We start from the raw sequence: 72,089 nt of genomic DNA, 5'->3' as shown, positions 1-72,089 counted from the left end.
GTATCTCTACCCTATCATGGCTGCGATGCCACTGTTTATAATATAGATGTTGTGGGAGGGAACACCGTGTCATCTGGTTCAAACAAATCAACACAGTTGTGCAGTACTTCAAGTCCTCTTAAACTCTTCAGAGTGAGTAGATCATATTTTAAAGAACATGGCTAGGAGTTATTTCTTATTTAGAGTGGGCTGAAAACCAGTCCACACTCTTATGCTGCATGTTGCTCACAGCATCTCTGCTGTGAATGAGCACATTGAAAAGAAGGAAATGTAATTTTAGAGAAACAGCTTATTTTTGAGGTGTTCCAGTGAAATTCTGCCTCTGAAAATAAGGTGAGGTAGCACAATAGGACCGGCTTTTCATTGTGTCCAAAGTTAGATGGCATCCTCACTAGAACTGAAAAGCAGAAGGGGAAAAAAAGGAAAAGATGGCACATGTGCTTGAAAAGAAAGGGGAAAAAAGGCTATATTCTAAGGTATTATTTTTTTACTTTTAAGTTACTTTTAGAGGTTAGGCTGTTGGAGTTTGTAGTTCTGTTGCAGAAGCACATCCTGTTTCTGAAATAAAATGAGGTAACCAGCAATTAATTAAATTATAGTTTTTGTGTCATATGTACCAATTCACTAGTCAGTTTTTTGATCTCTAAGTGGGTTACTTGACCCCTGATGAAATTGGGTGACAAGATTAAAAAAACCCAACAAACGAAAAAGGCAAACAAAAAGAACCCCAAACCAAACCAAACCAAACCAAAAACCCCAAAACGATAAATATATTTATTTTCAGCTGTGAGACTGAATCCAAACAGTCTGGATTAATGTTGTGAACCTGCCAGTGAAACATGATAAAAATAAATTCAATAAAGGACTAAATTAGCTGATCTGAGACAAAAGCTCCTTCCAAATTAATTTCGACAGATATGAGACATTCATTTGACCATCAATCTGTTAAAAGAAAAAAAAGTCTTAAAGATCTTCTGCTGATACTATCATCTCAATGAATTATTGGGCTCCTGTGAAAAGCAGGTCATTCAGTGTTGCCTGTTTGTGATAGTAGCTGCTAATTAGGAATTTTACTTCCTCCCAGGTTGCAATTTTCTAAGTCATACTCATTAGCTTTTGAGATGCAGACCCCTGCTAAAGTGTAGAGTGCAGTAATAAGTTAACATTTTCCAGACATTGGGTAGATTCTTGCTTTCTGTACATGAATAGACACAATTGGATCCTTAGTCCGCATCAGACCAGGACAAGGATGTCAATAACAGGAAGTCTTCTCAGTCAGCTACAGAAATGCAATGAACTGACATTTCCTGAGAAGTTCAAATTTCTCAAAATGAGTAAATAAGTCAGTTTCCAGGAAAGGCTCACACTATGCATGGACAAAGCTCAGAGTTGTGGGTACATTTGTATTTCTGTACAAAAAATGGGGTGCATGTACCCTCTATAAACATGTCAAACCTGAATAAATGACTTATTATGCCAAAATAAAGCCCTTACTAACCTTTTAAATTTTTAACTGTCAGAGAGGAAAGGTTATAGTACATGTTGAGGACTTTATCTGAGCTCATCTTATTATATTATTTTCTTCCAGATTTACTAATAAAAGAAGAAGATGATGATTATTATTATTATTGCACTTTCTACAGTATAGATACTACAGTAGAAATATGATGTGTTTAGTCCTTCCCAGACACACTACACATGATCTGTGAATGCACAAGTGTTTCCTACCTGTGAGCATCATTGAGATCTAAAAGAGATCTAAAAAAGAGAGAATAAGAAACAAAATACTTTTATTGCTGAAAGGTACTAAATTCTTAGTGAAAATATTATTAAAAGATTATTCAGCACTTTAAAACATCTGAAACTGCTTCTTCTAAAACCCTCTGCAAATATCTGTGTTTTTATTGGCTAGGTGTGTGATGCTGGAAGCAATTTTTGGTTTGTCAAAATTCTGTGAAATTACATTCTTTCTTGGATCTGTAGCGAGGTTTTCAAAGTACCAAGGTTTTTAAAAATGTTCCTTCTGCAAGTATTTTGGTAGTGGTACCAGTTGTGGATTGTGCTGAATTTGTGATGAGGTTATGGCTACACTGGCATCTGTGCTTAAGGGGCTGCATCACACCTGACAGTAACACCACAGCCATGGCCAGTCCTGCACCCGCTCCTGGCAGCCCACAAGTCGGCCAAAGAGCAAAATGCAGCTCTGGGGTGTTTATAGGTATACCGGACTGGCTGGCTTCTGACAGATAAGTCGCTTGGGGCAGACACCAGCGGTGATTACAGCCTCAGTGATTCCATCCCCCACCTCCCTTCTTTGTCCCACCCCAGGTCGGTGTCCCTTCCAGTAAGGAGTGCTCTAGTCCCTGGGGCTATACATCATTGAAAGGGTTCAGGGGTGGTTTTGAGGTCTGACAATCAACACTTGTTCCCAGGCTCCGTTCAGCACTGGCAGGGGGCTGGTGCTGGTGCCATCCATGCAGTGCTGCTGCAACCCCTGTGTTGAGAGTGTTCAGTGACACACACCCGGACTGCTCTGTGCTTGCTGGCTGAGGACAGGGGACAGCAGTAGCTGAACCCCAGAAGAAGCCCTTAGTCCAGTTCAGATGAAAACCTGAGAGTAGTCTGTTAGCAGCAGGAAGGCAGAAGGAGGAGGGTGCAGATAAGGTAATGCTGTGGCCCATGAGAGCATAGCAAGTGCCAGGAATGTGTGCCACCCCTGATTTTTTCCACTTCATCTTTCTTTGGTGGGAAGAGTGATGGGCTGACCATAGCTATCACGAACTTCTCAGCTGCTACTGCACTTACAGGATGCAATGCATCCTCTCTTGTTTAACACTTAATTTTTTATAATCCGTTCTAAATGCCACTAAATCAGAACAAAACTGTGATTGTAACATAGGCATGAGCAGAACAGATGTTTGGAAACAGGTTTTTCTCCTTAGGAGCTGTGGCTGTGCTTCAGACAGTCTCAACACATAATTATTTATTCTCCCTGGATTTTTGTATGATGGCAGCCAGGTGTAAATGTATGTTTCAAATCTCTAGAGCTTCTAACCCACTTTCATGGTCCACAAGAGACTTTTATAAGCTGAAAACTCATTTTTGTTCCAAGGGTGACTTGAAGCTCCTGAGGGAGATCAGAACAACCCTGTGCTCACAGCTGTGCCCTGGAGACAGAGTCAGCATCTTGTGGGAAGAGTAGTCAGCCTAACTTAAAACCAGTAGGTAACAACAGGGCAGCAAACCCAAGTAATTTCTGGTGAATTGCATAGACAAGGGAGCAAGCCAGAGGCTAAATTATTGCTAAGGTTTATGGAGACTTTTCAGAAAGTTAATCCAGCCTCCAATGCTCAAAGAACGGCAAAAGACAATTTAGAGTAAGGTTCTTTTCAAGGAACTAGTGTTTAAAGTATTACAAATAGTTAAAATTTAGTAGCAGAAGGTTCAGTGCTTTTGTAGCCTTGGAAAATAAATTCTCACCTGGAATGTTATGGGAAATAAATACTGTTCAGCCAGCAAGGAATTAAAACTGAGGTGACAAAGTGGAGTTATAACTGGAAGTGAGGGTTTCCAGCGCACACGCCTTGGACCAAGCACTTAACTGGCCTGTAGGTATGCAACACAATTAATAGCTTTATCACTCTTTTACACCTGATAGTTTGCCTTTTAATGTAGCTATGTACTTTACACATTCAAAGAGTACTGGAGAGTGAAGGAAGTTTGCCAGTTTGGAGGATTTTCAATTCCACCACTATCTTGCTTAGTTTACACTTCCTCCCTTTATTCCTGAGCTGATCCAAGTGTCTGCTTTCTATCTTGCAGATGTACTTTCTCCAAACACATCACTAACTTCAGGTTAGTGTAACCCAGGAGCCAATATTATCCCTGTTGCATACATGAAGGACAAGGGAGAAACATCAAAATAATCTGCCTGGGTCTTGGAAACTTGTCTCAGACCCAGCAGCAAACTTGGAGCCCCAGGCGCAGGGATGAGCCAGAGAGGGTTAGCATTTGTAAAGCATTTTAAGAGCCTCCAGCCATAGGCTCTGAGAAAAAGGATCTAGGCTAAACTTTTTCACTAAGGGGACATCAGACAGCTCTCTGCTCTGCCTCATTCCTGAAAGGATGCCTGGCCAACTGGTTATATCCTCTGCAGACATCTCTCTTATAGGATGGCTGTGCAGGTCTGTGGCTATTCCCCTCCCATAACTGCTGCAACACCAAATGGGTATGAAATGGCCTGAGGGTCACTGTAATCTTTGCAAGCTCTCCAGTTGGTCTGCCACAACCTACCCTCTGTCTCCAGGATCAGCTCTCACAGAACAAGGCTGCATTTTACCAGTAACTGACTTGCAAGACCACAGCTCATTTGAGTCCTCACAGCTCCCATTTCAAGACTGAAAAAAAACTTTTTAGAGCTATCAGTCTAGAATCTCTCATAAGAAAAAATCTCTATACATCCCACCCCAACCAAATCTTGAGGCTGAGCCTTTTTTTTACTGAATTGTTTAAAAATTAATCAAAACCGAGAAGGCTATGCAACTTAGAAACCCTCTGTACCATTAACTCACAGAAGATGGGTCAATATTTCAGTACTCAGCATCAAGAAGAACTGTGGAGTTAAGTCTAAAACAGGCAAACCCTCATTTTTCCAAAGGTAGAGCTGCTGACTAGCATGACAGAACCAGGCTCATTGTCTGATGTTTGGATTTGTATCAAAACCAGGTGATCAGTAAAATCACAATTTCAGATTATTAAACTTGCTTACACTGTCAGATTTTACAGAAGTTTTGTTCTTCTTTTCTGTTATTGAAGAAGCACATCTACCCAGTGACAACTAGGAATGAAGCTGTGGTCTGGAAAAGTAGAGTCATGCCATCTGGATGAGGTGACATGGGCAGGGATGAGTCATCTGCTTCCTGACTGCAGGCTTGTGTCTCTACCAGGTCAGGACTGGGCTGGGTACACCTGTCCCACAGGCTGGCTTTGACTTACTGTCAGTAGTACTGGGCAGGACTTGCATGGTTAGTGAGGGGGCCTGTAGGGAAGCATGTTGCTTGGTATGAACCTTTGCCTTTTGCTAAATATGTCTGTTTAATCCCGAGAGATGCAGCCTGTCACTGAAAAATCTAATATATGAGATTTGACTTTGAAAATACAGCACCATGCTCTGTAAATTTCAGCCAGGTGTATTTGGCTGCATTTCATTCATTGTTCCCTATGAGAATTCTCTTTCATATTTTCCACAGGCAAAAACATGAGGGATAGTTTACTGTATTGCTCTAACATACAACTCTGGGAAAGCTTGAATGACTTTGATCATAAACCAGGAAACATTTCTCAGACCTCAGACAGACTTCACTGCAAGAAAAATGTTATGGAAAGAAAAACACCCAACCCCCCCCCCCCCCAATACAGACTTTAAATCTGCAGCTAGCCTCATGGAAGAAGGTTATTGATACATGCCTGGAACGCTCTTTTCCATGTGCTCTGTGCCTCAGCTGATAATGCTTAATTGTTCCTTTTACTACCACAGTGTTTATTTTCTGGATGACTATCACACATTTTTTATGTTTTATATCTATTTACCTTCACAGTCTGCTGACAAGATGCTAGAAAATAGTATGCCTGTTCCTTTTGAGTCAAAGGTGTATTGATTTCTAAACAATATCAATTTCTTTGATAGCTGACAGCTTTTTCCCTGTGCTTGATTTGGATGGTGTATGAAGAATCAACTGCTGACTGCTAGACTGACATTTATTTTATTGACTACCACACAAATGTGTCTATGATTCACAATTAGTGTAAAAGCAAGACTTTTCATTATGAAAAACAAGGTGAGTCAGATGTTGATGGGAGAAAACTCATTAAAACATAGTCAAGATAAGAAAACAAAATGGGCAAACCACGTCAATTTGATAGTTGGTCTGTTGCAAGACTGAATTGCCATTATTCAGTTATTACCTGTGCAAACACATGGTTTTCTCCCCTTAGTAATGTAAGAGATTTTTATTCTTGCATGAAGGAACTTCAGGTTATGTGCCTCTGAATATAGATGGCAACAAGAATATGGTCAAGCTCTTGTACTGGACTAGGTGAATACCTGCAGTCCCATTCCACGCTGTCAACAAAGAACAGTTTACAATACAGACAGGGAGGGATAAAGCCTGCACCTCTTGATCCTGGTCCACACAGACCACCCAGACAGAGTTTTTCCTTGGTTTTGCTACAGATATGCACTAAAACCACACCAAGGACAACCACGAGTATATGTGAAAGGACTCAAGTTCCTGAGTGCACAGACATGGGTCTGTACATGGTGTTACACATTCTGTACGTGGTGTTACAGAAGAAAGTAACCTCTGTGGCCTTTTGTGACTGCAACTGAACAATTTAAGCAGCAACACTCAGAGAAGAAAGCGGCAAGCAGCTCTTTGTCACTGGACTTTCATTGTCAGAAGTAAAGGTACCATGGTAAAGGGCTGGCATGAAACACTGCTTCCGTTGCTCATTCTAGGGTAGCTTCTGAGGCAGAAACTATAATGAGGGGGAATTAAGCCTACACAACGCTCACAGTGACCCAGTTTCATCTTATGCCTCTAATGAGGACTCTTCACAAGCTCATTTTTGAACAAAGTGCTAAAATCGGTACTTATATATCACACTTTTTAATCCTGAGAGATTCAATGTACTTAGAAGACAAGTAAGTAATTTATCTTTACACTATCTAAGCACCTGGCCTGTTGAGAGTGCACATGAAGTGCTTTAGCATTTATCACTAACCCTTTGAAACATCAAAATGATGCCAGTCCTGCACAGTGTCACTGCTGACAGAGAAAGGTGTCTTCTTCATGTGCATTAGCAGTTCTTGCCTGGAGAAAAGAGAAAACAGAACACTTGTAGCACTGAATGAACAGCCAAATTGGCCAGGTGATTTTTGCCTATCTGCTGTGCACATTGAACACTGGGTAGCCTCCCTGATTTGTTCTAAGAAACACTGAAAATAGAGTCCTACTGCTCTTTTCATCTCACACAAAGCCCTGAGGAGTGCTCTAACAATGTAACACTGAACTGTTGAATTACATTGCTCAGGAATGTTCCTTGGCACTGTTTAATTTACTAGTAGAGGCATAGCCCAAGTCCCCCTAAGAAAACAGACCTTGAAAGATCATGTAGCTGTAAGTAGTAAAGTCTGAGCAGAATGGAGAGCTGCAGTACGTGTGGGTGGAGCGGGTGCCTTTACCACTCCTGGGTTGATTTCCTGGGCATTTTAAGTGTTCACTGGTTGCTTCAGCTGCAGAAAAGGAATGGGTAAAGTTTTCAACGCACACATAAGATGCCATCTCTTCTCCTTTCATTTTCACCCCTTGCAAATCAAAGCCTTTCTTGAAGCTTTTAGCTCTGCCTGAAAAGGCTCAAAGGGATGACGGGAGAGAAACGTGTCTGAGAATCCTTTTTTGTAGTTCTTGATAATGGCAAAATTCCCACTGATGTGAATGAACTTCTACTGCTGTAGATTTGCTGTATATTCTAAATCCCAACTGCCCTGAGGCAAGAACATCCCCAAATAGTTGCATGTTCTCCATTTCCTAACAAGCAATACTTTTTCTGATTTAAAAGCAAAAATCTGCAAGGTATGACTTTTTGAACCAACTCAGCTGAAGAGAATGGTTTTCCCAGCTTTCATGCAGATCCAAGTTCTGGAAGTACTGCACTAGTTTTTTATTAATATTCTGGTCTTGCTTTTATCAATCTCCTCTCCAGCACAAAAGCTCATCTGCAAACTGTTAGTGTCCCACCTTTGGAGCTCAGATCGGAACATCTGTTGCTTGTGAGTGGGGTTTGATACCAGCGAGAGACGACTGTATTCTCCATCAGATTTATCATTTTAAGGGGGAGAAAACCTTCCCAGCTGAATATGCTGCTAGAAAGCATACCTGTCTCTTAAGTAAATAGACCTCTGTTTGAATTTCCTATCAGTCTGGAGACAAACAAAATAAAAATCACGGGCTTTAATTGCTACCAATAAATCACCATGCACCGCTGTTGTCAAGGTGGGCAGACAATATAATTTCAATATTTCCAAAAAGGGTATATTGTGAAAAAAACACTTTTTCTTTCATCTTTTCAGTCATTATTTGGATCTGTTATTTGATTCATTATTAAAACATGTTACAGTTTGGTTTACATTTCATTTCACATTTAAGAATACAGAGGCAATATTTCTGGGTAAAGTAGTTAGGCATGTTCTTCTGCTGTATGTTGCATTATACCAATTGTTTGCTGTAGAATTGGTTTTGGTGAGAATACTTGGTGTTTAGAAGTAAGAATCTGCCCATTGGAGAATATTTTTAAAAGTAAGTGAATCAGTATTGATGGTGCTTGCAACAACTTTCGTTCCCTTTTCACTTACAGGAATCGGTTATATTTGCTACAACAGTCATCAAGAAAAATACAGTACCAAGGACTTCTTCATGTGTCTAGTGCCAAGACTTCATTCAAGAAAGCAAGCAGAAGCCCATTTCACAGTACTACAAGTCTTGATAACAGATAGACAAGGAATAATCTCCCACAAAATATGTGACCACATCCTCACAGACCTCCCAAGACTGTTAGAATTGTTGCAAGCACTTGTGTAGGCACACTTGAGAGAATTAGACTAGCTGGAATCTTTAGTTTGTTAAAGTGCTTGGTATTTTGTCCCCAAATGTCAACCTGCTCCATGCAGGCTTCACCTTGGCATGTTAGCTGGGTGTGCTGGTTTGGACAAATTTGGAGTCCTCTGATAGAAGGCAGGTTACAACCATCCCTCCCCAGCCAGGTTCAGGAGAGAAAAAAAAAATTCCTTGGAGGAAAGTGAAAGAGATAAAAACTATTTCTTTAACAAACACACAGGAAAAGGATAACAATGCTAAATAATAAAACCTCTTGCTGTGGAGAGAAACCTGGGAAGATTTCAGAGTCCTTCTGTAGGTGTGGTCTCTCTCCTCCTCCTCAGAGCTGGGTGGGTGTGTGGCCACCTCCAGTGCCTTGGTGGAAAATTCTCCCGATGTGTTCTGATGTTGAAACAGTCCAGAAGAGAAGAAGGGAAAAAACAAAGTCCTGGGAAAAACCGAAGTCCCAGGAAAACAAAGTTCAACTCTCCGTCTCCCTCCGGAGAAAAGGAGCCGAAATCTGGCTGAAAAGCAAGCAGGGTGCTTCCTCTGCTCTTGCTGCTGCAGCAGAAGAATGCAGAGGAATCTGTGTATGTGTGTCCTTGAACAACTGCTTTGAAAAGTTTGCTCAGTTTTTTTCTGTCCCCCCTCTCAGGCTCAGTTTAAAGGCATAGAAAGGCACAAAATTAATTTCTGGGCATAGAGCAGTGATAGGGGATACACATCATAAAGTCACTCCAAGACACTGGGTCTGGCTAGAGATGCTCAGTCCCACAGCAAGGCTTGGCAGTCCTGGCTCTCTGTGCTACCTGAGTTTGAAGGCTTTTGCTCAGTTGGGAGCACTGGCAGACCTCACTTGCTCCTGGCTGCAAATTTTTGTCAGCAAAATTTACTCATCTTCAATTACAGTGCAGCACTGGATGCTGGACACAGTGAAAATCACTTGTTTTTGCTTACAAAAATCACAAGCTTTCTTGCAAAATTATTGACTGAACTTACTCTGCATGGAAAGCTACTCAAGTAATGTTTTATGGATTCCCACACACACAAGCAATAGAGGTCGTTTTCAGACAATTTGTTAGAGGAAGAAGCTGCATTTATTAAAGCAGTTATTGCAAATGCAGCATTAGCAGTACAATAAAGCTTCCTTAGTTCTTTCAGAACTGGCCAATAGAATGTCAAGAGAAATGGAGGCAAAAGTAGGAAATTACCTCATTGCAGGGTATGGTGAAGATGTACGACTTTTTAATAGTCAAAATCTCCCTCCATTTTAGGGAAGGATTACTCTGAGGTACAGGAATATACAGGTTATAGTTTGTACATGCACCCATGAACCCCCAAACCTCAATTTCTTCTCTGATTCAGTGATTAGAAGGCAGATAAAGTAGACACTCCTTTCCAGACTTCAGTGATGTCTATTCCAGAGACCAACTGACTAGAGACCAAAGAAGGTCTGTGGCAACATATTTCTCTCATCTGCTTGCTCTGATGTGTACAAGTGTGCACTCAAGAGTTCTCTATTGTGTCTAGTATGTTAAAGAGCTTAAGAAAAATATAATTTGCCCTTGCCAACCTTGCTTTGCTTATGAACAAAGGTACAGAGAGGAAAAAAAAAAGGCAAGAATTACAACAACTACTGAGGATGTTGTAGCATAAGTACCCAGTAGAGACCTATCATGCCCTTGTGCAAGCTGAGTTAGCACAAAGTCTTCTTTCATTCATGAAAAGAAATAAACTTGGGTACCTCAGTTATTGCTGTTCAGTAACTGATTAGTTTGCAGTATAAAATAAGTGCATCTCCTGGGATGCTTTGTTCTGGCTGCTCCCATCATGCTTTCACTTTACTTCTGTTCTCACAAAGTAATATGTTCCTTTACTTGCCCTTACGGATGAATGAAAGCTCAGTTACCAGCACAGGAGTTACCTCTGGTGAGGAAACGTTTACTCAGAATAGAAGTATTGTGCCACCAGCTGTGTTAAATTGCTGCCTCTAAGCTATTGTGGGACAATTCAAGCCTGTTGTAAAATAGATAGCAGAAAGGCATGTGTGTTGCCAAGGAAACCCTTGGCTGCAAGTTTATTGTATAAATAACACCAGGGTGGGGAAGATGTGGCTAACGGAAGAGTGGGGAAAAAAAATGAAGTGATGGCATTTCTCAGTGTCTGGGGGAGGGTTGTAAGCAGAAGCAGTGAAACAGATTTACCAGTACAGCAGTTGATCTTTCTTCAGCTGGGAAAAGGAAGGAAAGCAGGTCCGTCACACAGAAGTGACCAGGGAAGAAAATAGAAGCTGTCAGTATGAATATGACCATGATGGGCAAGTGCATGCATTGAGGGGCGGAGAAGCAAGAGTGGCCCCTGCACCGTCTCATACTCACTAGAGCAAAAGAAGCTGGTGTAAACCCCTGCTGGATTTGCTCAGAGCTACACAAGAGAAGAGACAGATGAAGGTTGTAGTGGCAAGTAGAAAAGTGAGGGAAATATGAAAGAGAGGAACCATCATAATAATATATCTAAGCATCGGGACAGATTCAAAACCAATAGCAGAACATTTATGTACTCCAAAGATTATCTGTGTATAAATTCTTTAAGGTTTGTGGACAAGGATAATACCAGAATTCAAAGAAAAGCAGCAGTCAATGAATACAACTCACTGCAAGTCACACACATGCCAAGACAACAGGAGTGTGTGCCTAAAGCTTGTCTCTTCTAGACCTTACAGAGTGTGTCTGTAACTCATCAGCAATTTCAACAGTCATTAGTGAAGCAGTCATACTAGCTTTCATTCATTTTATTGTTTACTCTTCATGCAGGGAACCTGAGCACTGCGGTGCTGTGAGAAGTACAGCTTGGGTAGGGGGGTCTGTCAGAGAAAGCAAAGGGCTTACAGCTCTGGAGAAGGGCTGATTTCCTTCCTGCCAGTGATGGGAACAGGTCATTTCAGCACCTCATACCTTACACAACTCATTCAGTAAAATGGGATAACACGGCTGTACCTGTAAAGCAGTTTGAGCTATGGGTCAGAAGAGAGCCCTATGAGTTGACAGCATCATTAATTTCAGCGCAAATCAGGTGCACAAGTACTTCAGGGCAGATGAGCAGCAAAAGTACTCGCTGGGTTACGGTGCGTGGGATGCTCCAGCATGCGCTGTCACAGTGACCAGAATTATCTTGTTGATCTGGACTCCTTTCAGACTGAAGATGGTTAAAGCAAAGACAGACTGGGTGGGAGGCAGCAAGCACTTGGCACTTGGGATCATTGCTGGTCACCACAGGCAGCTGGCTTTGGTCACTGATGGAGCATGGTATTCCTAAACTGTACCAGCCGCCCTGTCTGCCAGCTACCACCTGTGCTCAGTGAAAACCCACTGCTCTTCCAGTGGGATGATCTGGCAGATTCCTTGACATCTGGCTATCATGGCTAGCAGACATGCAACAGCCTGGACTGGTGAACACGGTCTGTGCGATGCGGTGCTGCTCTGTGCGCGTGTTCCAGGCTGTGCCGTGTGTACCACTCAGCTGCCGTGGGACGCAGAGACAGCGCTCCTGGCCTTGCTGGTGGTGATGCTTGTGAAAGGGAGGCAAAGGGAGGCTGCAGGCATAAAAGCACACTTGGCTGATCTCCTCTGGTGTGTCCTCTTGCCATGAACAGAAAGGCTCAGGATAAGGGAAGAAACCGTTTAAGTTTGCAGCCTCTAACAGGAATCTAACAGGAATACAGCCATGAACTGGGATCACATTTTGAGTCCCAAGGAATTTGTACTCATTGCAATTCAGATTATTTTATATTAAATAATATACATGTATTTTTTTAACTTAGCCAATGCTTCCCATTTTCTTCTGTAATTTTTTTGCATCATAAGATCCCACAGTTCTAATTGTCTCTCTAGCACACTTGTGTGAAGGTTGTTGGTCCCTTTGGAAACATTGCAGAGCAGAACCTTAGCATGGGAAAACCTCTTCTGAGTGTGGAAGGACTACTGAGATCCACTTTGTAAAATTTGCAGGACTAAACCCACAATGCCCAGAAATATTAGGAAACTAAGCCCAGGCATTTGGAAACATCTTCCAAATGCTTCAAACCAAGTTAGGAAGCATCTGGTTTAACAAAAGTTGTCCAAAATACAGTGTCCCTTTCAGGAACTTCATCAGGTCTCCTCAGACACCAGGGCAAATGGATGAACCCTTAAGGTATTTTGCTTTTGGAAGCTGTCACGTACCATTCAGCACCATCATATTTAGTGCTTATACAACAGCATTTCCTTGAAGTGGAAGTCACAGTTGCTGGATTTCTGATACAATTTCATGAACTGGGCAAGGTTCAAAACATACTGTAAAGTGACTTGGGGAGAAAAATAATCTCTCATGCTTAATTTATTAAATGAGTGAATGAGAAACAAACCTATTATCTTTCTGCAATAAGTTGTTTTATTTTTCAATTAAGCTGGAAATCATTCACTCAATTTTACCTTAATGAATGAATGCCTCAAGTCAGTATCCATTGAAAAAAAAATATTTCAGAGCAAGTTATTTTTGCTAAAAGAGATGGTGGCTTTTTTCCTGTTTCAGACATGCCATTGCTCTCAAAGGTATAAGATGGAGAATCTAGGATAAAATAGACACTGCAATTAAAAGTGTACATCACTGCCAGAAGATCTTGGGGGATTCCTGCCTCTCCAGACTATCTGTCCCTATTTTAACAAAATACTTACGTCTAGGTGATGCTATACTATTCCATCCACATCTCTGGAATTGTAGTAAATACATACTTTGTTCCATTTCATTTCAGTCCTCAATACTGTCAGACTCTGTAAAATGTTAAGCTAGAAATCCTATGTTTAATGTTAGTCTGAGGTGTTCCTTCAATTCAGTTTCATTTTGCTGTCTCTATACATGTAATAAATATCAGTTTTACAGGAAGAGCTCTTTCATGTAGTAATTTATAGATATATGTTAAGTTTTGGTGAGTTCAGGATTCCTCAGATGAAAAAATGTTAGAATAATTCTCAATGGAGAAGCTAGTAAGTCTCATATATTTGCTGGGCACTGAAAAATCAAGGGCTTTTTTCATTTTTATTTTGATGAGAAGAAACAAGCAGTTTATGTGGATTCCTGCTTCATGGGAATTTTAGTATTTCAGACAAACCAACACCCTTTATTTGCTGATAAAACACATTCCAATTTTTAGTATGAATTTTGATAAGGTTTCAGATATTCAATTCCAAACAATAGGAAAGCCAGAGATTTTCATTTGTTTTCTCCTCTAAATGAGAGATTCATATTTATTTCCTCTAACATCAGCAAACCTGTTAAATACTGAGGTTTCAAATCTGTTATGAATTTTGTCCTTGCTCTGGTGATTGTTCCGAGTGGTAAAGTGCAATGTAATATATGATACAGGACTGGCAGTCAGGGAAGTGGGATGTTGAGTGAAATCCAGGTCATGCTCTACCCCATTTTGTTGTGGACTTGAGTGGGACCAAGACTTTACTTCTGTTCTCAACCTTGAGTTACATCTGAATTCAAGAAAAGGATTGTGATGAATTAATATGGCTGAGGATGAATTTGGATACCTGGACTGAAGAGACTTATAGCCAAGACTGCCGCTCTATCCCAGAATACTTTTGCTGAAGAAATGGTGATGGTGCAGCATGCTTAAGTGCTTGGTGCTGTGGAATTTTCTGCTCCTGCTGTACAAATCATCGGATGCATGCTATGTATCTCTGTTGTTGGATGGGTTAAGAGCAGTAGGAAGAGCAGCAATTGTCCCTGGTCCCTGCTCCCACGGCGTTAAATGCTGACTGTGGTAGACATGAACAGTGATCCAGGTGAAGAGAGTAACAGAAACATCTATATATGAAGAGAACAATTGTTTCAGGTTGGCTTTGTCTTGTCCTTAGTTGTTTTTAGAGGCTATATGTTCTGACAGGGGCCACATATCAAATATATTGCTGCTAGTGGACTTCATGGAGTGACGTGTTATTCATGACATGTTTTCATTTCCTCTTGACATTCTGCTTGCTGAAAAACACCTTCCTGAAGTTAAAAAAAGTCAAATAATCCTTGTGGAAAGGCAGAAATAGAGAAAAGAGAATGGTTATATATGCAAACATATACAAACAAAGCCCTAATGAATTCTTAAAGACTCTCATTATCAAAGTGCATTACACAACACAAACAGATCAGTGCTGTGGTGTGCGACAGCCAGAGCTCTCCACTAAAGAGGCACAGTCAAATTTGTCTTTCCTTTGCCCAGTCAATCTTTGTATCATTTCTGAAAAGCATTCTCAAGTGCATCTCTCAAAATCATTTCAGGCAGCTGCCCCAACTTTCCCTTGCCTATCAGAAGTTGCGCTGTCACATTAGCCTCCTTGCCTTCAGAAGAATTGAAAGGCTAAAAGTCCACAGAATAAACTGCAGATGAGGCAGACTAATTGGTCTCAAAATCGAAACATATGGCTTCTTTCAGGATCTTGACTTTTTAAATACTTGTTTAAAGTAAACATTTGCAATTCCTCATGAAAGGCACTTTCGTCCCTGAATCCTCTTGACCCTCAGTGACCTTTCTTACCAATTGCACACTGGTTACCCTTGGGGATGATTAAATCTTGAGAGGCTTTTTTTCTTTTCTTCTTTTATTCCCCACATTTGTCTCTGAGTACTAACTGAAGAACTGGCTTGAAGAAAGCTGACCTGGGTCAGAAGGACAGAAACACACCAGCTGCCCACCTGAGCACCCCACAGGGGTATCTGAGGCTGAGGCCAGAAGGGAAGGCTCACACATCATCACAGAACTTTGTATTTTTAAAAATGGACTACGAAAAATAATCACCGAACACTGATTCACAGAGCTAAGTTTTTGAGCTACTCTTTGAACTGATACCTGCTTTGGTGTCCAATGGGCAGAGGGGGAGCACGAGGGGAGGGAAAAGATGGCCAGAGGCGATGTCATCACTGAGACAAGACATTTTAAAAATATGGCCTATGGCTGTTGTCTCCTCTGACAAGAAAAAGGCTGACAAAAGTCATTGACTCCAGGCTATAATCACTGGTGAAGGCAGGCAAACCCTCCCAGTTTGTCTCCAGGGTGTCAGTACATGAAAGTTGATCGAAGGCTCTCTGAAGTCACTTTATTTATAATTTCTGTTCCAGGCTTAAAGTCATTCCCAAGCCTTTGTACAATTGCTAGGCAGTGTCAGAGCTTGTGTGAGGCCAGACATTGCACAGCTGCTCACGCCCTGGTACAGAGGGTTTGATGCTTGCTAGCAGGACCAGGAGGAGTTGTCCGAGTCTAGGCAACAATTGTTCCAGCCTTTCTTTACATTCTTGTTGTCAAGAAGTTAGGAAGATTAAGTCTGGTAAAGAACTTAATTTTCAAAAGCTCTTCTGCCTAACACTTCTGTCAAGTTAAATGCCAGCCTGCTCCTCTCATAAATAGAAATGTTCTGGTGGGGCTGCAGCTTGTGACAGGCAGCATAAATAGAAACGTTCTGGTGGGGCTGCAGCTTGTGACAGGCAGCACCCACTGTTCAGAGCCATACAGAGGCAGCAGCAGCATCCCCTGTCAGCAGATGAGTGAGAGCCATGAAGGCAACAAAACATAGTGCTGCCATGCACAGATAGCCACACGCAGAAGTAGGCTGGTAAATCAGCTGGACCTGGAGATATCTGCACATGCAGCCAGATCACACAGCCTTGTGTGACACTGTGATGCTTCATGCCTGACACTCTGGGAAATTCCTAGCCCTGTACCTCCCCATATGCTGTGCAGGCAGAGCTGGACTGTCTATAGTGCACCTGATATTGCTACACATACACTTGCCCAAACTTGCTTCAACCTATCTGCTGAGCAGGTCTGCTTTATGCAGATTGGACAGGTATCTTGTCTAAACAGAGAGCATTTTGCTGGGCTTCATTCTCTGGTGAATGCTGCAGCTTGACTGCTTTGGTCTGTCAGAGATTTCCATACCAGAGCAGGAAGTCCTACTCTGAGACCTCAGCAAGTAACCTGCAAACCTAGGCAGGAATATTTGTCAAGAAGATAGTGGGTGCCTAGGTATGGGCACACACTGTATGTGCAAAGCACCTGTTTTCACCAGCGATTCCTCAACCCATAGGTCCCATAAAGGATTCAAAGGGAAAAGAGACATCTCTCCTACAGAGGGAGGGCTCTACTTCACAAAGATCTAGCTGTGCAGGAATTCCCAATTCCACTGACTTTGAATCAAAACCTTGATTCCAGATTTCACATGTTGACAGGAAGTACCCTCACTTCTGCATGCTGGATATTCTATCCTCTTGGTTGAATCTGTTTCCAGTTTGTGCAGCTCAGGATAAGATACTTGGTTTGTCATGTTGCATCTCTGTCAAGTGCTGTAACCATTGTGCTATTAAGTTTTCTGATCTGATTAATGTTTATTGCTCTTGAAGGGTGGACTTACTTCAAAGGAAAAGCTCATGTCTGATTCTGGTAGCCCAAATGCTACATCTCCCACCAGATCTGCATTCTGGTCCCTTTCTGACCAAGGTAAAATGGGGTCTCCTGGGTTGCAGAAGAGCGCCTTAAGTTAGGAGGGAAAACAGTGACAGCAGCTGCTTGTTATGAGGGAGATATCTGAGAAGATGAAGTAGAGAGTGCCCTTCGAGCAACTGACTAGGAAAAGCAGAGTCTGATCATCCCTCCAGACCTTAGGCATTTGTCTGGTCTCTGCACAGCTTGTCAGTGTCAGAATGCAACTTGTCCGTGTTGATGGAGAAAGTAATGGGAGTTTAGGGATGTTCAAGAATCAATTGATCTCACAGGATCTGAGCAAATGTCTAAAGCTGGATCCAAGAAAATATTGATTTAAGGCATCAGAGTGATCTCTTTTGTGGACCTGCTCTTTCATACCTGTGACCAGGTGTGCTTTTCTGTTAGAAACACATGCTCATTTCTGTTTTCTCTCACTCTCAAGTTTGTTTGTCAGTCCTTGATTAAAAAGAGACTCTTAACATCAAAAATCACATTTGTACATGAAGGATAGTCTTATACAAGGCATTGGAAGGGTTTGCTGACACTGTGAGATCATTACTTGAAATGGTTTTGGTCTTCAGGAAACACAGTATTTGGATGCCCATTTATTTAATAAAGGAATAATTAGAAGATAGTTCAGTGAGTAATGTATTATCATAGGATTTAGAGCTAAAAATTGAACCCTTCTTTAGCAGACTCCCTCTGGACATGCTCTGGCGCCTCATTTCTTCTCCATCTGCAAAATAAGGGATTGTCTCTCCGCTGTGCCCTAGGTACGACTGTAGCAGAAGCCTAGAAGTGATCTGGCTAACCTGATAGGAAGCAGGGGTTTAGCTGATCATAAAAGCAAAAACCAGTGTACAAGCATGACCTAATGCATGGGTTTGCTTGGACTTGACTGAATATATTTATAAGCTTATTTGTCAGTTTCTTTCATAGGCAAGGTCTCTTATCTGGTGCATCCAGCCGTACAAGCTAGGAAATGTATTCAAAAAGTATTAAACATCACATGCCAGAGAGCTAGCTGCACAGCCATTTTTTAGGGAACATTTCTTTACAGAGCTGAATGCACACATGCCTATGTTTACTATCTTTGCTGATGAAGTTATGCATTCAATTTTCTTTTTCCCTTAAAGGGTCCAACATTTTATCTCACATTAACTTAAGTCCTGGAACTAGGTGGGGACAATTGTCTCCTGCTTGCTGATAATGAGGCTCCACTATCTCATTTTCAGTGCAGGTGATATGGAGATATGCATAAATTTGACTACATCTAGTCTGTGGGTCTGTCTTAGTCTTTTATCTATATCTTGGTATGAATGCAGTGTGTTCTAACTGCTTGCAGACTGCATGCCTGGGTTTTTTTGCTCAGACATTTGGGAAAATTGTGTACACCCAAGACCTCTAAGTCAGGCTCCAAGTCAGGAGCTTGGGTGAGGCCAGAGCATCCTCTCCTGCATGGTCCTGCAGAGGATTCAGACAGGAAGTTCATGAAGGGCTACATAGCAGGAAGAGCATCCTGAAGCTCTACAGGGCAGCACAAGAGTAAGTTGTTATTCAAAGTTTTTTATAGAAAATACTACAGTTTCAATCTGAATGGAGGTTCCACTATACTTTCAAATATTGAGACTGTCACTGTATCTGTTGGATGAAGTTGTAAAAATAAATTATAAACTAACCTGGAAACAACTCACTGAAAATATGCAAAGCAGTTTCTTCATCTAAGTTATCTCTTTAGGTGCAGATAAGAAATTCCTTCTTCTCCACTCCTACCCAAAACCTCATCATGAACCCTCAGTGAAAACAACTCTCCCAGTCTCCGGAGAGGTGAGGCAACTCCTTGCACTCCACTGTCTAGCACTCCACTGTCTAGCAATGACATTAACATATTTATACATGGATTCTCAAATCAGTATGGTTCAGTTAGTGTTGAGTGAGGAGAGCATCCATCTCTGGGGCTGTCCCTGAGCCTCCAGGCTTCCCTGTTGTCATACTCCTGACCTTTAAGAGAATTCTTTTAATCGCAGAGGACCAGGCTGGGAGGAGGCTGTCCCGATCAGTGTCAGACACATACACACAATTTCTCTGGCTAATTTGGCAATACAATATAAACAAAAGCACACTTCATTGAAAAGGCATGAGGCACACCCTGACCCAGTTGCTCTGCACACTCGACACCCTGCATACGAAAAGGCTGCATAGCTAGACTATTTCCATTAGCTGAAGTAAACACCACTTGAGTGAAAATAGGAGGGAGACATGCCTCCTATTGAAATATTTGAGTCCTTTCTGAAATGGAGATCTTTCAAATGTTTACTGTCTTTTTCCTAAGACTCTGCTTATAGCTACTCTTAGTACCACACAGTAGTGGTGCCACCCAGCACCTGTCTATTTGTTCATGAATGAGATTTTGAATGAACTGGTTCAGATTCTCTTGCTGGGGAAATATACCTCATGGAAAAGACAAATGGCAGTTTTGTTTAAAACCTGAGACTTTAATTTCAGCGGTAATAAAACTTCTTCACTTTTAAAATTGATCCTGCTGTAGTTTTCCTTTGTCTCAGCTTTTTCATCTCCCTTAAAACTGAAATGTATTTTGGCTATTCTGATAATCAGAATCAATATGAAGAAGACTGCTACTACTCCAAATTGTGTATCAGCCATAGCTCAAGGGCTGATTCCTGGGCTTAGAAAGAGATGTCTAGGAGGTGCCTTCTCACCTTTCATTGCCCTTTGAAATTCCAGTCCCTGCTGTTATCTGCACCATTGACTGCAGCCCACAAACCTCTTTGCGGAATGGGATTAGCAGGAATACTCATCACTTCTCACATTTTTTTTTTTAATCAAAGTGGGTAGAGCATGCATAGGGTCCCAAGCCCATGCCATGCTTAGCAATGCAGAGTCGATCTTGCTGCCTTCCCCAGCAGCAGCATCAACTGGGGCTCTCCTTTTAAACTGCTGTAAAGCACATTCTCCTCACCAGAAATTATGAGCTTTTGCTCTGGTTTTCTCAGTGGTAGTCTGTGAATAGATTGCATATATGGAAGCTTTCCCAGCAGTCAGTGATGACCATTACTACAGCTGTGCTTTTGACTCTGAATCATGCAGTGTGGCTGAGCTGGTAGAAATTGAGTAATGCTGCAGGCAATTCACAGGGAGAATTTCTTGGTATGGAAATTCAACCATGAACAGTCTTGAGTATAAAATCTATATTAATATATGTCTGCCTGAAAGTTGCAGTTAAACAAACCATACTCATTTTACTGACTGACTTTTATATGGTCATTAAGCGCTTGGGGTCCTTGGCATTTTACTGGCAAAGAAAGAAGCACAGGGAGCCTGGATTTCTGCGCCAGCCCTCTGTGAAGCTGTGCTTTGCTCTGTGTTCTGCAGGGCACTAGCTCAAGTCTTTTCTCAGGCAGGAAGGACAGGCAGCTGAGGCGAAGGGACAGTGAAGAGCAGGACCTTTAGGTGTTTCCCAGCCTCTGAGCTGTTCCTTGTTGCCAGCAAGCTGAGTGGTTGCCACAAGTTTCTGAGCTAAGCAATGGCTTCATTCCTGGCTGCTTTTTTTTCTCAGCCAAAACTGCTCTGTTGTCATTTTAACTCAAAGGTCTGCTCCATGATACTCACATGATACTCACTTTGATGACAAATAGGAGATCAGTTTGTGGATGACTGAATATACCAAGCTCTGCTTTGATATTCTGGCCATCTGCAGCCAACCTTATCCCTAGTTATGCACAGAGTTGCTGCCTCCTGCCACGGCCTGAGCTGACCCTCACATCCCTCTCCATGTCTTGTTACACTCTCAGTCCGTAACAACAGCCCTGATCTTAAAGGAACACAAAAGGTGTATTTATAAGGGATCTTTTCTGGGAGATGGAAGTCTCCCTAACCCTGAAGCTGCAGAAGTCTGGTTAGGATGCTGCTGAAGGCAGCCCAAATCATTCACATCCCAGTTGAATTACAGATTACTAAACCTGGGCCTGGAGCTATATTAATGCATCTCTTCAGCATCAGTCTGTTTTGCAGCATGGACACAGTGAAATTTCTGCCATCCAAACACCGTGAACATGTCCCAGGGCATTTTCTTTCTAAAACGGGAGGGATAATACCTCCCCCAAAACTGAGATGTTGCACAGAAACATTTGCAAGGCTTTCAGATGCAGTTCTGATTTGAAGCAGACCAGCAATAAAATTTCAGATAGGTAGATTACACAGTGAGTTTGTGAGCTACTAGCTTACCTTGACTACTCTCTAAATGTGAAGTACTAGAGAACTTTGCAGCTGAAAATTTTCAAAAAGATTCATCTCTCAAATAAAGATCTTGTTCCAGCTAAGGGAAAACAGTTGAAATGTTAGAATGACTGATTTCACTAGAACAAGCACAAGTTATTTCTGCGTGCAACTAACAGAAAAGTTCAGCAGTGCAGAAGGATCAATGGGAGAAGATGAGAATATAAGGCAGCTAAAATCTATACCACTATGGTTGTCTACTGAAGATTCATGTGCATGAATTATGGGATGTAATGAACATCCAACTGAGGATTTCAGCCGTAATTTTATAAGCTTTGAGTGGTTCTAAGTAAAGTGGAACAGAAGAACAGAACCAACAAATTGCAGTCATATTTCAGATGAGTTTCTCAGTATACATATATACACTTTAAAAGAGCACAAGTGTTATGTAGAAAAGAATGAAGAATGATTTTATGATGTGAAGAATAATTTTGGCTTAGAATTTTAAAGAATCACAGTTGTTTTAAATTTGCCTCTGACCTATCTACTCACTGCTGCACCCTCAGCACTGTAACATGGCCTGCTTTGTTTTTTTTCAGGTTTATGTAGCAAAAGAAGGCAGCACACTCCACACTGACCCCTACAAACAGCTTTGCAAATTGGTGTTTCTCATCTGTGCCTGCAATTAGACACTGGAAATCACAAATTAACCTTTCAGGGCAGTTTCATGCTTTCCAAAACTCGGATGGCTGCAAAAGTGATGTGTCCAAGCACTAAACACATTGCTGGCATTCACAGGTGCAGCTGTGGAATCAGACAGCTGTTTTCAAAACTTTGGCCATAAATGAGAAAAGAATTATTTTTTTAGCTGGTGGAACAAATGTTGACTTAGTTGAATGTAGTAGCTATAGTTCAAAGGTGAATTAAACAGACCAGGAAAAGGGCACATGGCTTGGGGCCAAGGGCTAAACTCTTCTATCCTTAAAAGGTTTTTCAGGTCTAAATTTTCTACTTGGAACAGACTCTGGCCCATTCTGCCTCCCCATAATATGTCCATCACTTTTCTGAGAGCGGTTGAACAGCCTTAGAGCAGGCCTAGCTGGGAAGCCTGATATGCACACACCACTGCCTGAGCCAGTGCCCTGGCCCTGCTTAGCTCACTGATCTAAATGCAGACACCAGTGGCAAGGGATGATGCAATAGCAAATCATGGCTGCATCACACAGCCCCAACAACACAAGGCATCCGTTTGGTGGTGTCAGGAAACCTGAGCCTGTCCTGTAAACTTTCTGCTATAGAGCAGCATGGGGCATATAAGGAAAATGACTTAAAGCCCTTCCTCCTTTCCTTGTTATTGACTTGCTTTGAAAGGGAGGAAGAGAAAAAAGGGGAGGAAGAGAAAAAAAGGCATGCATCATGTAACAGCTGAAATACTGACCTTGCATAGGTTTATATAAAATATTAACTTAGTATACCGAGTATAGTCTGACCTGACCACAAATGGGATCTTAAAAACACTTTAGCAGCCATGTTAGAGTTTATCATTGATTCAGAAAAGTCTCCTTCTGTGTTTGCTTTAAAAGATAATCACGCGATTGATCCAGGCTATTTTTAATAAGACTTTCACAGTTGTCTTTTTTTTTCAAAGAAAACTGAGAGACTGACCAAATCTTAGATATAATCCCTCTAAGCCTTTAAACAAAAGGGCAATATTGACACAAGGACATGTATGTACACACCAGGTAAGTAGTGATAAGGAGGTACCCAGGGGGAACAGCTTTGTGTGGAAGTAGGAGGGGAAACATTGCACAGCACTAGGGGATGATATGGTGATATGGTTGCAATAGCCTGGGACTGGACTTTGAATCCAGAGAATATTACCCCACTCCTGTGCTACTGTGAAATCACTCTGCAAATAACTTCAAATTAAACACATACATTTTTATTGTCATGAGGCCTTACGCTGCCCAGTCTTTGCTCCTGTGCTTCTTCTCTGTACAGAGAAGGAAAAATACAAGAAAGAACACTCCTTCTTTAAAAGCTGTAGTGTTATTATATGAAAGATAAGTTATCCAGTTTATACATTCAGTCTCACACTGGCCTGGTAGGTTGATTTGAGATGTAAAGGACTAATATCACAGTTGTTTAAATGAAGGGTAGAAGGAGGCAAACTTCAATTTCTGCTCCCTAAACATTAGTAGCAGAAAGGAAAAAAACCCCAGGAAAATAAGCAAATATTAAACACATAAATTCCCCACAATAAATAAGTGTCTCCACACACCATAGCTGCTGTTCTCCCTCCCAGCAAGCTCTCTGGGTGCAGTTCACAGACTTTTCAAGGTCTGAGACCATTATTGAAGGTAGTCTGAATATATCAAGAACATTCCTCATCTTTTTAATATCTTAATAACAGGCTAAAGTCTCATAGGGTATGCCAGGGACATTATCTTCTGCTATAAATTGCAAGAATTGCTTCATTGTTTTCTTGTGCCCTGAGCCTCCAAATACTCCCAAGCAGGAAGATGAGAGCCATCCATGGTCAGTGATGGCTGAAGTATTTGCATGTATCTGGGTCATCTTAGAAAGCATTATTAAAAATAAGCACACAACCAGACATTTTAATTGTAGGTGTTTCTGAGGGTAAAAGCCTTTAAAAAATTTACAGACAACTCCATTAATGAGACAGGATGCAAGGGAAGCACAGTACTGTTGGGAACTATATTGCACACTTCCTCTGAGTGACCAACCCATCTGAAAAGCAACTGAGTCTACTCAGTTTAAGTACAGTCAGAAGAATCATCTGTCCAAAGACAATTACTGCCTTAAGCAAGAAAACTATGTTCAAACCAGAGAAGAGTTTCTGTGGAACCCAGCACAGCCTCAATTCAGCAGTCAGGATCAAGGGACAGTACAAATGCTAAGAAAGAGCAGAGGAATGAAGTTATCTTGTGCACTACCACGGTAGTTTGGTCTATATTTGCATTTAGCAGGTTTTCTTCTCACCATAAGTGACAATGGCACTTTTTTTTCAGTGGAAAATGCCAGCTTATCAAAACAGAATTTCTATTGTAATGCACTCGCTTTAGCTAAGTTTCCTTGGGACATCAGTGACAGAGAAGTACTTTCAGCTCAGAGAAGGAAGGAGAAACTCTCCAGAAGAGCCAAGCACCCAGCAGTGACAGTGCTCACCTTGGCCAAGAACAGAGTGATCCAGTTAAATTAACTGAAACAAATAATGATTGGTCTTTGGCCTGGGATTGAGTACCCTCTGGAGCAGGATGTGGCTGGACAGGAGGAGCCGATAGGAGAGACAACATAGAAACACCACGGCACGTGTTTGATCAAGCAAACCTCATAGCTTAATTTATTTCAGGACTGGATTGAAAAAAGGGCAGTCCATGCCATGGGTAGGTTGCAGGTTGCAGGGAAGGGCTGAGACCCAGCAGCAGCATCCCACCGCTTCTACACGTTTCTAAGACAACACTTCTTCGCAGTGAGTATTTCACAGGCAAATGAGAGCAGCCTTGTGTAGCTTTCTCTAAAACTCTGGCTTCAGGGCTAGCCTTAGACAGTAGAATTTCAGAAGGAGGACTACAGCCAGGAAATGGAAAATAAGTGAGGTTATTTGTTTACAGAAGAAAACCATCTTATTGATCTGGGAGAGGAATTTCTGAAAGATAAAACTTAGACAATAGTCTCTTGTGACCCTCATGACAACCTAGCACAGATTCTTGTTATGCTACATTAAAAAACAAAAGAAGAAAGAAGAAAAAAAAGAGAGGACTGTGAATTTAATATAATATTTATAAATTGAAGTAGCTGCTTCTAAATTCAGGAGTCCTATGTAGTTTAATGAGCACAATGATCTCTTAATAGGCTAAGTCAAAACCAAAAATCTGCTTTTCTGGTCCTTACCTATTTCCTTTCAACTGCCTAATGGTTTCCCCTCAAAAGGTGTTACAACATCATCCCTTTCTACTTCAAAAACTGCTTTTCGTTTATGAGTTAATAATTTACTACAAGCCTCAGGTAGTTCTTTGTAAAAAATGCATGGGCAATCCCAGCTGCAAAGTCAGCCCTGGCGCAGTTACTCTTCCACATCATCATTAAATCACCTTAAAGCTGCTCGATACAAGGTAAAGAGCCTGGCCATTGCATCTCTGCTTCATCAGCACTTGTTATCAATATAATCCAGCTCTATTTGCAGGCATCCTAAAGGGCCTGAAACACTCATCTAACTTTTGCACCAAGACATGAAAAGCAAGCCCAAAATTGCTGATAGCCTCTCTGCTTTTGCAGCTTCTGCTCAGAGGATCCACTCTGTTTGTAGGAAAAGTAGACCTTGGTGTATTTCCTGTCAAAGCACATGGAAATACAAGTGGATGTGCCCTTGCCAGCCCACGTGAGTGAAAAGTGGGACTGCAGTGTTGTATCATATACCCATGAAAGGGAGGGCTGAAGCCCAGGTGAGCCATCCTGCTGAGTGAGGTCTTGGGGATCTTCAGTGTGGGGAGTGAAAGAGGCCAATTTGCAGAGCAGGTTCCCAGCCACACTTAGCTGGCAGAACTGGTGCACCCCAAGGTGCTTAAGGCATACTTGCAACACACAAAAATGGTTTCCCACATAAAAAAGCATGTAAGTGATGGGCCAAGGAGGGGGAATGTGAATCTTGGACAGATGAAAAGAAATACGTAAGGATAGGTAAGTGCTGATGAGGAAAGAGCCGAAGGTGGTCATAGGTATGGATTTTATACGTCAGGCCTATTTTCATGTGAAATCTGAGGATTTGCTGCTGCCCTTTAAGCATTAACTCTCAGAGGCCAGGTCCTCTGCTCCCCAAAATTGACATATTGATACTTAGTTGGAGGTGTTTTGAGTGTCTTTTCCTGAGGCAGATCAAGTGTTTTCAAGCTGGAAATTAATTTAATGTTAGAATTCTTGGCTTGGGTAAGTTTTACTGAAACAAAGGATATTCTTCAGGGAGTACATTTTATAGGAAACTTGACTATTAATATCACATACAATGCTTGACTGAAAGTTACTAGAGACTATGTAGGAAAAATCTTACTTACATTACTTACATATTCAAATACTAGAGGCAAAACATAATAAATTAAACCAAATTCAGATGCAGTTTCACTGAGACAAAGATTTTGCTATGTGCAGTTTGAATGCTCTAAACATTCTATTTTTCTTCATAATTACGTCAAATGCTTCCTGCCCCGTGTCCACTACATGGGGTGAAAAAACTTTGTGTAAATAAACAAAATTTAGTTTTTGTCTGTGAACCTTCCTTACATATGCAAATACTTTGAAAACTATGATTAGTCCTAAACAAATTTGGGGGAGTCATTGAATAGTAAGTGTTAAAATGCAGAACTCATATACCCGTGTGTATATATATATATATACACACATATAACTGTTCTAAACTGTTCTAAGCTAAAAATGAGTGATGGCTCTGGCCCAGAATGGACAATATATTATCTAGAGGAGACTTTCTGTGTTTAATAAAAGCTTTTTTCCTGTCAAGCTGATTTAAAAACTGCAGCTGCTGCGTTTGTTGGAAACTCATTATAATCCCAACTAAGTGTTTTATATTTGAATAACTGCAGTGCATTCTAACACTTTTTTTGCTCACTTGAATTTCTGCTACTATTACACAGAATACAACAGATTTTTGATAGAATTTGGAACCCCTTAAAAGAGACAGATGTCTCAAAGAACATTTTTAAAATTCCTCAATAAATTACATTTATGTGCAGTACTCCCATGAAAGCCACATTTTTTTTAATGGACACAGTCAGTAGAGTTTAGATGAATACACCACTCTCCTAGATAATGTGTGAACATGAGCCAGATTTACAAGGATTGTTTTACGTAAATTACATTTTTTTAATAGTTATTCCTTTTGTAGGTGATTACAAACGTAAAAAATAAAAGGTGTGACTGGTTTTTTATTTTCACAAGTTCTACTATGTAATGTTGTCTAAATCAAGCTGTGTCTTTCCTCTTCTACACTTTCCCACCTTCCTACCATATATCCTTTTTACCTGGTGTAACATACTATTAATATCTTCTGACATTTTCTTGTTACTTCTCCTCAGTCTTGTTGTTTATAAATTTTCCCGTTATTTATGCCCCCAGTACACACACTCTACTCATGCTTTTTTCATGGCAAAAATATAACACATTGAGAGGAGAAGAAAATGAAGTCTACTACTCTGTCAAATCCTTCCTCAGCTCCAGGCATCTAATACAAATTTAAGCCTTCACAAAATAAGAGGCTCTTTAAAGACAGAATTAAAGTCTGCATAACCTATATTTTGACATATAGAAGATCCTGTGACCACAGCTGATAGAAATGAGAAGGCTTAATGCTGCACATGAACTAGTAATGTACCTAGAACTGTCACGGCAGATGTAGCCTTAAACTGCATTTTTAATGTACTCAAACAAGCTATACATAATTAGGATTAACATTGCTAGCCCCTGACTGTTTCATGATTAGTATGTGTGAGCTTTAATATTGCTTAGGAGAAGGATCAAGTGACCCTAATTTTATCCAGCTTGTATATTTAAGTGCTTGATCTTTTTCTGAAAGAGTTGTTTATATAAATAACACAGTGAAGGGAAGCTGATCTTGTTCTGGTTAAGTTTCTTTTAAACATGGTGTAAATTACAGTTTCAGTTATTCTTGTATCTTGTAGAAGTGTACTTCAAAACATTTCACATTAAATTTAATAGAGATGGTGAGGCAATGCACGAAAACGTAGGAAATGAGAAACCTTATTCATATGCATCAGTATAATTACTCTAGCATGTAGAAGTGTTTCTTCATTTTTGAGCTAAATATTTTCTTTTCCAGTTCACTGTTAAAGCAAATAGAATATGTATGCTTTTTATCTTATTGTTGATTAAGAAAACCCTCCTAAAACCCTGCACCAGACCTCAGAAGCATCATTGTGCAGCGACAAAAGCTTTTTATTGCTAATTGTAAAAGCAGGGCAGTCTCCAGCAGAGAGTTGCTGGGTTGCTGACTGATGCCTTGACAGATAACAGACAATCAGTGCAACACTCCAAGATTCCTGGTGGAAAAACAAAAGATGCTTAATTTACGAACAACAACCAGGCATCCACTTAGGGATACCATTATGCACTGGAAAAGACTCCGTGCCATGCAGACATACAATGAGCTCGCTACAAAGTAGGGAAAGCGTTGGGTTTTCCCGTGAAGGAATGGTCATGACACTCATTAAAAGCCCCGAACCCTTCTTTCCCAGCTTGGGTGGGGCTGTCTAGTGTTTACACAGCAGGTCTTGGCAACAGTGCAGAGGTAGACTGTGCTCACTTGGAGATTTAGACTTATTTAAGGGATTTTCTATCCCTCAGTTTGTCAAAATGGGACTATTGGATATTTCAGTCCTCTACCTCACTGTAGCAGGAAGGTGAGAAGTAGTGAAGATACCATAGGAAAGGCACTAGTCATCAGGACACTGGGGATGTGGAACAAAGGTCCAGTGATTAATGGGGTTTCTAAAGCTTTCAGTAGCTTATTACAAACAGGCTGTGGCTGGACCCTTTTTCTTTTCATTATAAATTGCACACCAAATGCAGAACAGGAGTGTGAGTATGAAATACAGGACTGTTATGCAAGTCAGGCAAGGCAAGGCAAGGCAAGGCAAGGGCAAGTTTTACTGAAGCAGCATGGCAGATCTAAGGTTGTTATGTTTGCTTACTCCAATAACAATCCCTTTTCATCTTTCATCAAATCCCTGTTGTTGTTATTATTTTTATTACATGGATGCTGACTGTGATGGCAGGAACGTGCCAGCCACAAGCAAAACCACGCAGACAGAGGTAGGTGCGGGCAAAGAGGAAGAGGAGGTCTCTGCACCAACCACGTCACAGGAGAGCTTGGGCAGATGCCAGGGAAATGCATGAGAAAAGTAGAGGATGCCAAAAATTTAGCAAGCATCTGAGGGAGGCTGAGATCTGTAGATCTTTTAGAGCAGGAACTAGCTCATTCAGAGCACATGAGAAATTTTGGGTAGGGCAGAGCTATCAAAGCAGCTCTGAAAATACAGGGTCTCTGTGCACAGCAGTTTGGCTACTGTAATTTGTTTTATTAGGTCTTTTGCTTTTAACTTCACTTCAGCCTTTCCAAACTCTGTTGTCTCATTGAGCACTGAGCTGAGTGTGAAGACTATTGCCTTGTGGAATTACTTGTAGCTGCAGAACATGGGAAGAGGAAGTGAGACATAAAATGCATCTAGACCCTGATTGGTTACAGGAAAGACTTGCTCCTACACCTGCTGACTGTGCAATTAAAGCCACACAGAGTCTACCAGTGCCTCATGGAGCACTGCAATAGAGGCTGGGCATATCCAACAGCATGTAATTAAACCAAAGGCAGGTTTGTCCAGACACAGGAAAGGTGGTGTGTAGGGAAACAAATCTGTCAGACCCTCAGCATGAAATCACACCAACTGAGAAATTTCTGGAGGAGAGCAGAGGCTTTGTCAACAGACAGCAAAAAAACCATCTGAAGAATAATTATAATGTGTCAATAAATTACTGACTGGGCTGAGGTTTGGTTATCCCAGGCACTCTGCATCTGGTGCAATGGCAAAGCTGATTGGAAAACTGCTCCTCCCCAGTATTCCCATGCAAGCATGTGCAGCTTCCTTACTATGATCTAGAAGCTCTGCGGCACACTCGAGAGAAAAGGCAGTTTTGAATCAGTCTGTAGAGGGGAACACAAGCTATGTTGAGACACAAGCAGTGACCTTTTGACCATGTTTGGTGGTTTTTAACACTGTGCTGGAATGTACACTGAACAAAGAGAGCAGTCTCTATGAAAACAGGTGCATTTGAACGGGTCAACCAAAAACTGCTGAACAAAATAGAAATGCTACCGAGATTCCTGCCAGACCCCCTGGGTGGGAGCTTTCAGTTTAGACCAGGGGAAGCTATGTCTTGCATAAGATACAGTTAATTCCTGTGGCACCCTATAGCTGAATGACCTGCCATCAAAAGCTGCCCTTCTCCTCTGGCATGCAGGAAAATTGTCCCTTCCCATTCATATGTACACTAGGAGCTCATGGAGCTTGCAGGAACTTGCTCTGAAGTTTGTTGTTATTTTTTCTTAAACTCTCGAACAATATCCGAACTACATTCCAGAGCTGAAACCAACACAGCAGTGCAACACTCAAAACTATTCAGCAATTTCCCTTACAAGTTACGAAAGTGCACCTCTTACTAAAGGAAAAAGAATGCCTGCTACCTTTATTCAGCCCAACCCAAAGGAATATCCTCCTGGTAAAATCCTTGTCTCTGGGCCCATAAGCTTTTCCCCTTTAAACTTCTTTTCTTCAAAGTTTGCTTTTTCATTTTTACTTTAAATTTCGTCACAGGGCTTCAAAAGCTGAGTACATGTTCATGCCAGAGTAAACTTTATTGTAAATTTAGTTACTTACACATTTAGTGTCAGCAAATGAAATGAGAGATGCAGTACTTCATGCTTAGAGTCCACTTTTCACTTGGATGTTTGTGACAGGAGATCTGAGTTCATTGCATGAAACTGTGTGTTTGGGTAAATCTACAGAGGCTTGATGGTAATTCAGACTACTCCAAAGAGTATGAAAACAGATCAGTTCTGTGAAGGAATTAGAATTGTCATACTTGTGGGGAGATCCCTGTAAAATAGGTACTTTTCATGTTAGAGTATATGTGGGACTAGTAGACACCCAGGCTACCAAAGACAGATCCTCTCTTTCTACTGAACAGTTTTATGTAAGTGGAGAATGGAGCATTGGTCATGCATTGGATTTTGGAAAACAACAAATTCTGAGAATTTTTTTTATTTTAATTTTTGCTTCTTTTACCCTGAATTAAAGGATGTTTGGTATTTAACTGTCATTCATAGAGAAAGTCTGGGTTTTTTTTTTTTTTTTTCCTTCTTCTTCTTTCCCTCATGGAAAGAATGTAATTTTTCATTTCTTTTCTTCTGGAGCAGTGTAAAGTCATGTGAGAAACATCCATTTTAAAAATCAGCTGAGCTTTTCAAAGCCTGTGAAAACCAATTATGTGAAAATTCCCTTTGATTTTATTTAAGTGTCTACATAAGGTGCACAGGAATGGTAATCTGGCCTATTTGATTCTTAAACAGATTATTAAGCAGAACAGTAACTAAAGGCCCAAAGAAAGAGGGACACAGCACTACGTGCTAAAGTCCAAAAAGGTAGATGCTGCAACTTTCCTGACACTATTAGGTATTGCTGAGTTTTTGCAAGTCTGTTCAAGATTTAATGTCTTCTGGAGTAAAAAATAATTCCTTATCTCTGCAAAAGTAGAAGAAGAAAGAAAAGCACAGGTCCAAGGGATTTTTTAATGTAACAATTTTTGATTGATAGATTCCTGTTTTATTTCTTTATTCTTAGATTAATCTAGGGTTTGGACATAATTTACAACAACAACACAGCTCCATACTGTGCATGTGGTATGGCTTGCCCTTACTTGTATCATCTGTACATTTATGTGCCGTGTCTACCCTGAAACATATTACCAGCATTGCCAGCACTCTCTAAAGTAACTTCTTTATAAAAATCCCCCCCAAACATATTAATCCTCTTCCATTTCTTCTAAAAATTCCTTAGATAGCTCAGTGAAAGCCATATACAATCAAGAGAAGCTACGCACACCGTCAGAAATCACATTCGTCTAATCTGATGTTACTTATTCAAAAGTCAGGTATTGCTGAACTGAGTCATGTTGGCTTCTCACAGTCAGTTCTTCCCGAAAACGATTCAGCCCACCTATCTGGGAGACCTTGTTTGGAATGAGGTAATTTCCTTGGTGGCGTCAGTGCTATTCACTCTCTGCAGGCAATACGAGGTGCCTAGAAGACCGGTTTAGCCCAGATTCCTAAATTTTAGATGCCTTTAGACAGATGTAACAAATTCCTTCCTAAATCCATTGCTATTTTCCTTTAAGGCATTAGAAGAGACTTCTTCCCCTAGCTTGCTGGGAAATTTTAAAACTGCTTTGTGATGTAAGCATTGCTCTTCCCTTAAAACGGAAATACTTTATAGGAAACAATAAAAAAAAAGAGTTCATGGACTGAAGTGCGAAAGGATTATAGAAGGATTTAGTCTGACCTCCTGCACATTACAAGCCACAGACTACAGATGAGATAATAAAGATTTTTTCTTTTTTTCTGAATGACAATGTGGAAAGTATTACTTTTAGAGTAAAAAGGTCTTTTAACAAAATAATGGAGTAATTTCCATTGAAGGCAAATTCCTGGCAACATACAACTTCGCTTTATAGTCTTCTCCCTAGAAAAAGCAGTATATTCTTCTAGAGATTTGGTTTGATCTGGCTTGAATTCACAAATGCTTACTCAAATGCTAGAAGCGAGTATAAAACGCAGAGATAATTTTGGCTCTGAGTCTCTTTAAAAATCAGGTTTGTTTCGGGGAAGATTCAATGATCTGTTTGCTTTTTTAAACATAGTTTTCTAACTTCTCAGATGAATATTCAAAGGAAAGTGCAGTCATTATCCACAGCTTTTTATTGAAGGAAGCCCAGTAAATCACAGACAGGAGACTTTGTATCTCAAAGACGAACCTCCAGCTTTACAGGAAGTAGATGCTTTTGCTACCGGCATTTGAGTAAATGAGAGCAATTAAAACTGACGTGGCATTGTGCAGCTACTCAGGCCAAACATACAATGACTGTATTATATATTACAATAGACACTTTATTTGCTGTACTCCTGCTGTGGATTTCTCTTAGCAATATACATCCAGTGAAGACAGTAATTGTCCTAGCTGCCTTCCTTTTAGTCCTGTGTAAGTCCTGCATAAGTATTTAATACCTTATATATATATATAGTATAGCCTTTTTAGCCTGCATACAGACTTGGCCTTCTTGTACATGGAAAGCTGATGTGATCTGAATCCATAGGGAAATACAAACAGTGGCCCTTTGTTGCAAACCACATTATCATATTGAATTTTATTATAGCAATTATTTTATTCAGTGCAATTTGGGCTCAAATTGGTTGTGGAATATGCAAAAAATAGCATTCTGGATCAGAGAATCAGGCAGTGTCAACTTCATATTTAGAGAGAGGCCACTCAGGAAGCAAAGTCTGCTGTCACAAAGGAAACTGCAGGTCGTGTCTCTGCTTCTTAGCACATGTTAGGACAGACAGACACCAGAAGGTACGGAGCCTGGCTCCCCAGGGCACACTCTTACCTCTGAGCCTGTGGTGGCCATCTCAGAAAAGTCAGGGAAAGCATCGTGGAAAGGGGAAAGTGGGTGAAATTAGCTCTTGAATTATAGTATGTAATTGTAGGTAATGGTATAGAGAACAGTTTGTATAAAATAGATGTATTTTTTTTCTATTCTTTCTCCTGGCTCTCTGTGGAGCTTTCAGCTTATACCAACCACAAAGGCCTTGATATTCCTCCAATTAGTAAAGGTGAAGATCACGTATACCTGTGTCAAGGAGCTGAACTGATGTGGTGAGTGAGGACACTGAGGGATGGTGTGTTAAGTGGGGTCATTCTCCCCTGCATTACACAGTCCCAAATGTGCGACCCGAGGTGTGAGGTGGCTGCCTTGCATGAAGTATTTGGTTGCACCTGAAAAAAGGGACAGTGGAGGATCTGTTTATTGCCTTTTAGGTTTTGATTTTTAGTCCCAGCTGCATCCTTCTCTGCAGTAGATTCCCTTGCTTTCTAGTGTCCCCAAATTACATACCCCAGAGACATCCATACCAATGAACATGAGCCATAACAGTACATTTCTGCAGGCTAGTTGTGGTGAGATGGCCAAACATTTTCTCATTAAAAGTTCTCTGCATGCTCTGAGGTTAAATTTTATGACCTGATGATTCTTCTGAAAAAAAAAAAAAACAAAAAAAAAAAAAAAAAGAAGAGGAATTCCTCTGGAGGAAGGTTCTTGGCTGCAGGCACAGGACACGGTGGCCAGGGAAGTGACAAAGGCTGGGTGGAGGGGTTGGGATACAGGAGCAGCTTGGAGGGAAGGTGACCCCCAGGCAGCTGACACCACAGGCAGGGCTTGGGAGTGTGCCTTTGGCTGCAGATGATGCAAACACATTTGGGATAGTTGGCTCCTAACCCTGGCATCTTTCCGTGGCACACACACCTCCCTGACAATCACATGCTGTTACTTAACGTGAGAGGCTGCTGTGATTACATACTAACCACAGTGCTAGAAAATTATTAACCCTCATATAATAACAGAGCTTTAAATTGTCCCTTTTTATCACCCTCCCTGCCTATCTTGCAGCCTGTGTCAGTCCTCTGTACTTATTTAACACCATCTGTGGAGAGCTTTTCCCCTTGATTTGTAGTAACTTATCATCAGACTGTGAAATTATTTTCATCTCAGTTCTCCAGGAATGCTTCCTATTTCTGGTTTTGTAGATTTGTTCTGAAGTCCTCTTCATCCTGGGCACCTAGGAGACAACATGTGAGTTTTCAGCCTTTTTTGATTTGTGAGCTCCTAAAAATTTGTAATGTAAGTTCATACTGTGGTACAGTGTAGTTAGGCCTGCTGGCATTAGGCTTACTATTTGTAGTTACCTTTCTTTGACCTTCTAGAAGCAGGCTGTGCACTATAAATACTGGTTATATAGCTGGGGTTGTAGGCATACCAGTATTACATCAATTTCAGTGCCCCAGTGACAACAAAGGAGACCCAGGATGAAACATAATCAAAATCACAGAATCTAAATCTAGCGTGAAGAGCTAGAAAAGCCATTGTACAACCATACCCATTTTATTAGAGGTAGTTTGTACATGTGCAACATAAGCCCACTTTTTTGATAGAGGGAGTGAAAGGGTCAGAAATTTCTAACAGATAGTTTAAAGAACATTTCAGATGATTCAGATTTCAGGTATAAATAAGCACAGAGGAAGCTTTCCTGAACATCTTGGTTTAACAAAAAAAATCACCAAATTATTTTCAAGAAATTCAGCCCACTCCAAAGTCATATTTAATAGAACCATCCCCAAACTCATTAGCTTCTGCAGATGTGATTAAAACAGAAAAAGGGAATGGTCACAGTATTAATTTTAATCAGCAACATCTCATTCTTAGTACCTCTTCAGTTTTGTGACCTTGTTTCTTTGGAAAATAACAGTCAGAGTCAGTGGCAAGACACAGAGTAGTCCAAAACCATTTCTGCTTTGATTCCATTTGTGGACATAATCACACCCACCCATTCCATGAACTGCCTCTTCCCAAATATCTGTATATACATCTAATGCTAAGATGTATGCCAAATTTCCATTTCAAGCAATAACTTCATAAACCTGAATACTTATGACGAATAGAGAGTTATATGCCAAGGTGAAATTCTCAGCAGTCAGAAGTCACAGTGTGGCTGATAAGCACCTTGTTCTTCCACTAATGCACAGTGGAATAGAAATACTGGGAAGACAACAGATACTGATTTGGTTATGCACAGAAGAATGTTGAGCAACACAGCCAGTGAGCACACTGAGTATAGAAGCAGGAAAATCTTCCCTTTGGGAATAATTTTTCTTCACGAAGCCCTTCATGTAGCCATAAATTGCATCTGAGATAAGGAATTTGTTTAACTGCAATGATCTCAGCATAGGAAACTTTGGGTATGCCCTAGACATTAACTTCTTCCACTTTTTTGCCATTGAATACATTAAAAGTGGCTTTCTGCATTGCATTTTTAAGGTACAACCAATTTTCATCCTGACTGCAACTGTCTCTGCTCTTGCCCTTCTGTGTGTTAAGTCAGATGACCCTTCTAATGAAGAGCATGACAATGAACTTCTAGTTCTCTTCATTGTATTCTTTAGGGAAAGTTAAGTAGAAAACAGGGGAAAATGCATAGAAAACCATACTACTGGCATTTCCTGCCAAATTCTGTACGTCCAGACAGTGGTGAAACTCTTTTCATAATTGAACTTTTTGGCTTTCACTACTGAATGAGCTAATAATCTTAGAAGATGTAAGATTTTACTTGTGTTTTGGCATTACAGTGGTCAGAACAGTCTTGAAGGAAAGCTTCACTGTTGATGCTACAGCTTTTCTTACAGGGCTCAAGTCTAGTTTCTGGATTCCGGATGAACCATAGTTCTTATTGTCTAGAGACTCAGTGTATCCATATTATTCCATCTTGCAAATTGTAGAATTTGGTGGAGTCTTAAACATAGTAACACATTGCATGAGTTAGAACCTTTAGCTTTTTAGAGTCATTTCTGGGACACTAGGAATGGAGAGAAAATATTGCATGTAAATGTAAGAGTGAAAGTTCGCAGTAACGCGTATTTCCTCAGAGCAACTTGCTAGCCTGACATATCCATCTTGGGCTGAACAGCAGGCACCCAGAGTGATTTGACAGAGCTTCTGAGCACATCCAGCTGCCCAAGTCTGCTGGAACTAAGATTCTTCATTTGGAGCTTCTAAGACTACAGTTCGGGTTCAACATTGCCTGATTAACCCTGCCTGGTCAGTTTGATCAGTGGCCTTTCTCCTCTTGATTTGTAGCTTTACACGGTCAGCAGACTGCTGATACTCTTTCAGTTTGTGTTTTGAAAACCAGAATAAACATGAAATTCTATCACTGTGCAAAGCCCTAACCATCTCCCTGATCCGTCACCAACACAGATGTGATGCGGCAGCAGCATTCTCCCCAGCCAAGACAGCCATAAACACAGTTACTTCCATAGACTGCAGCACCATCAAGAGTGAAAGTGAGGTCTGAAATCCTCCTAATTTTCCACCTGTCATGCCACTCATCCCACTTGCTGACATCTTGAGAACAGCATGAGGAGGATAAATGAATCTGTGGGGTAGCTCTAGTGACACCCCAGGAATTGTGTCATGCGTGAATTTGATGCCCTCCACCTCTAGATATAATTACTGAGGCAGGAAAAACACTAGAATGCTTGGGGGAAAAAAATCAGTATGAGGTAACAATAGTCTCAATGACAACACATGGAGTTAATAGAATTGATGGAGGCTGGACTTCTGCTCATTTCAACTGTTATTCTGCTGATGTTCTGCACTGCAATATAAGCAGGCATACTGTGATGGCTTCAAACATAAGTATAAATACCAAAGAATGAGCCTTAGCTGAGCATTTTGCTGTTGATCACTCTTCACCTGTAACTGATGTATAACAGCAGAGTAGCAGCTAATGGTGGAATTCCAGGTCTCCTCACTGTCCATATAAGACACACGAAAACTGCCTAGATTCTGTCTTGGTGTCGTTGTATGTTTGCATTCCTCACAGGCAAGTTTCAGACATAGGAGTCCTTGTTTTCCAGATTAATGATGTTCTTCTCTTCACAGGTCATTCCAGCTGTTCACATCAGCACCACTTCCTTGGGAGCATGTTCAGTGAGGAGGATTGGGTTTGTGGTCAGGGAGGAATAGGTACTACAGCTCTCTGCAGGAGTCAAAGGCTTTGCTGTGGTGTGGAGGGCAGAGGGGGGCTGTACTTAAAAGTTGAGCTACCCTCTTCCACTGAGCACAGCTGCAGGGAACCCTTCAGCCTCAGTGGGGTTGAGGAGGGCTCAAAAGGGGCTGGAAAATGAAAGCCACTGCTTCAGAATAGCAGCTGTAAGATAGTCCTTCCCTGGCATGCTGTTTTCTTGTTCCCTGTCAGACAGCAGTCACAGATGCCTTATTTTGCTGCACACTTCTTTCAAACAATCTTTGCCTAATTGGGGATTTTGTACTTGGTAGTCTGAAAGGACTCTGGATTGGGATACCACCTCATCTTGTAACTCATGAGTGATGGGCCTGTGGTGGCCTCATGGGTGCTGGTGCCCTGTATTTGAAGTGCAGCATCCAAATTGCAGCACTGCCACATGAGCAGTGGTGGGGTTGGGTTACAGCCCTAAGAGGAACGTAAAGAACCTAGCAAAGGCTGGTGGGGCTGGAACCACCAGAGCCCTTTGGTGCCATGCTCAGCCTGCCTCATCCTGCTGGCAACAACTCATTCCACAAGGCGCTGCTGTCACCACCTGCCTTTCATCAGCTCCTGGAGCACCTCTCTCCTTCAGTTCTCACCTTCAGAGCTTCAGAATAGGATGAGGAAGAAAACACAAAACAGACTTCAGCATAGCCTTATGTCCACTGGGCTCAAGTTCATCAGCATGAGAATCATCCACAGCTGATTTTGAGACTTACCACTGCCTTTCTTTTGTCCAGTGTCCTGCCTGACCAGAAGTCACTTCAAACGAAGGTCTGAAGGCTGGCTGATGTCTCTGACAAAACACCGGTTCTCTGACTCTATCCCATGGTTTGGTTAATGCATGTGGACTTGAAAATCTAAGATTGCGTCAAGGCCAAGAAAACTGGTAATTACCCAGTTCCAAAATTGTTTGAGCAATAAAATGATTAACAAAGTTTTTTTTTAATCATAATTATGATCTATTCTGCAAATTGCTCCTAAAGTTTCCTTAATTCCCTTTCTGTTCTCTGTTTTACTTTCTCTTCTTTGTGGTTTAGGAGCAATTTGCTGCTACACTGAAGTGCAAATGTCTGCCTAGGACAGAAGGAAACTGCTGATCTGGCACATGGATTTCAGCAGTAGATGATTTTGTTTCACTAGAGCTTGGAATGATGATGACAGATGTTAGCTCCTGCAACAGAGACTCTGCATAAAGCTGCTCTGAAGCAGCCATCAGATCCATACACTTGCTAATCAAGTCACGGTTAAAGTGCTAAGCTTCTCATTCCCGAAGTTTATCAGGTTTGGTGCTAGACTTCTAATTGTATCACCAATTGACATTTTTTGCATTCTCTTGGGCCTTTATAGTACAGGAAGCTGTGAGGTAAAAAGGTTTTGTAGATTTCTTCTGAAAATGAAAATAAAGTGGATAGTTCTATTTTGTATGGCCATGGTCCCATGGTTGGGCATCCCTTATTTTCATGATGAGGCTGAAAGATATTTTTATGGTGTTTAGTACATGTGTATATATACTAAGAATAGTGCATCATTTGTTGATTTTAAGTATGTTTCAGCTCTGTTTGCTTAGGTGGCAGGTATTCTGGGGTCCTGTCAGCTGAGCTAGCCCAGTCTCCGATGAACAGAGGCATCACACTTGTACCCCGTGGTTATCAAAATTCTCAGTGTACTTGCCAACAAAACACAGTACAGTCCACTGAACTACCATATTTTTGGTGTCAGTATACCTGAACTACTGGCCACACAAGTCTCCTGCCCTGTTTTGCTTTGTCCTACTTCTTCACTCCAGAGTTCTGGTCCCAGTGCAGTTTCTGCTCCAGCAGATGAAAGCAGTGTTTCCAAAGGGCAGTGCTAGGGAGAACATCCAATGCCCTGGAGTAGAGAGAAGCACCACCTGTTCTGCCCTTGCCAAAAAGTCACAGCTCAGTAGCATCACTGCACATAGCAAAGCCTCTTGTCAACATCTAACAGTGGGTTCTCTGCACTGCTCAGGTCCTCCAGCACTACAGGTTTCCCCTGGATCAAGTGTGGGCACATAATCGTATTTCTGTCAAATTAGTCAAGGCACAGGATGATGTTTGGGCCAGCTTTATGCTTTTGTGGTGGGTTTATGCTGGCTCTGGGAGGAGAGACAGTATCTGACCTGGCAGAAAGTATGAGTTGTAGAGGCAGTGATACCTCACCTGGCATAAAACCTGTTAGTACAAAATTAAGTCATCATTTTTCTTTATTTGAATTGGCAGCCTGAGTTCATTCTGGATCAGCACTTTCATCATGTGTCTGGCAACATTTCTGACAAAGTATTAACAGCCCTAAAGCAGGATTTACTGAGTTGTGGGACCACAAACTTATTGTTTCAGCCTACTCTGATAAAAAGGCGGGGAGCTACTGGGTGGCAGTTTTTACCAGGTTTCCAAACACTCCGAACCAGAGCAGTTTTCTACTTGAAAAAAATTTCCTCCTTCATGAAAAAAACACCCTCAAAATTCCTATCTAACAATAAACCCCACCCCAACACAGAAAATCCCTGGATTAAAGGATCATATGTAACTTTTGACACACTCCCCCAAATGAAACCTTTTGTGTAAATGGAAATAAGAATCCTTTCATGGTGTAGAAAGTCAACAAAGCATAAATCACTATTTTGTTTGTTCTGTTGCTAGACACGCTGAACAAGAAACCACCGCCAGACCTGTGAATCCTACCAAAGTGATTAGGTCCCATACTCTTGGAACAATGAAAAAATGTTTAAACATATTCCACTGACTAAAATGTAGTATTTTCCTAGTTACAGTAAGGATGATAATATGAGCTAGTTAGAATGCTTGAATTAAATGACTTTACATACCTTTCACTTTGCTCCTCATTTTCCAAAAGTTATTTGAAAACAGAGTGGTTTAAAAACATAACATAGCTTCCAAAGAATAGAAAGCATTGGGTAAAAGTTTAGTCTTTCAATATTTCTGTTTTCTACTGAATCCTTGGAGTAAACAAGCACTCTTTTACCCAGTTTCTGCAAAGCACTTGCCTTTTGTTTCAGACCCAGTACAGGCAGCTGAATGAGGTAATGCCTTTATCTCCTAGGCCAGGAATGTACCCAGACTGAGCACTGAAATAGGGTAGGGGGATAATACCTGCTCTTTTGTAAATTCAGGTGAACTTCAGCTCAGCTTACAGATTTCTGTGCTCAGAGGAAAGAATTAGGACTGCTTGTCTGAACACAAAAAATTGACTTCTTCAATTTAGGCATTGATACACAGCTTCATATCAGTGCCCTCAAATGCATTTGAAACACATTACATAGACATAAATATATGTTTTAAATTAAGAGTGTCTTGTGACTAAATTGCATCAGTTTAAGTGAGTTAAACACTACCCTGTCCTCAATAAAAATACCATTTTCAAATTCTTTCATTTAGAAGGAGGTGCTGAAATTCCTGATTTAGAAGGTGAGCAGACCCTGCTTCTGACTGAGCTACAGTGATCCTCTGAAAATATAAAAGGACCCCTCTGCACAGTGATCATAAAAACACAAGTCTGTTTCACCATTAGAGACCAAAATAATTTTCTTTAGACATCAAAGTCAGACAAGCATAATTTTCAGAAGTACATTAAATAGTATTTATTGAGTTTGCAATTTCAGGGGCAAAGCTATAATCTCAGTCCCAGTTAATCACACACTGTGGCACGTCGCCCTCCTGTTCTTTCATCCATTGAACAAATGAACAATCACATGGAACATCATAAAAAGGGGGATTGAAAAAACAACCCTATACTGTTTTGAAAAAAGGAAGCAAACTGAAGTCTTGTTCTCATTCACAAATACACTTGCCTTCTTGATTAAACACACTATGTTTTTATGGAGAACAGACTCAACCTCCTGATGTTTGGGAGAAGGTATGGGATGGTTGATCTGAAAGAAAGTAAAACTATGCAGAACAGAGCTTTTCCATATGACCACAGTAACAGCTAGATGGTTAATACAGGTTTCAGACTGTAAAGAATTCCTCACAAGAGGGAAGCACGCTTTCTCCTTAGCAAATCTTTGCATCTGGACTGATTCTGTGGGTGCATATGGTTAAAAAAACCACCAAGGGCCTGCCTGTAAAATCTTACGGCAGAGGTTGTTTTCATTTTCACCATGGTGACCCTTCTGGATAATTAAAAAAGTCATCACATAATATACACAGAGATTCATATTTACAGAATAAATGGCAAAAGAGGGAATTAGATACAGTGACATTTATGTCCAGGCATTAACGAACAAGATCCCTTGTGTAGACTCAGGGATTATTCACAGCTCCTTTAAGAAAGTCCTTTTCTCTGCATGAGTCCTCTCGTTTTGCAGATGAGAGCCAACAGGATGTCTCACTGTAAGAAATAGATGCTTGCTCTCCCTTAAACCATGGTCATGACCTTCAGAGAGGCAGGTTGGAACCTCCTTATCTTCTTCTTTAGTGCCTTTGAAGCTTTGATGCGACAGATTTTGGGCACTGGAGGAAGAGGCTTGGAAGAGGACTGGACAGTCACCGATTGTCTGACTGAACCTTCAGGCCAAATCAGCTCACTTTCATCCTCCTCATCAGAGTCAAGGGCAAGGCTACTACTGTTACTGCTGCCATCCGAATCGCTTTCACTGGACTCACTGTCCCCAAATCGGTTGGTTGTGAAGTCGCTGGCCTCCCCTTCGCTGGTCTCTGCGATGGTGGAGTGAAAGAGGGAGGCGCACTCTGCAGAGTACTCAGAGTGGTCTGACTCGCTTTTGGCATAATCTCCGTGGTGCTGACCCTTGGAGCGAGCCCTCATGCTGACAGTGCGCAGGACGCCGGCTCTCCTTGCCGGCTGCCTTGGTGCTCCCAGGCCAAAGCTGTGAGACAGGCTGGCCGGGTGTGCCTTGGCAGAGATCTCCACTGTGGACTGCCACTTGCGCTGCTTCTTCCTGTTGGCTGTGTCTACGCAAGCTGCCTCGAGGGAATACAGTGCATTGGCAGAGGCTCCGTAGAGCTCTGGCCGGGATGGCACAGTGGGGAGCCTGACCTGCACCGGGAACAGACTCGACTCCGAGCATGACCTGCCAGCCATGTCACCAGAATACGAAGGTCTCCGCATAAGGCTCTTCATTCCTTGTGGTCTTTGGAGCTGATTCCACTCAGCAGGCAGCTTGGTGGCCCCCTGAGACCCTCTCACCTTCTCCATGCAGAAGGCCTGCTTCCCTGGCCGAAGTACTTTTTCACTGTTCCTCCTCTTTATCTTCACTGCCTTCGTTTTGGAGCTGGCAAACTTTACCCGGACTTGGTGGGATTCTGCCGGGACAAACTGAGCATGAACAAACTCAGCTCGTGCCACTCGTTCATGACCCCCAGCGTAAGCCAACTTGGCATTACCACACCTTTTGATGGGCAGTTTTTTGGGTGGGACAGCTTTAGCATTCCAGGTGTCTGCGCTGGAGTCCTCCTGACACAGCTGTGAGTAGGACAAACAGCGCTCCATGCTGCTCTCTGTTGCTTCTGCCAGAGAAGAGGCCCTTGCTGCTGACTTGGCAGGATAACAACTATTCACAGCTGATGGCTCTGTGTCAGGCCGAGTGGATGACTGCTCTTCATTCATACAGCTCATGATCTCCTGCTGCTTGGCACATTCCCCCTCTGGCACCTCTCTTGACAGCTTCCCTTCAGCTTTGTTACTTTCCAGAGAACTCGTCTGTTTTTCCAGCTGGCTACTGCTGCTGTTAATTTTCACTCCACCGGTGCTGGGGGTTATAATGAGTCTCTGGTGCATTGTGGCTGGCTGGCTCTTTGGTGAAACCCACTCACTGGCCTCAGCCCGACTGCTCCCTTTGTACCTTGTCAGCTGCAGCAATTTATTGATGTAACCCCCTGGCTTGGCCTCAGTGGTTGGCCTAGTCTTGATCAAGCTGGGACCTGTCATACTAGGCAAAGGTTTGCTGGGAGGGGCTTGGAAGTCTGATTCTGGGGATGTTCCCACCAGGGAGAAAAGGGGACTTTGTAAAGCCACTGCATGGAGGGGGCTTGGGTAAGGATACACATCAATGCCATTCTTAGAGACCAAGTCGTTCTGGAATTTGGGGTCCATGCTGAGCAAGTGCATGTCTCCACTATGGCACAGAGGCAACATGGACTTGGGATCCATTTCTTTTTGAAATCTAGCGTCTGCTGGAATGAGTCTTTCCAAGTCACCTATACGGTGGATGAAAATAAACAACCTAATTAAATCACAAACAATTACATTCAACCTGGTTCATGCTAGAAGTGCTATTTCAGAGAGATGTGATAGCTTCTACTAAAAAAGATCAAGAACGTAATTTCAGCTTTGCAAGGTCACTGAATTGCTTTAAAGCTTTTATCACCTAAGCATAACAGAGTTTAGAATGCCTTTTAATGACAATAATAAAACTTACCTTTACAGGAAATTTAAACTTTGCTACTTGGATGAAAGTAAATCTGCGCATATATAAAAATGTTCTAAAATGTCACAGACCAGCAGGACCCCAACTAGACAAAAAAAAAGGGATTATTTTTATTTCTTAGCAGAGAAGCCACAGAAAAATGAAATGAAGAATCTTTATTTTCGCAGGGGAAAACAATCTGAGGCTAACTACTCAGGCAAGTGGGAAGTCTAGTCCCTGAAGATGACATTCATAGACACCAATTCAGATCTCTTCAATTCTGGAGTACTGTCAAGGTTGCTATAATTTACTCTTGACTGCAGCATCCTCCTCCCAGAAGCATCTCCTATGCACAGAGAGGAGAGGCTGTGTTCTTGCATGAAGAAAGGTTGTTCCATCCAGACATGTCATTCAAGAGAGCACTGTGGTGCTGTGTTACCTCTGGGAACACTAGAACCAGTTAGCTAGGATTTCTCTGCACTACAGTGCAGACTTCAGTGCCAACAAATCCTCCACTAACCAATTTCCTGGCTGCTTCATGCTATTGTGAAAACCCAACCATCACATTCAACCACACCATTCACAAACTATATGAATAGTCACGTGATGATTATCTGTGTCCTGTGACAGGAAGCTTTTAAAAGAGTCCAAAATTTTGGGGTAGTCTGCAGCATCCTACCTATGCACAGGCCTGCCACAGCAAAGGTTAGGATGATGATTTCTCTAACAATTTCATAATGAAAATTCTTTAGGAAATCGTTGGCAGTGTGTAATGGTGTGCTCTTGTGCAGACAAACCAGGAAGGAGTCAAAAGCATGCTGTGCTTGCAGTATCTCAGCAAGCTTTCTGCTTGCCACTGAAAGAAAAGGCAATTGGTCTGTACTTGCAGTTTCTTCTACGGAGAGAAAAAGAGAATTTCTTCCCCTCTCCAAATGATAATTTTCTGAAGTAAAATCTTGCTTCACTTCCTGCAATGTGGCCAACTTTGTAAGAATTGTTTCTTCAAGACTATACCCACTACTACCCCACTACTTTTGTTTCTCGCTGTGAAGGAAGTAAGACGCTGTAGCAAGGAAGAAGGGCTGAAGGAGGTCGGCAGTCTCTCTACCACACCCCTGCTCAGTATCGAGGGAAAGTTGGACAGTAAACAGTTTGGCTCTGTGGTTTTGATCCATTCTCACTTTCTGTATTGAAAATGAGTACTAAATATTAATTAAACATGGCTAAACAAGGTCCTAAAAGTAATAACCAGAAATCTGCCCTTCTCTTGAATGAAATATCCAGTTTTGCCATCAATTACCTGTGGAAACTGGCCTTGGTCTGGATCTGGCAGGAGTCCCAGAAACATCTCTGCTAGCTGCAATCCGACATCCATCGCTGACATAGGTTCCCTGCTGTTGGAAGCTGGTGGTGTGCACAGTAGTTTCATCTGCAGACTTGGGCCGGTAATCAAACACACTGAGCCTCGCTTTAGGGTATTGAGAGCTGGGCAAGAGACTGGTGTGGGAGGAGGAGATGGACTCACTGTACACAGAGGTGCAAGAATTGGAGAGTGAGCAAGACCCACCGTCACTCAGGTCATAGAATCCTGCAGAGTTAAAATAAACAGTACATTTCATATTTACAGCACCTAAACATGCTCAGTAGAAGAAAAGTGCAGAAAATAAAACACATCTTCATTTGCTATGTACCACAAGCCTAAATTTATGGCCATTTATTTAGGTAACATTAGCAGAGGTAAACTCTAATTCAACCAGCATTTATTGGGCTTCTGCATATTTACTTAGGCCCTGAGCCAGCTTGGCACGCACATGCCTGCTTAGTTCTGAGGGTGGGATGGGATGAAGCGCAGCACCATCATACCCAGGTCTTCACTGGAGAATGTATTTGGGGACTATGATGCAACTAGTGTAAGACAGGGACCTCTGACACTGCTGCAACTTGTGCTAGGTGCATACAAGCACAGACTGGATGGGAAAGTACAGTAAACTAGCCTGTGATCAGACCTTCCAAGTCTATGATAGCTGGAATGTCTAAGGGCAGAGAATGGAGACGGTCTTCTCTCTCCAGGTCTCGAGATCATTTCCAATTAATTGTGGAAGCATTAAAAAAGGCTTTGTATAAATTCAAGGTAGGACATTTTATTATTCTTCTCTATAACAGAGAATGAGTATCTTCTTTTGAACTATGTGCATGTGCCTAAGTGCACAACTCCTGAACTTAAACACATAACAGCAACTTGCACTTTTTATATGCACTCTAAGTACCAGGCTGCAAATCCATATGCTGTAAAAAAAAAAAAATTAAAGAAATATTTCCTTTCTCACTGAAGACTTGAGGCAAAAATTCGTTTTAAAAGAACCACTTTCACTGTCTCTCACTAGATAACAGAAACCGGTTTTAACAGACATCCTAGCTATAAAAGTCTGCAGTACAGCTCTCTCTGTGAATCAGACCAGAAACCCGATACCCAGTATCTTTCTGTCCATGAGAGCTTTACTCTGTTGGGGTAGTTTTTCTCAGTGTCTTTTAATAGTGCTGTTTTGCCTCTACATAAATTCATTTGACTAGAGCACTGCGGTCGTGATTTCCAAAGACCCAGTGAGGTTCAGAACCCTTCCTGGATTCAAGCAGAGCGTTGATATTGATATTGGTCTCCTTCACTTCTTTTAAGTACTCTAGCCATTTTGCCAATGGTCCTTCTACACTGCACGAGGTAATTAGTAAGTAAATCTGTCTCTTTCTCCTTCCATGTGTGGCTACAAGGTTCATTAAAAAAAAAAAAAAATTAAAAATCCAGAAAGAATACTGCTTGAGGGAGTGAGCACTTTCCAACTAAATCAACTTTGCATGAGAATTCCTAGCAGCTCTGTGAGCCCACTCTGTGCCAGATAACTATTATCCACCTCAGCCATGGTGCACTGTTTCTGACCAAAAAATACAGAGAGTTTTGCTTAGCAGTTGACACTCTTCAGTTCTCCTACCATGTCCCCGGGAATAAACAGCCAAGTGCACATTACCTGAGCTGGGCCGGCTGTCACTATCCAAAAATTCACTGGAGGTCTTACTGACGTCCAATTTCAGCTCACTTATTCGCTGGTCTAGCTGATCCAGGTGGCTTTTCAGGCCAACATCCTGTCTCCTCAAATGAGACTAAATGAAGGGAAGAAGGAGGAAATGAAGAATAATCACTGTTAGAATCTCAGCAGCAATGCATCAATTCAGGCCACCTGTGCCAGCAAGATTCTATTCTCATCAAGCGTTTTCTTTAGCTAGAGACTGTTGCAGTTGGCTCTCTGTAACAACACTGACCTAATGGACAAGGACAAAACATTTCATTTCTCAGTATATATTGTCTTCTGCCCAGCTCAACATGTTCTCAAAACTCACTCTGAAGATATTTATTTTAACTTTTGGCTTTTTTGTTACACCCATGGCATAGGACAGAAGTCTTTTAACTAATTAACATATTCTGATTGCACTGCACTTTGCCATACACTGCCTCTGAGCAGAGGAGGCGATAAACATTACGGGTAGTCTTCATGAACTCTTAAGATCTGGTGGATGAAAGGAAACCGCTGTGGTTGAGGTATCTCATTGCTGTACCAAGTACAAGCAGCATAACCACTCCAGTAAAACCTTGGCTTTGATGACATCTTTATAGTTGAAAGGATAAACTGCAAGAATTGTGACATCTATTTTACTGCAAGTTTTTCTTCGTTGTCTTGTGGCCAGTTATTTCCATGCATTTTCTGCAAGGAGAAGGTGGCATTTGAAGACAGTGGGAAAACTACTGTATTTAAAATAAATGGTGTCTCAAGATTGTGAATAATCCTTCAGAAGCCAGCAACTAGATCTGTTCCCTGCTGCAATCACTGACCAGGCTGATCTGAGGTAACAGCTCCTGCAGTTGCTCCCCCAGTATTTATGCCGTCAGCTTGGCGAGGCAGATGGCCAGGCATTAGGTACCAGCCAAAGAACCACAGTTGGTTTCTGTCACAAACTTCTCACATGGCACTTGGCAAATTATCTAAAGCCCAGTCACTATTTAGACAGCTTCTAATTACATCACACCTCACCATCCATCCTACAGTACTTTACAGAAAGGTGGTCTCTTGAAGTTGGTTGTAAAGTTGGGCTCAAAGCCCTCAAGGGGATGGGTTTCCATGCAGTAATGGTAAGAAAAACATTAAGAGTCTTCTTTGTGTGTACATTTCATATTTAAAAACACAAGTGGCAGTTCTAGCAGCATTTCCAAACTCAAATATATATAAAAAAAAAAATCTAGGTCCCTTGAACCAATTAAAGTTATCTTAAAAATTAAATGACATGCAGAAAATCAAGATCACATTTTTGCCCCTGCTTTTCTTTTGTACTAATTATTCAGCTTTTAACATTTGCATAGGTTTCTCCATAGCTATAAATACTAAAAGAAAAGAAAGCTAAGATCCCAAGGTAATCAGGAAATTATTAGAAATTGTAAGACAAAAAAATACAGATGTCCTGTGTTTCACAAGAAAACTCTTGGGGCTGGTGATGCTGCTGAGAAAAAAAAAAAAAAAAAAAAAAAGATATTTTTATCATGCTTTTACAGGGAACTGGAGGAACATGTAAGACACAAGAAATAAAGCCCCTTCTTGTTAGTCACACATCTAGAAAAGTTTAAACTCAAGAGACTCATTACTTCCTAGGAAAATCCATAGTGATTTTCCCTCTTCCTGTTTCACATAAACAAAAAAGAAGGGAAGAACTGGATAATAAAGGAGATTTTCTATTCCATCTGAATGATGAATGTAAGATCTCCTCAGTACTTCTTTATTTTGTGGTAAAAAAGCAAAACCATGCTGTGCCTTCTTCAATCCCACCTACTCAGGAAATCACAATGTTTTGTTTTCATGGCTGGAATTAATTGCTTAATGATTAATGTTTTGCCAGCCAATCCCTCAGTCTGTGGTTTCTGATTAATGACAGAGAGGCCACAAGGCTCTCAGGTATTCAAACATTATTTATTATACCTCCAGGTTCTGTCTGTGCTTTCACAGCATTTTAACCAACACACATGATTTACATCATCGTTTTTAACCCTTTTATGGTGCCTCACACCATCGGGTTTTCACATTTCCAGCCGCTGCCATAGCTTTGATCTTTCAGTTAACTACTTCTGCACTCTAAGAAGAGAGGCATTCCTCAAACCATTTGGATAAGAATGACTTTTCCGGTGTGTTTGTTTCAAGCTGTTATTGCTCCAATACCCATGCTAGGCAGCACTCAAAACAGTAAACCCTAAACACGCTCTCAATTCACGACATGAATTTTACATGTGACAAAACCTTGCAGGTAAAACCATCTGTTTGCTTTGAGCAATGCAGCTGTGAAGACTTCTGGATGAAACTTTCCCAATCACCTTGTACTATCAATGGACTACAGTTTTGGGGAGCCAAATCTGGGATGTCATCCTACCAGCCATTTCTTAGAAGGAAGAACACACTCTGAAAAGCAGGTTCGTTTACACCAACACAAACTGGCATGCCAAATCAAAGCACCAAAACCCACTGGTCATACTTGACTATTCTTCTCAACTAATAATCTCTTCAGTCAAAGGCGGGGGGGGGGGGGGGGTGTGTGTGTTGATTCTTGGTTGTAGATTAGCATCCCATAATTCTATTAATGTGACTTCATTCTGGAATGCACAAAACATAGCATTCTTTTCTAGTTTTGCCCATCTAGAATTTAGTCACCCCTGGGTCTTTTTGTCACTGGTGGTGCAAAGCAGCCAGTTTCAGAGGAAAATTACTCTCATCTATCCCAGGCACTTGTAATAGACCAAGATGAATTCCTTCTGGAAGGACCTCTTTCTCTCAGCTGACAAAATTTTAAATTTGTTTATTTATAAATACATAAAATCCCTGGTTTAAAAGATGTTTTCTTCTATTTAAAATTATCTAAAGGGAAAAGAAACTGTTTAAAATGCAGGGTACCAAGCGTTTGCTTTTTCTCTTCAGTATAATGTGTCCCTTGTCACATTTTTATAACATCATAAACCACCTGAAAGCTTGCAAAACAAAATCACCAGATTCAAATCAAATCAAGTAAGGTTTATAAATACATCCTCCGAGGAAAGAGCTGAAAAAATACTGGATGTTGCAGCCTTTGATATCCACCTACACTGACAGCGATCATAGATTTCTTTCTTTACATTAGCCTGAATTTGCATCTCTTCTTTTTCCTGTATGTCACCATGATACTGTTCGGCTAAGAGAGGTTTAGTACCTTCAGGATCTCTGATAGTGGGTGGCAATCACTTAACTCTGCTCCTCTTCTGCTACAGAGTTGACCCCGCCTGCGCTGTAGTAATTTGCTGTTGCCAGAAAAGACCCTGGCCACCAAAAAGAGCCACGGTTAGGCAAAAAAGGGCATGTGTTAGAGGCAGCAGACCGCCTATAGCAGAGTGCTAGGAAGGCCAGCTGATCACTGTCTCTGGTAAATGTTGTTGGGGATGGGACTGAGATTCTGGAATGGCATCCACACATGGAGCCTACGGCGTCTGATGGCTCTGCTCTATTATTCCCACTAGTCAGACTTGAGTCCTCAAGGGTTCTGCCTCTGCTCTTCTGTTACTCACCCTACCATTATAGGAGAAGCCTGGCTTGATATTTTATCTGCCTTGTTTCCATGCCTTGAGCCACCTTCAGCTGACACAGCTTTCTCATGTTGTGAGGACCAAACTTTTCATGAATTAAACTGTGACCATGTTGAAGCTCAGGGCTACAGTCCTCCTTGAGATTTGGATCAAGGTGCATTGCAAGGCAAAGTCACATTTACCCTGTTAATGAGTTTCTCAATCCCAAATCTTATAGAGCAGCAATCACATTCTCTACCATCCACAGGCCAACAACAGTGATGAAGATGTTAACACTCATTTAGCAATGCTGTGCTTTGCATTTTCTGTTGTTTTCAGCTTTAACTTCATTTCCTGAGATCATGAACAGAATTTTCATGGGTTTTGAGTGCAATACACTGCTCATGAGTCACGGGAAAGTTTTCAGCCTGCGGTCACTGAGATCCTAGATCTGTGAGCTACTTCTAACAGGACTGTGAAAAGCCTGTTTTCAACTGGGTTTACTTTGCCATTAAAGAGCTTTGAGGTATGCACCTCTACTCAGATATTACATCTGCAATTTGCAGGGGGAAAAAAAACAATAAAGGTACCAGGGGGCCTGAAAAGCACAGTCTGAAAAGCCTTCAGCAGCCATGGGTCAATCAGAAGAGCTTTATATCACTACTTTAAGTATTCACACACTGTATTTTTACTGAAGAACCTGCCCCTGGATGATTTATGTAGTTCTGAGTCATCTCTCTCAAACTTTATGAACACTTCCCTCCCAGGCATCCCAAGAGACACGTTTACCATAATTGCACTGGCACCTACTGGCGAAATCTGTCCCTCTCTGGAGGTGTGTGGAGTTATTCTTAAGCCCATTCAACTCCTACATTTCTAAATGGCAGCAACTAAAGACCTTTTTTTCCTTCCATTTTAATGGCTAGTTTCTCCCATGTCCTTGGAAAGCCTTGTAAGGTGCAAGCAAAGTCCTGACCAGTTAATCTTCTATTTGAATATTTTATTTGAAAAATATTAAGACAAATGAGCAATTAAAGCACAACAGCTAACATGAAAAAGAGTACAGTCACTATGATCAGAGCTCATTGTGTGATTCTGTTATCCTACTGGCCCCAAACAGGCAATAAATGCCTTCAATTCTTCTGTTTAATTAAAAAAATAAAAAAGTAGAGCCATTACTTAAGATTATCAAGTGGCTGGCTGTCCACTTGTCAAGTATTTTCTTAATTTAATCAAGAAGTGCCTGCTCCTGTATTTTCTCACAGTGGTGGCTAGGTTTCCCTGAAGGTTAAAGCCCATTTTATCCTGAGATGCTGCCTGATAAAGCTACCTACGAAGAGCAAATAACCGTGCTGTTTTCACACCTGATTGATGGCCAAGACTTGCACCAGTACAGCGAGGGAAAGGATTCTGAATTAAGTCTGAGTTTACTGAAGTGTGTAATTGCCTATACTAGAGATTAAAGCCCTTTACCCTTTGATTGTTGTCTCATCTATGAAACTCCTTTCAGCTACAATTCAGATTTTTTTGGGTTTTTTTTTAGTTTCAGAAAAACCCCTGCGGAAGTGGCCGGTGTAGCACTTCAAGGTCTGGCATTCAGTTATTTTTCCCTTTTGATCACGCAATCCGTGGAAAGAACAAAGTACTCCCGTCCCAGGAAGCGTTTCCTGGCAGATCGACTCCCACGGGCGAACAGCCGCGCGGGCACGCATCGGTGCGCGCACACAGGTGAAGGCGCAGAGGTGTGCGCGCACACGCCCACCCAAACCCCCGAGCGCTTATGGAAGTGTATCTCAGCCCGCGTGTCTCTTGATCTCCTATGCAAACGGCTGCTGCCATTGAGAGCTGAGCGCTGTGTTACCGAAGTTAATCATCGCCTACTCCTCGGCTCCGATGAATGAGCGGTGCCGGGTTAACAACTTCTCGCCAGCGCTCCCGCTGGCACAGCGCCCACCACCAGCACTGCCCGCTCCGGGCCGCCCAGGTGAGCTCCGCCCGTCATAGCGGCTGTGGCGGGGCTCGCCCCGACCCTCCCCGGCCCGGCCGCTCGCCCCTGCCTGCGGGGGAGCCGCGGCCGGCGGGGCGGGAGCAGCGCAGGGGCCGCGGCTGCCGCGCCCTGCCCGCCCCCGGTGCCGGCACGGCGCCGGCAGCTCCCGGGTGTCTGGCAGCCCAGGGGCGCGTCCCTCCGCCCGCGCTCGGCACCGCGGCTGGGCTCACGGAGCCGGGAAGTGGGGCAGCGGGGCGTCCCGTCCCGTCCCGTCCCTTACCAGCTGCTCCTTCAGGGCGGAGAGGGTGGCCTCCAGCCGGTGCTCCTTACTGTGGGCGGACGAGGGCTGCTGTTCTCCGCCCGCCGCCGGCCGCTGCGGCATGGCCAGGGCGGCCCGCACCAGCTCCCGCTGCTTCTCCCGCAGCACCTGGAGCTCCTGGAGGCCGGCGAGGGCCGCCTGCAGCCTCTCGCCCACCCGGCTGCGATCCCAGCCGCCCGGCCGCGGGGCGCCCAGCAGCATCGTCAGCGCTGGGCCGCGACACCGGCCATGGCAGGGGGGCGGTGGGGAAGATGCGGGGCTGCTCCCGCCGCGGGCCGTGCCTGCGCTCAGGTCCGCTCGCCCCCCTCCGCCGCTGGCACCGGAGCGAGTGAAGAGCGGCCGCAGCGGCTCCTGCGGTTTTGGAGGAGAGGTGGGGACGGGGGAGGGAGAGAGGAAGGGCGGGAGCGAAGGGAAGAGGCTGCGGCTCCAGGCAGCGTCGGGGCCACCTCTCGGGTGGATATGTGGGGAGAGGAGCCAGTGCCCAGCGCTCCCTCCGCCCCGCGCGGGGGCGGCTCCTGCCTGCCCCATCCCTGTCCCTGCCTCTGCCCGGGGGGCTGCCCTTGCCTCGTCCCCCAACCCAGCAGCGAAGAGGGATGGGGCGCCCGCCCTCTCCCGGCAGAGACGGGGGCCGGCGAACCAGCACTTAGAGCCGGGGTGAGAGCTCCCGTCTCGGCCGGGAGCGAGCCCGGGGATGCTGCGGAGACCGGAGCGGAGCCGGTCGTCCTGCTGCAGCCGCGTGCAAATTACAGTGATGCGAGGGTATGGTGCGGCGAGCGCTCGCGGGTGTAACAACACTTCCCTTGCAAGAACGTGGCGTTTGTGACTCTGTCCCTTCACGTCCTGGCTGGTGGTGCCTCCTGCCAGGCACAGGCACAGCACTGGCACTCCTCATCTTGCTCTCCAGAAACCAAGCCAGCTGGGATCTCACTGCACAACTTCGCTGTCTTGTACTGAATTGTTGAGTCTCACTTTGGAAGCAAGGCAGAGTCCTGTTTTTTGAGGTCCCCCCCGTAAAGTCGTTTGAAGGGGTCAGGATGTGCTTTGAATGGGACATGAAAACACAGTTGGTCATGGAAATTCACGACCGTGGTGCTGTTGATACCAAGATATGCCGGCATTTAAATCCCAGGACAGTCAGCTGCAGCTTCTTCAGAGGTAGTTGGTTAGCAGGCAGCAAAGGCAGAACGCGTAGTCTGTAGTGATGCAGTAGGGGAGAAGAAGCACTGATAACAAGGGTACGATGAACACAGCAGAGACTATGCTGCAGGAGACATAATTTTTCTGCTGCCTACATGGAAATAGGAAGCATCTACGGATGCCAGTATCACTGTGTGGCACACTCTTGATTGACATGTCAGGAAAGGTGTATTATTCTCCATGAAGCAGAGATCACACGCAAAGCCCATCTGTCCATGGTTATCCTCTGTTCACTCTGTGGCATATCTTTAAAAACTGGCACACTTTAATTTGAATGCTACTTGTCTTTGTGCTGGGATACAAGCTGGGTGAGTGGGAACCAGTTGCTGTCTCATCTGTTCTTCAAGTAGTCTCTTCTCAACACCACGGGTGGGTGGCTGTGTCCACCACTGGGACTGCAACCATCTTATCTTGTACCAGTCTCTAGCTTTAGGAATGTCAGAAGTACTAGAGCAATGTCAAATCCACCTCCTGCTGGGGGCAGAGGGGAAAATGTGTTTGTTCACGGAGTCCTGTGCAACACATTATTTGACAGTCTCAGTAAGACCCAAGCCTTGCTTTCAGCGTTTCACTGTCAGAAGTTTTCCTGTAGCTTAAAGATTTGAGAACAATATTTACCTTGCAAAGTTGAACTGTGTCCAAAGGGGTCCTGAGAGGTCCTACTCTGACAAATTGTGTAGAAATATTCACAAATGTCTCCAGCTGCAGATGGAACAAGAATGACTGGTGTTAGTGTACAGTGCTTAGTTAACGTGCATATGTGGTATGACTTGTATGACATCACCTTAGTCATGTTTTTTGTTGCTGGTTTGGTTTTTTCTCTTTAATGAATGCCTTTGCTTCTCTTCCTTAACCATTCATCTCATGGAACTCCCCTGTGCAGAACAATGCCTCAGTGCCGTGATGACTGAACTATTAATCTACAAGGTGGAAAGAAAAACTGAGTTCAACACTGAGATGCTCTTGAAGGTGCTGACAAAAGACAGCATGAAATTCTGCCACCCGTCAGATGGAGGGGGGCAAAGAACCAACCAACCATCACTGTGCGGCATGTGGCAAGAATCTTGCAAAATGCCATTGCAGGTATGAGGAGTGAAGCATTTTTGTAAATCACTTGGCTTGGCACCTGTTAAAACAGACATAAAATGCAGTTCCTTATTTTATTCAAACCGTGTTCTAACATGACCAGATACGAGTCACCGACACAACTACCATTTAGTATATACTTGCTAGGAGAATTAGATATTATAAGGTCATATATTTTTCTTTTTTTTCCTTCTTTCTCTTGCAAGGAACTGTTATCCCTTGCTCTTTGTTCTTCCTCTTCTTTCATCTTTTTTATCTTTTCATACATTAAATCCCAAATGGGCTATATCACAGCAGCATCTTTATTCTAATCAGCTTATTATCCCGTCTGTTATACTGATTACTTTCTTCCGCAGAACCCTTATGATGTCACTTAATCTTTTCAGAATACTCAACAAATACCTTGTGTTATCTGATTTCTGGGGGAAAGAATAAAAGGTGTGAATCGCCACCAGATTTAAAACTATGTGATTATGTGGGGGAAGGGTAGTGGTAAAAGTGAAAGTTTCATAGCAGGGACTTAGAAAATTCCTGCTATTCTTAATTACTTACAGAGAAGAATGTTCAATATTGATATTCTGTAAAGTTTCACTAGACTTTAAGAATTACTTGAAAAAAGTTAGCAGTTTATAGGTAAAACCTTATTTTGCTGCCTAGCTTTTGCACACTGAATCCAAATGCTTAAATGTTGCTTGCACTTTTCAGGAACCAAAAGGTTTGACTTTTCATTTACGTTACTTTAATTCCATTGATTTCAGAAACATTGCTCTTGATTTATGTAAGACTTAGAATAAGATTTCTCTTTTCCACCTACAGATCCTGAGGTAAAAGAAATTTTATGAAAAAAGCTGTAGTGAAGAAATTATATGTTTACAAAATCAGATGCCAAAACAGTAGGAAATAAAGCAATTTGTCTACATAACCTTATTTAAGCTGTGATTTGTATGATACTATTACACAGTGTTGTTCCATGGGTCTATTCCTCAACAAGTGTATAGAATGAAAGATACTACTCAATGTTCTCTGTCCTCATGCTCCAACCTATGCGTTATTTACTGGAGATCATTTAAGCTGTGCTTTGCACATAGAACTTTTTCTGTTTTAAAACTATACTTAGCATTCTAGCTATCAAGTGCCTGACAGAATGAATGAATGAATGAATGAATGGTGTCTTTACAACATCCCAAAAGGTATAAAGCTGCGTTTGTTTAATAAGGGAGGACCTGAGGCACTGAGTTTCATTACAAAAATGCTCGTTCATTTTGGGTGCCACTGGAGATGCCTTTGGCCTTAATTTTCAGCATACTTACTATTATACAGTTAACATATATCCACTTTATTGTTCCAAACAGAGTTCCCTTTAACTTCATTTCCAGTTCTGAGCACTCAGCACTTTGGTAAATTGAATACTGGGCATGCTAATTTGAATCCCTACAAAAATGAGGAATAGAATTAGTGTTCCTCATATGGAGACAGCTTGGGTGTGCCTGCACCTGTGGTAGAGACATGCCCTCAGAGCCTCATAAACTACCAGAAAGGAGGCAGGTGTTATTTACCCTCTTTGGCAGATGGAGATGTACAAAGAGGTTAACCCTTGTACACAGGATCAAACAGGAAATCTATGGTAGGAATTGAAATTGAAGCCAGATAATTCATGGGACCACAGAAATTACTTTACTCCCTGTTTTGTGGATGCATATTAGCCAGTTTGTGTGGGACTAATGTTAGGGAAAGGACAATATTTATTGACCTCCACATGTGTTTAAAAGAAAAGTAGTTGAATGTTTGCTTTGGATGGAGTCCAAAGTACACAAAATACTTTGGTGTACCACACAACTTCAAGAGCTAAATTGCAGTTTGCTTCCCACATTTGCTTATGTTTTGTTGTGAAAAATTATTCAGAGGGTGTTTTTAGTAACATTTCCTTATGTAGGGATATAAAGTCTCTCTGCATAGGCTTCATTCCCTGTATTTCAGTTGTGCTTTTAGACTGTATTGACATTGTCAATACAGTGTGGCAGTAGATGAGGATGAATCTATTTGTTTAGGACTGTCTCTTGACATGACAGAAACTCAATGCATGCACCAGCATCCTAACTTTGCTAGCCAGCCTCTCTGTCCTCTTGTCCTGTTGTTTTACTCTACTAGCCTTTTGCCATCTATCCTGTAAGGGTATCATGCAGAGACACTCTTTAAGGGGGTCTTCTGAGCTGTTGACATCTGGTGGATATTTAGAAGGTTAGTTGGAGGATGCAGAACAGTCACATGTGGATTGAGGCAAGTCTGAAACAAGCCATTATCTTACTCAAGATAAGGCAAAGTGCATTTTTTGTACCTGTCACTCTTGTTCACTGTATGCCCAAGACATGTACTGAGCATATCCTTTTATGTAAAAAGACTGAGGCACTGCTTAGCAGTACACAGTTCTGTTAAAATGTGGGTTGGAGCCTTCTGCCAGTTTTTGGAAATGTTAAATTCGATCATTAAGAATATCCTGAAAGTGTAGTAAACCCTTATGTTGCCTGCACAGGGTAGAGTTATTTCTGTGCCTGAGAATACATCGTAGTGTATGTGTCCCTCTGTGAGGTGACTCTAAGTAAATTGCCATCATCCAGGCATTTTGTCTAATTAGCAGAACAGCTGCCTTTGAAAACATTCTTCTTAAGGTCTGATGTCTTGAGGATTATTTAATTAGAATGAAGCAAATCACTGGTGTAAATGGCTCTTTGTTGAATTCAGAGAATTTGTTTAGAATTGAAAAAAATTACTTTTTGAGCTATAGCTTACATGGTAATGGATAGGGAAAAGGAAGTGAGAGGATAGCTCTCACGGATGCAGCTTCTACGACAAAACCAGATTTGAGTTGATGGAAGTCTTTAGAAGGAGGAATCCTCTAAAAACATGAGTAAAATCCTGTCTTCAGCTACCAGGGATTAAGAGATGTCCATCTGTTTTTGTGCTTATTTCTGTTTATTTTTCGTGGGGTTGCAGATTGATTCTCTTGTGACACTCCCAGCAAAGTGATGGGGGTTGCAGGGAAGGGAGGAGAGAGGAGGCGTTGCTAAGGTCTGTCACAAGCTTGGCATGAAAGTGCTTATTCTTGTCTCTCTCCAGTTTATGCCCTCCAACTGAAATCTTTGTAGCCAAAAGTCCGTATTTTGACTCGTGAAAATTTGTGCTTATCCATAAATTGGTGGGTAGATAGGCAAACTGGGGAGGTACATGAGCAAGTGTTGCACGGATGGGGTCCTCAAGAAGCACAAAATATGCAGGAGAATGGAAGGGATCAGAAATTCAGGTAGGCAGAAAGAGTGGCACACAGTAGCCAGAATAAGTCTGGAGACAGAAGTCCAAGAGTTAAGCCAGAAAACAGGGTCAGGGGCATCAGTATTTAGAAAGATAGGGGGATGTGGAAGCCTAATAGAAAATGGGGGAAAAAAATAGTCATACAATTTGGTGTGACTATAAAGGCTTGACATCCTAATTAGCAGGGAAGAAGGTGAAGCACTAGGAAATAACTTGAACAGCAAAAGGTCAAAAACCCTTCTCAGTTCTGAAGGAAGGAGCCAGGCTGGCTGCTTGGGCTGGGATTCAGACAAAGAGGAAACAGAGGCATGACCATTCTGATGCCCCCGTAGCCTTGGCTTGTCCAGCCCTCCTCTGATGCGGCTTGTAGCCTTGCGCCGGATTGTGCTCACTTGGTGCTGATTGCCCTTTTTCACCTCAGCTCCTGCTGAGAACAGCTGGCAGGTGAATGCTTGCCAGAAATTAGGCACACAAAGCCAGGACACAGTCTGCCTCATGCTATTACATCAGAAGCCAAGGAGAATAATGATTGTTTGTCCACATCGAGTGATACCTTCTTTAACACCTATGGGTCTCACTCATTGGCATCCTTATGAAAATTCAGAACTGCCTACTAGTCAATCCTGATATTAGCACCTAATTCTCTCTGACAGCCTCCCTGCTCTCCGTGTTTCTTCCCACCAATTTCAGCTTGCATTTTTTCCCCAGAAAACCTTACTTTCTTCCAGTCCTCCTGATTTCCTGTTGGCTCTGCAGCAATATTTTTCTGCCCTCATTATAATTCATAATGCTTAGCAAGTTCACATCACGCGGAGATTTAATTATAATCTTGTTTAAAACCCTCTTCTTGATTGTTAATATTAAATATGAATTCCATCTGTGTTGCAGTACAGTTGCAGACACTCCTTCCAGTTTGGTTCTTCGTCTTCATTATTGCTTTTCTTTTACTTCATTCCCTTCAACAGCTTTTTAATATAGCTGATCACGTTTGCATATCCAAGCAGCCACCTTTTCTCTTTGTATGCCAGGTTACACCAAGTGATTTGTAATCCTTCATTCCAGGGTCTGCTCTCATTCATACATATGAGTTTATTTTTACTTGTGGCCTTTTCTGCTATTATTGGACATATTTTTGGATTGCACAGCTGACTTCTAAAAATATTTTGAATCACAGTGCTCTTTGGTTGATTTAACCATTTATCATTTTTATTTTCTCCTACTCCAAGGAATCATAATTTTCTTCTTTTACTTGCTGAGCATTAGTAAGAAATTAATCCATCAAAGCCCTAGTTACACCAATTAGATAATTGTTCCATTGCTTTTTTTTACACTGTACATTTCACATCAGATTCTTAACCAGCATTTACAAGTGGATTTGTCTTTTCACCATTCTTTGTGTGTGTGTATGTGTAATAGTCTATGATATTTCTGTTTTCAAAATTCCATACTTCTCTGAAAAATAAAGCAAATCCTGGTGCGTGTGAGGTCTGAGTCTACTTCTTCGAAAAAGGAGTGTGTTTTCAACAGAAGCAGTTACATGCCAGTGTGCAGTTCCAGAGTATAAAGTATTCCTCCTGCCCTACTGCGGGATTCCGCTGATTAATTCTGAGGCCTTATAAAGGAAGGGCACTATCATTTTTTCTGGACAGCTGTAACTTAAAGTTTAGTTAGTGCAAAAAACCCCAGAAGAGTCTTTTTGCAATGAGAACAAAACACAATACCAGAAAAAAGAGGAAGAAAAAAGGGTCCTTTCATGGCACTGTAACAAGCTTAGTTAAGGATGGCAAAAGTTTTCAGGACATAAGGTTAGAAGGCCCCAAGGCACCTATTCAGCAAGATGTGTAAACACTCACCTAACTAAATAGGTGAGTGGTCCCACTGAAGTCAAAAGCACTATTTCTATGCTTAAACTTTGACACAGGCTTTAATATCTCGCTAAAGTGAAGCCTAAAGACACACTAATTTTAATCTTGCCAAATATACCTCTAATTTCTGGGTCAACAGGGCATTTAGAACTTAACATCTTCTGATAAAAAGAGTTAGCTTAAGGATATCCAGGAGATAAAAGAAAGAAAGAGGAATTCTTCTTACGGTTTTACAGCATGCTGATTTAGCTGGTGTTCATCTTTATTTGCATTGGAGATCTGTGCAGGTAGTGGGGGTTAGACTGCAATGCAGAGGATGGCATGGTAATGTACTTTTATTAACTAACAGGCATTGAATGCATTCAGATACTGCACCCTTAACTTGCTGGATGTCCATAGACATGCCCCTTTTGCATTCTTTCACTAAAAAGCACACCGAAATCATGCTGGCTTGCAAGGACTGTGATTTTGTTAGTCATGCTTTAAAGTGCATTCTCTTTTCTAGGAAAGATAAAATGGGGCTGATCCAGTTTTGACCACTGACCTGAATGGTTAGGGGGAATATTTTTGTGAGCTAAGAGTATTTATATGATGGTGTATAAAAATCCCACAGTGCTGTGGTGACTGGGAAATGTTTCCACTTAAATGACCTGTTTTAGAAAGTGCAGATATGTGCTTCCCCACAGAAGCACATCAGTATCAGCAACATCTGAGATGGGAGAAGAAACCTTATCAAATTCTTGTGTCATTCTGATAATGTTAAATCCTTTTCCTTTCACTAGGATGGATGTATAGGAAAACCCATATACTGAATCCTGTGTTCCAGTCGTAGCTTTGCTCCTGTTTATAAGAAGGAGCAGATATATGGAAAACATGCCTTGAGAGTGTGCTTTCCTGCTGAGTCTACCCTGAAAGAATTAATCACAGAGCTATGGTTATGCCTACATTTTCTAAAGCTGGGGCCCATCTTGGCCCCGTAGCTAGGTCAGTGAGAAAACCATAGCAGAGATTGCTTCAGTGTTATAAATCGGTGAAATTTACTGGTGTGCATCACAACACTGCAGTATTGCTAAATGCATCTGTGGAGCAATGTGATATCAAACTTCTGTCATCAGTAAAGCCTTTGCTTCATGTTGTCATGTCTAAAAAGAGCAGTGGCAAACTAAAATAGTGATATTTATTTCTTTTTCACTTCCTTCTTTCCTATAAAGGTTAACTAAGCTAGCTACTGAATAAAATGGAATTACTTTACCATGCTTTGCTCTTAGGCATATTGCAGAAGAGCTGTGCTGGCAGGAAGATGGTGCTTATTTTCTGAGACTATATTTTCAGCATGTTATGCAACACCAGTGGGTTTGCAAAACTCCAGTTGCATATCAGTACCAACAGTTAGTGTTTTCCATGTTTTTCCATTTGCATGTTGAGTCTGCTGAATTCATCATGACCTTTGCAGCAGGGTGGTGATAGGGCAGTTACAAGTCATTAGCGAGCTGTGGAAAAACAAATGGAAAACATACAAGCACACTGAGACACTGGCTGTGTGCTCAGCAGTGGGAAGGGCTAAAGCACATATTGCACATTCCAGGATGGGGAAGATGAATGGGAGATGCATAGCTGATCTCTAATTCCTCAGCCAATGAGGCTGTGGAGTTTGTGCTTTGTTTAACATTTCTGTTCACATTTTTTTTTTAATGTGAATGGGCTGTGAACAAACACATGCAAAGACACATATACATTATATATGGCCTGACTTTGCCATGTCACCATCTTTAAAACTTACTTCTCTTCAGCAAATTTGTCAGGTGCCTATGAAGATTCCTTGGTTACATTCTTAATTGTATTTTTTATTAGACTAGTTTGATTGCAAAGTATGTTGCCATGTGAACACCTGGGAAAGACAGGGACCAGGAAATTGTAACAAGAATTTTTTATCAAATACTGGGTTCTTAAAATCACTGTAAGTATTATAAATTAATAAAGCATCCCATGCCCAAGTAATCCTTAATCATAATTTGATTGTAAAAAGACATATAACAGAATTAACCGGGCATGAGATGTTTTGGTATTGTGCCAAAATATGTACTACTATGTTGTCTACATACTACCATGTGTAACATCTCATCCCTCACCACAGGAAACTCACGTGGCCTCATTCTTTTTCCATATGTTTTTCTATGTAAGAATGTGAACATACTAGGCCTCTCTTACTTGTCTTGCTGGTTTTTTGGCTGCAGTGATAAAAGGCATTCTTCCCACCTGTGTCAGCTATAAAATAAGCATCTTGAGTCTCACCTCCTGCTGAATATTCTTATACGCACCCTCAGACGGTATTGTGGAGAGTTTGCTCCAATGGACAGGAGTAGAGGAGCTTATGGAATTGAAAGGGGCCCATGTCAAGAGTGTGCTGGGTTAAAGCTGCATCAAGACTGAGACAGCAGAGAAATTCCCTAATTCCTGGAGAAGCACAAGTTATACTGGAATGAAGTTATAGCTCTACTAGAAAATTTCACATGGCAATGACTCTTTACTCCCTGCATAGAAATTATCTGTCCATTAAAGTTATTGGGACGGATCCACTTTGAGCATACCTGAATCGAGTGTGAAAAATTAAGTTTGGTCTGAGCTTGACCTATAGCACGTAAAACACCCTCCTGCTGTGGAGGTTAGACCCTATCGGGATGCCAGGTGCCCACCAAAGCCTCTCTCCCCTCCTCAGACAGACAGGGGAGAGAAAAATATAATGGAAGGCTCTTGAGTTGGGATAAGGACAGAGAGAGATCACTCACCACTTGCTGTTGAAACAACCTTGAATTGAGGGAATTAATTTATTACCAGTCAAACTCAGATTAGGATAATCATAAGTGCAGCAAATCTTAAACATACCTTCCCCCAACCCACCTCCTTCCCAGGCTTAACTTTATTCCTGAACATGTAGTTCTTCAATAGCTGTTTCTCGACAGAGTGTAGATACATGGCAGAAATCCTTACCCAGAATTTTCCTTGCAAAAGTGGAGAAGCTGGTGCCCAGACCCATACTAGCAGCAAGGTAGATATTTTTTTTCCATCTTCTTCTGACCTTAAGTGAGACATTAGTGTTTTTTTAAACCTTGCTAGGTATGCCAGAAACCCTAAGATCAGCTCTCTCCGAACACTACCGTGGATCAAGTTCTTCATTCTCTCTCCTGAAACAGGGGCAGCTGCTATCCTCATTGCTACAGTGAAGAACATCTGCCATCTGTCATCTAGAGCCTGAAACCTTAGCTAACAGCTACCCTGCTGAATGTTGTTAATACCTGTAAAATAACACTGATGCACCAGCTGTAGTACAGATTAAGGACAAACACTTGCAAAAAAACCAAAGCATCTCCACATGTGTGGACACCCAAAGAAATATTTCATCTTCACAGAAGAGGATGTTTAAAATTAGATACTACAATCTCCTTTCTTGCAAGTGAATTCTTGTGCAAATACTGTAAAGCTTTTCCTAGAGAGAATTCAGAAATCTCGATCTGCTTTGTGTAAATTTTCTGTTTGCTAATCAGCATATTCTGGTGTCAATCGACCCTGGCTAGAAGACAGCAGTCCAACCCTCTCAGGACATCAGATTAAGGTAGCAACAGAAAGTCTTTGTACTTTTAGTCCTTTGGAAGCAATGTTGAAATGAATTACATCTCTCCACCACATAAGGTGAAATGCAGACATGATGCCAGGCTTTGCTGTCCTATGACAAGATTTGGAATATGTTTCTGATTGTACCTAGATGAATGTGGAAAATGAGAAAAGAAGTTGAGACTCAAGAAGGTGTAATGAAGGAGAGAAAATGCTCACTTCCCTTTCTCATGTTGCCAAAGAGAATGAAGGTGGGACAAAAAGACACACTTTGCTTTCTTGCAGGTAGAGAAGCAACTGTCTTAGATGAACCCTCTGAGCCTTCAAGAACACCATGTGAATTAGACAGGAGGTTTGCTGGAGAACAGTTGCTTTGCAAATTTAGCAGTTCCTTTTTCCACATTCAGATCAGCAGCTTGTCCCCTGTAATGGAGAAGGTGATGGTGACAGTCAGAAGGTAAAAGGTATTGGTTTCCTGCCACCTCAGTTTGAGATGCTTTACTCCTACCCAAGAACACTCCCCACCTGATGCTGATACTAATATTTACGCGCCAGGTTGGACTTGGAACACTCTGGTAATTTTTGCAGCACTCCTGAATCCTTGGTGTTTGCTTTCAGGCTTGTCACTTTGTCTTAGTCACACTGGGGACCCCTTCAAACAGCACAGCCATGTGGTATGATCCCAGGAACTTGTGCTCTGGGTCCTCGTCTCTGGAGCAGGGTTAAGAGTTTCTCCTCTTTGTAACTGGTTTCTGGGCTAAGTTCTCCAATGAGGGCTGTAATTTCTGGTATGTGAGCTCTTGGCCTGACAGGGCTATGCTTCTTACTTGGTTCAAAGTTAATTTTACTTACATGACTATCAGATCTTATAACCACAACCCCTGCTCCTTTGGCTTTCCACCTGTGTGTGTATGCAGTGTGGTTTCTAAGAGGGAATAATGCCTTTTCCATTAGAAAGAAGAACCTTTAATAACCTCTACAGTTTTATAATCCTTTCTTTCCTTTCCTTTTAAATTAATCCAACCCTGTCTTGCTGTGACATATGAGGTGCTCTGCCTAAAAAGACATAAATATGATTAGGTTACAAGGTACTTCAAAGATGCCCCACCTTTGGCTGTTTGTGAGCTGCTTAGAATTAGTGGAACTATGTGGCAATGGGCAAAATCTTATCCCAAGCAGTACTTTCCCTTTGGCTGAAATTCTGGGATGCGCCCAAGATTCCATAGCTAGTGTGTGCAATACAGTCATGTAACAGCAGGAAAACTGGGGACCTTAAAATTTTGTCCTGTTTTGACATGGCAGCTCTACTCCCTGCAGTTCATGCATAAAATACCAAGATGTCCAAGCCTGGAAGGTCGGGAATGTACCAAACACCATAAATGCAGTTGGACTGTGATCCTGCTGCCACAAGAAGTCAGTAAGTGGGTTTTTCCTCTCCCAGGATTTCAACATTAGCAGAATCCACCTGACAGATGTGGGAACACCTCACCTTGCCACTGCTATCACTTTCCCAGAGATCAAGGTAACCATCACTCCCCACTTCCCCTGGGGTAGTTGCAAAAAACTGATGAAATGCTTCTCTGGGAACAACTCAGTCAGGAAAAAACTGCAAACCAACCAACCAATGAAAAAGACTAAAGGAAGCAGAGGCCATAAAAAACCGGTGCAGCAATAGAATGTTCGTCAGTTGGCTTCAGATCCAATCCACCATACATCTCATTTGGTGGCTTGCTCTAAACTCAGACACCATGCTCAGCACAGCCCTTTGGCCCTCCAAGAGGCACCCCACAGCTGTGTTTTACAGACCCTGGAAACTGTTCCTTCATGAAATGAAAGGAGGACAGGAGCAGGTTTTTGCTGTATGGTGCCTGACCTGCTTTCCACTGTGTGCTGTTGTGTCAGCACAGCAGCTGCAGAGGAACGTGGTGGTGGAGGCCAAGGTGTACATACTGGTGAGGCACAAGGGCAAGGTGCAGTCTTCGAAGATGCATCCCTGTTTTGAAACTGGAGTTACTGTTTGCAGATGGGAAGATGCTAGTTCATGCTTTAGTCTTCTTTTGTGTGGTCCAGAGTGACATCTAATGGTACAACACCAGACTGCACCACGTCTGGGGAGAGCTAAGTGGACCAAAAGCTGGGGTTGCCAAGCACTTATCATTTGACAGGGCAAGGTAAATTCTGTCAGGGGTGAAAACCCATATATACTGCATTAAACTAAACACTATTTATAGCCATATTTTGATATATATTACCTGAATCAAGCTGGGAAATAGTCTAAAGGTAGGAAGTGGTAGAATTAAGCTGCTTCTTAAAATGTAAAATATTTCACATAATATATTAGGCTAATGAACTATCAGTAAGTCTAAACAGTATTAAAGGAGGAAATCAGGACAATGTTCCAGAAGGGAGTCAATCCCAAATATTCTATTTTAAGTTTGATGTGATGCACCACTTTCATATACAACTCCATCTATTAAAAAACTACAAGATTCAACAAAATTGTTTTGCCAGAAATACCATATTCTAATAAAATATTATCCATAAAATATTTTCAACCACTAGTGCATTGTGGCATCATTTTTTGAACTGTGTAAATTTTAGATTAGAAATCTGTCCAGTCCTTTTTAGGCACCAGTAAAGACATCATTAATTGATGTTGCAAAAAATACTTTTTGTGTTGTGTTCAATTGTAAGAGGCCAACATTTAAAATACGTAATCTGAAATGATAGAAAACAATAGCAAGGAAACCTTTGAAATTATTGAAGACAACTTTTTAGGAAAATAGCAGTTTCCCTGTTTACCTTAAATTGATGGTGTTTTATTTGCATTAATGAACATTGAATGATATTCCATTTAAATTAGTTGCAGAACTGCCAAACTAAAAAAATCTAACTGCATTCTATCTATATACTTATATGTATGTGTGTTGGTGTATAAAATGCAGTTAGTAGGTTGTGTGTAGTACACTTAAAGAGTGTCATTGCCTAAAAAACAGTGCACACACAGTTGTAAGGTAAGTTTTTCATCCCTGGTGTGAATTCATAAAGCAAAACAATGCTTACTTGTGCTTAGGACATGAATAATCGTTGGTTCTGACTTTAAGGCTGAGCAGCATATAGTGAACCTAGGGAGAAAGTGGCTTTCCTACTGTGATCCTTTAGATTTGCAAATTCATGATAAATATAATTTATCAAGAAAAAATGAATTAATTTTTCTCTTTAAAAAGAGGTTTCTAAAAGGCATATATGTGCTTTTTCAAAGGATTATTTTCTTTGCAGGTTTTACATTAGGAAATAGAGTTTCTGGTTACCTTTTTGCCTAAAAGTCTTTGTAGGGTGATATATATTATCATTATGATTTTAGGGGCAAATATTTTCATGCTTATGATAGGTGAGAAACAGTACAAGAAAAATCCTTTTTGCACAACACTGAACTCAGTTGTGGAACTTGTTGCTATAGGATTCTGTGGAAACTAAAGTTCTCATAGCTAGACAAAAGAAGATTTGAAAAAATCATGAAGGATTGGTCCACTAGTGACTGTCAAACGTAGTTGGAGTACATCCATCGGCTCAAGAACTCACGGGTGCTGGTTGTTAAAGAATGGGTGTATAAACAGGAGAAAGGAATACTCTCTGACTGTGCCATTATGGAAAATATTTCCCTTACTATGCAGTATTAGTTACTGTCAGAAATGTATTTCTCTAGCTGCACTTTTTGCTCTCTCCCCTATGGGTGTGCTAATGGCTGATTTTTGTTACATGAAACCCCAGGTTTTGGGTTTGGTTTGGTTTTTATTCCATCGGAAGCAACAAGCTGAATATAAGCTAGGTTGGTTCTTTTTTGTTAAAGTATCAAGTGTATGAACTCAGACTGGGAAAGCACTTCCGTATCTTAATTAAAGTATAAGTGGGCTGTAATTTTAAAGATAACTTAGTTAACTGTTGTGACCATGTTAACATAATATCCAGTATCTTAGATAGCTATTAAATTGGCATATCTGCAAAAGTAATGTTTTGGGCACCCTCAAGCTCCCTTTTACTGGTTATTGATTGCTCTCTGAAGAAGCTTTCAGCTGAACATCTCCAGGCCTCAGGCAAGGAGCCTTACTCTCACAAAGAGTTTGGTATCCAGCTGCTGGAGGTGACATTTTTATACCCTAGTCCTTTCTTCGTCTCTGAGGAAGGTGTTTAATTATATGTAGTTTCACATCCCGGAAGTAGCTTGGGAATTCACAAACTGCTCTCCAGACTCTCTCTGTTGAAAGACAAAGAATATTATCTTTCTGTTGTGCTGACTTCTTAAAAGACCCCTTTCCATCTCAGAGGAAAAAACTACATTTGGGGATAAAAGTCATCAGAAACAAGACATACTTTTTTGAAGCTGGGATAATTAAGTATTGGAACATTTTAAAACCTAAAGGAGGTGATTTATTAAAGGGTTGGAAATAATTTAGAGAAATCCTGAATAAGCTGTTGGAGGTCAGTCTGGCTGTGATAATAATAGGGAGAAAAAAAGGAAAAGTGAGTCGGGACTCTCAGCCATCATTACTTCTCAGGAACAAGGCACCACAATTATAATCTATCTTTCTATGAAAACACCTAATCGGTGCTCTGTGCAAGAAAAAAAAATGAGAGTTGACTGCTAAGATCTGTGGAAAACAGTAGATGGCGCAAAGACGACAGATAACTTCCCGTGTTTTCAGGTCCGGGATAGGGATCAAATTCCAGAAGAATTTAGGGTGAGCGTGCCGAGAAGAAAAGGATCCTAATGTGTGAGAGGAAATTAAAGAAATGCAGTCTATATGGGTGCCACTTATAGCAGCTTTAAAGTGAATTGTCTGCAAATGCTATCTACTAAAATACTTTTATTACAGTGTTTTAAAAACATTGCAAACATTACAACCCCACGTTTGTAGCTATTTCCACTGTGTTTATTTTTAGATATTGTATCCTTCAGGTTTGAACTTTCTCCCTCTGCCTTGAGAGGAAACAAAGCCTTGAGAGCTTTAATACATTGCCATGTAGTGCTCCCCCACACCCAGGTTATGGGAAAGGCATGTTTAACTCCTTTCTTTCTTATCTCCCCAAAATCCTTATTCCATATTCTCTTTATATATATTCTACATTCTCCTCTGTACCTTGGATACCCTAGCTATTATTCTATTTGGGGTGGGCTAGTCTGTTTTTGTCTCTCCCCATTCTGCAGCTGAGAAATTTCACCTAAAAAAAAATTAGGTGTGAGTGTTTTGGTGGAGCAAGTGAATCCCTGTGAGAAGTGACCAAGCACTTCTTGACAAAACCACCTCTGACAGCTTTCAGAGCAATGTGGTATTCTCCTCCTTTTTTGGGACATGGGAGTCAGCACTCCAGCCCTGCTTCAGCCCCTGTCTGTAGATTGTGAACTTGGGGGTAAGCAGAAGTCACACAGGGTCTACTCATGGTCTCAAGTACATGGACCTGGTGAGTTAGCCAGTTATTTTTGGTGTATCTATAGCTCTCTGCACAGCTGCTGCCATCTCACAGCCTTAAACATAAGTCAGTCTGAAGGACTCACGAGTCTCCCCAAATGATCTCACCGTTGTGTGGCTGGGAGAGGAAAACAGCTCAAATGAAGAGAATTAAAAATTTTCTGCCCTAGATCAAAACACTGTCCCCAAATCGATTCTAGCACTTCTTCATGCTCTGAAATCACTTATGATCCTCTACTCTGAGGAGCTGGCAACAGCTGCTTATGTTACCGCTCTGAGGAAGGAGACTTCCAGTGAGCTGCAGGGGAGTAGCAGTTGTACTATGTAAAGGGCTTTTCTGGGGTGCAGGAAGGAAGAAAGGAAAGGGCAGATGTGGTGATAGTGACTGGTGGAAATCAGGAGCAAAGCCATACCTATATATGAGGCCAGCTTGTTTGGGCAAGGTGGAGAGAAAAACTTTGATAAGTTGCCTACTATGGAAAGCTAAGACTAGGCACTGCCTCAGGGATAGATGGAAGTGCTTCCAGAAAAGGCACCTGCAGAGATTTTGGAGTGTTTAAAATTGAGCCAAGGTAGGGATCAGATATGAGTATGGCTGTGAAGACCTGTAAAGACAGGTTCCTTGCAGAGGAAGGTGGGATCTTGGAAGTTAATAGTAGTTATGGAAGGATGACTAGGCATGCTAGGGATGTTGATTTCATGCTGAACAATGGGTGCATTTTAAGGTGGTGGCATCTTAAAAGCAGAGAAGCAAGAAGAGACCAGGCATTTTAAAGACTGTGTCTGTGCATCAGGAACTAGCTAGGAGTGAGAAAATGAGCTTTAAGGATAGTGAATACCCAGGGCTGTAGACGGACATGGGAAGGAGAGGGGCTTGAAGAAGAAGGTGTCTGCCCAGTGCACTGACAGAGGAGCTGCATAACTCAGGAGCTCGTAACTCTCAGAAGCAACCAGAGATTGTTTGTTGAAACAAATCTTATTTGAAAACCAACACACTTTCCAATGGAAACATTTTATAATAATGTGTTTGTTTCAACAAGCTTCTGGTAAAATGCAGGTGTTTTCTTTCTAGCCCACCGGGAGGAAAATTAAAGCTTCCAGAATTTATGGCAGTTGGACAGCCCTGCTGTCTAGAAACCAACTAGTTCTAACCCAGGCTAGTGCATCCACCTGATAGTGTGGTGCTGTGCAGAGACAAGACTGTAGCCAAAATCATTAGTGCAGGATCATATCTGAGGTAATAAATTTTTTATTCTCCTGCCTACACAGATGGTCAGGGAGTCACTGCACCCTGTTCAGTGAAGAGAGATAGATGTCTTGCTCAGCATTAGCTGACAGCTGCTTGCATGGCCACATGCAAACAGTACAAGGATAGGAGCTGTGGAATTGCCAGCACTCCTGATAAAGGGGTCAAAATCACATTAATTTGTTGCAAGTCATCAAAACGATCCACAATTTAATAGCGTTATCTTTATAAATATGAAAGTTTTACTTAATTGCTGAGAAACAAACAACCGAGGTACGTCCCTTTATATCACAGCTTGCACAGGTTTACATAAAAAAAGGCCAACCAGAAGTTCATTGACATGTAGACAAGGTTATAAGTGCCCCTGCTAATCTGTCCCCAGAGAAGCTGACGTTATCTTTCCAGGGAGTTTTGTACCCTGTCGTGATAAGCAGCCAGAATTTTTTAAAGCTCTTTAAACCTTTGAAGTCAGGAACAATGATGAGTTATTAGCAGGAGATTCTAAATCTGGTAAATAGTTTTTCTCATGTTCAAGTGAAAGTACTATGAAGTGATCAGGACGTATTTGAAATGCAATTGAATAGAAAGGAGTGGAAATTTAAAAAAAATCTTAATCTACTACTAAGTGAATGCTAATAAGTTAGTGCATTGAAATTGTGTATGTGAGTTTAGATAGTATATTTTCTTTAATACATAATTAAGGTAGCACAAATCAGAAAATACGCAATAAAAAGTTAATGTGCCCAAAACAGGCTTGCACTGGCCTTCCCATCACGTGCCAGGGCCATGTCAGGAAGCATTTTCTCTGACTGCTGGACCAGTTCATCTTTCCTTCATATCTGTGTCTTGGGCAGGGAGAGCTGGGACAGTGATGGACAGGTCAGGTAACATTGCTGTGGACTGCGAATGGAAGACACTGACATCTTGTCTTGGTTTAAAAGACAGATGTCTGCCAAGGAATGTGGGAACCTTCCTGGAAAGTAACCCCTTCCCTCCAAATTATTATAATTTCAAAATTACGCAGCTTCCAGGCAAAAATGTGGGAGAAGTAATAACAGTTCTTTACTGGAAAATGTATATGTAA

At 41.7% G+C, this 72,089-nt stretch overlaps 1 protein-coding gene and 1 long non-coding RNA gene across 4 annotated transcripts; one reads left to right on the top strand and one right to left on the bottom strand.

Annotated features, from left to right (window-relative positions):
* Window positions 1–24,695: 24,695 nt before the first annotated feature.
* On the top strand, window positions 24,696–39,317 carry LOC116440985. Of its 3 annotated transcripts, XR_004238824.1 has the most exons (5): window positions 24,696–24,895; window positions 25,702–25,868; window positions 29,226–29,262; window positions 38,638–38,786; window positions 38,938–39,317. It is a non-coding gene; the product is annotated as an uncharacterized LOC116440985 (long non-coding RNA). The 3 variants fall into 3 exon arrangements; XR_004238823.1 differs by lacking the exon at window positions 29,226–29,262; XR_004238825.1 differs by lacking the exons at window positions 24,696–24,895; window positions 29,226–29,262 and adding an exon at window positions 25,319–25,538.
* A 2,177-nt stretch (window positions 39,318–41,494) lies between these two features.
* On the bottom strand, window positions 41,495–53,771 carry DACT2 (dishevelled binding antagonist of beta catenin 2). Its single transcript, XM_032102394.1, has 4 exons — window positions 53,190–53,771; window positions 47,324–47,456; window positions 45,604–45,891; window positions 41,495–44,094 (listed from the first exon to the last, which is right to left on the bottom strand). Exons 1-4 carry the CDS (start codon window positions 53,754–53,756, stop codon window positions 42,296–42,298), a joined length of 2,787 nt encoding a protein of 928 aa, XP_031958285.1. The 5' UTR covers window positions 53,757–53,771; the 3' UTR covers window positions 41,495–42,295.
* Between the last annotated feature and the right edge of the window lie 18,318 nt (window positions 53,772–72,089).

This window comes from Corvus moneduloides, chromosome 3 (assembly GCF_009650955.1).
Source record: "Corvus moneduloides isolate bCorMon1 chromosome 3, bCorMon1.pri, whole genome shotgun sequence".
Classification (NCBI taxonomy): domain Eukaryota; kingdom Metazoa; phylum Chordata; class Aves; order Passeriformes; family Corvidae; genus Corvus; species Corvus moneduloides.
The sequence above is the reverse complement of the archived record's forward strand: the minus strand, read 5'-3'. Positions and strand labels throughout refer to the sequence as shown.

Coding starts and splice junctions, on each gene's coding strand:
- DACT2 (XM_032102394.1), bottom strand. CDS start 53,756: ATGGGGCAGGCAGGAGCCGCCCCCGCGCGGGGCGGAGGGAGCGCTGGG. Junction 45,892..47,323: donor TGACAGCCGGCCCAGCTCAG/GTAATGTGCACT, acceptor TTAACTCTGCAG/GATTCTATGACCTGAGTGAC. Junction 44,095..45,603: donor ACCAAGGCCAGTTTCCACAG/GTAATTGATGGC, acceptor TCCACCGTATAG/GTGACTTGGAAAGACTCATT.